We start from the raw sequence: 72,089 nt of genomic DNA on the forward strand, positions 1-72,089 counted from the left end.
ATTCACCCTTGAGAGCCTCGTCTAGCCCAAAATTTCCCAAATGAGCGATCATTTTTTCTCTCCACAAGTTGAAGTCATTTCTGCCATCAAATTTTTCTACCTCATATCTTGATGTCGACATATTGAAGATTGTCTCTAGCCAGTAGACTTTCTTCAACGAATCAACGCAAGAATTCTCACAGGCAAAATAACAAACACCTTCTGAACAAAGAATCCAGATTCACCAACACTGTAAGAACATGGCTCTGATACCAGTTTGTTAAGAAATCTTCAGAATAGAGAACAAGAAAGCAGAGATACCAAGAAATCGAGAACAAGAACACACGCAAATTACTTGGTTCGGATTTGAATAATCCTACATCCAAGGTTCGGGGTTACAACCTCAATTGAATCCACTATCAACGTTGAGTTTACAGCATTCAGAATCTCACAGAAAGAGTACAAAATCCCTCAATTTTACAGCAGGATTTTGGGATGAAAATACGCAAGCTTAAATCTCTCAGAAGAAGAGCAAAGAAAACCACTCGTAATAACAGAGAGATAAAACTTCTATCTATATTGATTCTTCTTAAGTCTTCTGTACGTATAACAGCCAGCTCATCCCCTCTCAATTAAATGTGGGCCCAAGAGATTAATACACAATAACCATTAAATATTCCACTAGTGTACTGCTACAATCCTAGCCATCCATTTAAGCATATAGAGGCAGGATTACTCTTCACAAATACAGCTCAGACACAAGTCCATCTTCGACATTGCAATAATACATACATATTTGCTTCAAGTTTGTAAGTCAAAATAGGCAAACAGAGATGGTGAAAGAGAATATGTTATTATGCCACTTAACTCTTAACCTCGAATACATAAAAGCATCAACTTGCATTTTTTACTAGGATTTGCGTCTTGCCACAACTTTTCTTTTGGTTTAGTTTGAAACATGCTAACTTAGTGCACGCATAATTCAACATGAAAAATGCGTCTAAGCTAAATCAAGATTCATTGTAATAAAAATTCAAACCAATTTCCTCAAACTATCAACTTAATTTCAACTAACTTGTCAAGAATCTTCAAAAACAATTCCCTCTTAACACTCATTCCCCATAGTACTACTCCTTCCAACCATTAAAAAAAAAAAACTTGCAACCTTGCAATTTTTTAGAAACTAGAGGCAATTCAACAAGAACTAATATAATTTTGGTTTTTAATATAAAACTTCGGTTAACCTGAACAAATCGAACTTTTATTAAAAAATAATATTATTATTATTTTTAATAAAATTTATAAAGATTACAAATTTTTAATAAAATTTTGCTGGACAATAGAACAAGACTTAAAAAGATATACTTTTTAATAAATAAAATTTAAATTTATTTAATTCAATTTTTATATTTTTTCAATTAAAATTAGATTTTTTTAAAAAAAAATTCTAAAAAAATAAAAGATTTTTTTTTTAAGTTTGATTTGTATATTAAAGTTCGGTTTGTCGAAAAAAATTCGGTCAATTCGAGTTTAGAAAGTTCGATTTGACTGTAACCGAATGTTCACTCATATTATTGTCTAATCAAGACGAAGTCAGTCCAAATACTTTTAAATCTTGGCTTCCACCTCCGCTTGATTGTCTTGTTACACAATTCAGTATGTGAACAAGTATTTTCTCCATGTGTGGAAGAAATTTCAGAGAAAGTAAAATTTATCTTGACCAAAGTGTAGTCGGACCAGCAAGAAATATATAGATTAAAGACAAAAACTTGTGTGAGACAGTCTCACGGGTCTTATTTGTGAGACGGATCTCTTATTTGGATCATCTATTAAAAAGTATTACTTTTTATGTGAATATGGGTAAGGTTGACCTGTCTCACGGATCCTAATCCGTGATACGGTCTCACATGAGACTCACTCTAGATTAAATCGGTATAGTATTAGGATCCAGAAATGGACACTTACCAGTAATTACTGGTTTTATCGGCCATAAGTTTTCATCACATGGGAATGCTTAGTGGGAGATCAAGAATTTTATATTGAAGATTAATTTGCATTGAATTTTTTCCTCATTCTCCCTAAGAGGAAAATATAGGATCTGGCAATGGGAAAGTCGGGTTCTTAGAGTAACTCGACCTCACGGGACGATGGAGTCGAAGATTTGTCTCTTTCTCTATATGTATTCGATACTCATTTTCTTATAAAAATTATAAATGTTTTAAAGGAACACTGAAGCTGTTCGAAAGTTTATAAATTGTATAAAAAAATATTTGTTGAATACAAAATATGAAACTTGACAGGTGATGACCAAAATACATTTTAGTATATATCTTAAAATGCTAAAATATCCCAACATTTAGCTAAATGAAAAATAAAATCTCCAACAATCCAATGAGACAAAAATCTTCTCTTACAAAATGTCAACTGCACAAGTACACAGACGATCGCGAATGGAGAGAAATATAGAGATATATATATATTAATTCATTGAATTTTGAATGCAAAATAAATTTTGGTTCATTTAGTGGGATGACCTTTGGCTCTCCATGTGATTGAGCTAATTGCTAGTAATTACTATTACAAAACCTTTGAAAGCAACTTTTGGAGCCTATAATATGAGTCTCAATACCGCATTTCAATATGTGAAAAACATGCAATCAAACACAACACAACATAAAGATCTTTGAAGTGCATTTTGGTGAATTTGTCTCATTTGGTGAGTTCCAAAAAATCCAAAACTTTGTTGTTTTTCGTGATTTGGAGTGCTATTATGACAAGAAAGAGAATGTCGTATTTTGTGAGACAATTTATATATACCATCATCATCGTGTGTCCATGCAAATTCGTCTTAAAGACATAAAGTTTCACTTTAGTCTCGATTTTAACTGAAATTGTCTATTTCAGATTTCATTCCAAATTGTATTACAATATGAGTTGAGACGAAGTTCTATCCGACAGAGATATCACAATGATACTACCTAACAATTTGAAGATGAAAATTTATCCATTCATTCTGAATGACCTCATCATCAACTGCACATGTTTTGGTTGCAATTCCGACGATCCATGGTTAAAAACCAGAGAAATTTATGTGTGTTGATTTCAAAAGATGGTAACAAATTTTTTTTCTACCTGACTAAACTGAGCCTTGCAAGGCTTTTGCGTGAGGATCCTCTCAAAATTGCAGAAAATGAATCTGAAAATGATAATATTGTGACATATGATGCTTGGGAACATGATGACTTCTTGTGCCATAACTATGTCCTTAATGGCTTGGACAAAAAGTTGTATAACATATAGTCCTATAAAAAGAGCAAAGCAATTATGGGAATCCTTGAGAAAAATACAAAACAAGAATGTCAGTTTGGAGAAATTTATAGTCGACAAATTCCTAGACTTTAAGATGGTAGATACCAAAAAGTGGTAAACCCAGTCCAAGATTTGAAACTCATATTGCATGAGATATGAAAATGAACAAATCTTTCTAAGTGGCTACAATATTTGATAAACTACCTCCTTTATGGAAGAATTTCAAAATTTATTTGAAGCACGAACGTAAGAGACGATACTTGAATACTTAATTGTGAATTTGCGAAGATAATCGCAAAACTGAGAAGAAAATGTTAAATATTATATAGAGGTAAGGACCAATTTGGTCGAATCAAACATGATTGTTAAAAGAAATAACCCTAAAAATAGATCGAACCAAGTCAATGTCATGAGGTATAAAATGGTGTGTTATAATTGTGGAAATCCAAACCACAAGTCCAAGGACTGCCGACGTCCAAAGAAAGGAACATAAGACCAATTACACATGTCTATTACACATTTTTGATCGATTCTTGCTTGCTGAATATTTTACAAAATGTTCACCCTCTTACTCTCCTCAGCAGAAAAAAATTAAAATGAGTTAAATGACAAATAACAAAACATATTCTGGGTTAGTGATGAAGATAAATTCAAGTTTATGTTTTATGCTAAGTTTTATGTTATTCCACTTTTGTATTCTCTTTCATATTTCGAATTTGCTTTTGTTTAATTGTAAAGACAATGCTTATTTATGAGAAAGAATGATTTGATTGTATACGATACTACAAGACTTGTTGTTTAAAAATTTTATTTGTTAAACAACACTGACTGTCGTATGCTCTGGTCTCGAGACAATAGTATTTATATCGGTTTTTGGTGCACAAACATGAGATTCCTGACATTCATGAATGGACTACAATTGGGTTAAGGAATGTTTTTTTTGGATGTTTTTCCTGAAAAAGAAAGGAAATATGTAGGAGTGTCATAATCAGGCACGACCCATCAACCCGACATGATTCAACCCGAAAAAATCAAGTTTGGGTTTGTAGTTTTTTGGTTCGGGTCAGATCGGGTTGGCCCCGATAGCTGACCCGAAAGAGGTCTGGGCGAAATTTTTAATTTTTCTAAAAAATATATAATTATTAAATATTATCTACATTTTTATTTATTGTATGTTTGAAAAAATATTTATTTTATATTTATATCTATTTTCATAATTTAATATTTATTTTGAACATTTTTTTTATTTTTTACACAATTATTTATTTGATTTAGTAAATATATTTTATTTTCTACAATTAGACTTTCAAACTTAATTCATATATATGAAGGAGATTTTATAATTATGTGTTTAAATTAAAATATTAATTTTTTTTTATTTTTGAATTTTATTTAATTTTCTTTAAAAAAATTTTAAAAAAATGAAAATCGGGTTGATCGGGTTCGGGTTGAGAATTTTCGGGTTGGCTCAGGTTTGGGTTGAGCAATTTTTGAATAGTACTATTGCTCAACCCGACCCAATCCACCCAACCCACCCAAATTGATACCCTTAGAAAGATGAAATTCATTACAATGAAATAAGCAACGAAATATGTTGCGACAAAAGATGCAACGAAACTACAAATGAGGTAAATCACGAAAGTGATGAAGGACCTAGATGCGGCAAGAGGGCTAGAAAGGAAAAACTATTTGGTCCTTAATTTCTGACTTATATGTTATAAAACAAATCAATATAAATGAAGCCTTGAGTTGTCCCGAGGCTCCGTTTTGGAAATAATCCATCAATAATGAGATAGATTGTTATTCAAAATGTATGGAATAAACAGAAAGGTATACTAAAACCAACGAACTAGTAGTATGAACAAAACAGTAGCACAATGCTTAAAATAAAGCAAACCGAGGCCTGTATGAAAATACAGTGTCCTTAAAACAGATTCGTCCCCTCCGGGATGTGCTTCGAGGATGAACTTGGACGTCTGTTTCCCAGGATACAACGGAACAACCAGCAGTGACTTAGCACGAGACACTACTACGACGAACTGAAAGCGTACCTTTACTTTATCACCGAGATTTAACGGAGGCCAAAAGAAAAGCTAACAATATGAAATGCAAGAGAATACTTGAAAGAGAAAAGATTTTCATGCACTTTGAAATGGGGAAAATGAGCACACTATTTATAAGCCCCCAAAAAGCATACCAAGAGTCATGCAAGATTAATTAACTCAATTAATCTTCCCATTAACTCAAGAATATGAAGAGCCACAAGTTTTCAAGTAACTCAAGAATGTGGAAAGTCAAAAGACACTCCACAATAATGAGCCACAACCAACTCAAGAATGTGGAGAACCAAAAGGACACTCCCACATTCAAGACATGTAATTTTTATTCAAATTTTCAACATAGATTTCATTATACGAAACCATACTTTGGAATTAGTGGATATTCCACCTTGGTCCAAGATTTTAGGATGTAAGTGAATTCTAAAGAAAAAGGACGATGGATCTTTCTTTTTCTTTTTCTTTTTTGATTCGAAAGAGCGGGGTCTTACGCTCATCCAGGTTATAGAAAACGTTCTTCTGTGCCCTTTGCACTGTCTTTGATCTATTGACAAGTACAAGACGCATTTGGTGGCTAAAGGGTTCAAACAAAAAGGTCTTGATTTCTTTGATATCTATTCACTAGTAACAAGGATAACTTTCATTCGAGTACTCATTTTTATTGCAATATTGGATAACTTTGAGATACATCGAATGGTTGTGAAAACTGCATTATCCAATTGTGAAGAAATATATATGGAGAAACCTCAAGGTTTTAAACTCCCAAACAAAAGGAAAATGTGTGCAAACTCGTAAAATGGAATTAAGATTAACGAGTGTGAAATATGCTTGTTTATCAAGAGCACGCCTAATTATTTTGTTATCTTTTGCTCATATGTAGATGACAGGCTCATTATGATAATTGATCATGACATGATGATGAACACTAAGGGGTTGTTGACTATAATTAAACTTTGATATGAAAAAAATAAGTCTTGTATATGTGATATTGAGGATCAAGATAGTTAAGAAATCCGAAGAAATCATCCTCACACAATCTCAATACATTGAGATGGTGCTAAGAAAGTTCAATGCTTGTAAAATATCCCTTGTGAAAACATCAATTGACCTAGCCAGCATCTGGCTAAGAATAATAATGAACTCATATCACAATTGGAATGTTCAAGGATATTGTCAGTTTGATGCATATCACTGCCTGCACTTATCCTTATATTGTATGTGCAGTCAACAAATTGAGAAAATTTAAAAGTAATCCAAATGATGCCCATTTAAAAGCATTAATAAGGCTATTGTGATGCTAATTTGATATCCTACACAAAAAGAAAACTTGTATAGGCCGGTCAACTATGGAATCTGAGTTTATAACTTTATATAAAGTTGTAGAAGAAACATAATTGTTTTAAATTTCTTGGATGATATCTCGTGTTGGAATAAGCATATGCTGCTATGATGCATTGAGATAATCAATTGGAAGAGCACAAAGTAGCATTTATAATGGTAATTCTTGACATATACATCGTAGATATAATACCATTCGGCATTTGATCTCTAAGGAGTTATCATTATTGATTATGTCAAATCAAAAAATAATTTAGCAGATCTGCTTAAGAAAGGTTTAAGTAGATGTCAAATAAACTGAGCATCAAGAGGAATGAGATTAAAAATCTACAAATAATAACAATCATAGTTGTAACTCAATTTATGAAGATCGCAAGATCTTGGTTCAACTAGACAATATAATTATAAAAGTTCGTGCGAGCACTTAGAACTAGTTTCCATTCTCATTCCTAGTTAACCTACTATGTGTAGTGATGTTAAGTTCTAAACTTTTAATGATTCTTATACTTGAAAAAGTAGAGTATGATAGGATACACTTGATAGGATGTTACTTATATAAGTGTGAAGACGAGCCACTTTAACGAAAGACTTATGAATCCAATATGGTTACAATGGCCAAAACAAACATAACCGAGAGAACTAAAATGGTGTGAGAAGGGTTATTGTGTGGGTGTCATTGTCTTAATTTACACAAACAACAGATTAATACATGACATCATGTTCAATAAGCACCCTAGTAAATATGATGATATACTACTACGAAGGTTCAAATCACTACTTACCTGTTCTGATCCAATAACATTTCAATGAAACTCTCTAAGCGTCTGCATTTCATATAAGAACTGATATTCATTCATGGGAGGATTGTTGGAATATATATTAATTTATTGAATTTTGAATGAAAAAATTATGGCTCATTTAGTGGGATGATCTTTGGCTCTCCATATGTAGTAGCCCGAATTCCAAATTGGGTAATTAACGGATTAATGGTGATTAAGAAGGTTTAATGTGTAATTTTGACCGAGTCATGATCGGACGGACCGAAGATGGTTCGGAAGCACCGAAGAGTTCGGAAGGTCCGAAGTGGGTTCGGTGGATCCGATCATGAGGTGTCAAGAGCAGCTGGACACGTGCATGTTCGGACGGTCCGAAGTGTATGATCGGAGGATCCGATCATGAACTGTCAAGAGCCAATGGACACGTAGCGTTCGGACGTTCCGAAGTGTTGTTCGGAGGATCCGAACATGGCCTATAAATAGTGCTCGGATTTCTCATTTTTGACTTGCCAATTTCTTGAGTTTTCTCTCATTTTGGAGAGTTTGGAAGGTTTCTAGGGTTAGTTGTTGGTCGAGCGATAGTCAAGAGCTGCCAGGAGTAGTAGCGTAGCGGCGCCTGAGTTACGAGGCAATCGACATCAAAGGGCTGTCGACGGACGAAGGCTTGTGCTAGACCTGATTAGCGGTGTTGCGTAAGGCTAGGCTTGCTGTGATAGAGGTACGAAAGTACTATCCGAGATATCCTGGTTGAGTATACATTCTTATATGTGTTGCATGATTATGTGGTGCATTGATATATGTCATATGATGCATGCTATTATGTCACGTTTATTACTGCACGTTGCATTTCATGTTGAGCCGTATCTTCTTCGAGATAGCCTTTACTGTTGAGCTGTATCTCTTTCGAGATAAGCTATATCTTGGGGCCGCTCAGCCCTGTCTTGTGGACGCATGGACACCGAGAGTACACAGTGGCCGACGGGTCGGGAGAGCTTCGGTGGTCCGAGACATTTTAGGTCCACGTCTGTCTTGTAGTGGATGCAGTGACCCAGAGGTGTACCGCGCGGCACTATCCACTTGGCGCCTCTAGACTGAGCATTGTTGAGATCCATTTTGTGACTCCTGTTTCTTGACTACCCCGGTATCATGATCATAGCATGTGCATTTCATATAGGTCTGTATACTCATACTTTTGTACTGGGCGTTCTTATCGCTCACGTCCTCGGTTTTGTTTATTCTTGGACACCCCATTCCCACGGGGCAGGCCTCAGGTTGGACAGCTCAGGAGGAGCAGGAGGAGGACGTTGAGTAGCTGGTTGGTTTAGTTTATCGGTATTGTTTTGATTCGATATGGTTGTATTGGATATTTTATTTTGAGTTATTCTAGACTTCGATTGGGTTGTATAACCATTATTTTGTTGACTATTTCCGCTGTTATCTCTGATTATTGTTAATTAGGTTAATTGCATGCTTAGTTCTTGCCTAGTAGGTGATTCTGGAACGGGTCACTACATTTATGGTATCAGAGCATGCATACGATTTTGGGATATAGATTTCTGTTTTGGGATTTCCGTTGACCAATTTACTAGTTTCCCCATTCTATGTTGTAGCGATGGCTGACCACTTTGGTGACGGGAGTAGTCAGGGGAGTGTAGGTCGATGGGGTGATCAGAACGATAGTAGGCGTCATCGTGACCGTGAACATCGTCATCGTCGGGATGGTACTAGGCGTTTCGATATGCATCGTTTCATGCAGATGGGGCCTAAGCCTTTAGTTGGCGGTGAGACTCCCGATGATGCGGAGGATTGGTTAGAGCGCATGGAGAGTTGTTTCCGCGCATTCCAGTGCACCGATGAGCAGAAGATGGAGACCCTTAGTTTTCTTCTCGAGGGCCGTGCTCGCAGGTGGTGGCGATCGACTTCTGCGCCGATAGTTCAGTCGCAGGGTAGAGCGACTTGGGCCGATTTCCGTGCAGCGTTCATGCAGCTGTACTTTCCTCCAGCCCTTCGCCAGGCCAAGACGATTGAGCTCCTGAACCTTAAGCAGGGGAGTATGTCTGTTGATGAGTATCAGCAGAAATTCTTCGAGTTGTTACCCTTTGCGCCTCATATCAGTGGCAGTTCTGAAGCCAAGTACGATCATTTCCTTCAGGGCCTTAATCAGGAGATCTTTGATCGAGTCACTGTCTGTGATAATCCTACTTCGTACGATGGGTTGGTGAACCGGTGTCGTCAAGCAGAGATCAGTCTCCAGCGTGGTAGGGCTATTCTTTCTTCTAGACCTCCGAGTGTTTTGAGCCCTCGACCTCAGTCTTTCAAGAATCTGGTTCTTCTTCTTCTGGATCTGGATCAAGGTCTAGCGGTGTTGTTCGCTTTGGTGAGAAGAAGGATTCTTGTGCGCATTGTGGGAAGAACCATCCATCGGAGCAATGCCGATTAGCAGCAGGAGCTTGTTTTCAGTGCGGAGAGATGGGTCATCTCAAGAAGAATTGTCCTCAGCTGCGAGGTGGAGTAGGATCTGGTTCTGGATCCCAGACGACTGTTCAGCAGAGGAGACAGGGTCAGGCAGTGGGTAGTTCGAATCTTCGACCTCGTGCCCAAGGTCAGGTTTTTGCGCTAAACCAGGATCAGCCTGGGATGTAATTGTTATACAGTTGTAATGAAGAATATTTGCAGTGTATTATAATGGTGTTTTATTCTCTTGCCTAGATTTCGAGGACGAAATCTTTTTAAGGGGGGGAGAATGTAGTAGCCCGAATTCCAAATTGGGTAATTAACGGATTAATGGTGATTAAGAAGGTTTAATGTGTAATTTTGACCGAGTCATGATCGGACGGACCGAAGATGGTTCGGAAGCACCGAAGAGTTCGGAAGGTCCGAAGTGGGTTCGGTGGATCCGATCATGAGGTGTCAAGAGCAGCTGGACACGTGCATGTTCGGACGGTCCGAAGTGTATGATCGGAGGATCCGATCATGAACTGTCAAGAGCCAATGGACACGTAGCGTTCGGACGTTCCGAAGTGTTGTTCGGAGGATCCGAACATGGCCTATAAATAGTGCTCGGATTTCTCATTTTTGACTTGCCAATTTCTTGAGTTTTCTCTCATTTTGGAGAGTTTGGAAGGTTTCTAGGGTTAGTTGTTGGTCGAGCGATAGTCAAGAGCTGCCAGGAGTAGTAGCGTAGCGGCGCCTGAGTTACGAGGCAATCGACATCAAAGGGCTGTCGACGGACGAAGGCTTGTGCTAGACCTGATTAGCGGTGTTGCGTAAGGCTAGGCTTGCTGTGATAGAGGTACGAAAGTACTATCCGAGATATCCTGGTTGAGTATACATTCTTATATGTGTTGCATGATTATGTGGTGCATTGATATATGTCATATGATGCATGCTATTATGTCACGTTTATTACTGCACGTTGCATTTCATGTTGAGCCGTATCTTCTTCGAGATAGCCTTTACTGTTGAGCTGTATCTCTTTCGAGATAAGCTATATCTTGGGGCCGCTCAGCCCTGTCTTGTGGACGCATGGACACCGAGAGTACACAGTGGCCGACGGGTCGGGAGGGCTTCGGTGGTCCGGGACATTTTAGGTCCACGTCTGTCTTGTAGTGGATGCAGTGACCCAGAGGTGTACCGCGCGGCACTATCCACTTGGCGCCTCTAGACTGAGCATTGTTAGATCCATTTTGTGACTCCTGTTTCTTGACTACCCCGGTATCATGATCATAGCATGTGCATTTCATATAGGTCTGTATACTCATACTTTTGTACTGGGCGTTCTTATCGCTCACGTCCTCGGTTTTGTTTATTCTTGGACACCCCATTCCCACGGGGCAGGCCTCAGGTTGGACAGCTCAGGAGGAGCAGGAGGAGGACGTTGAGTAGCTGGTTGGTTTAGTTTATCGGTATTGTTTTGATTCGATATGGTTGTATTGGATATTTTATTTTGAGTTATTCTAGACTCCGATTGGGTTGTATAACCATTATTTTGTTGACTATTTCCGCTGTTATCTCTGATTATTGTTAATTAGGTTAATTGCATGCTTAGTTCTTGCCTAGTAGGTGATTCTGGAACGGGTCACTACACCATACGAGGTGATCTTTGGCTTTCCATGTACTTGATTTAATTGTTAGCAGTTAAATTTGCATGATCTTTGGCTTTCCATGTACTTGATTTAATTATTAGCAATTAAATTTGCAAGACCTTTGGTGGGTACTTTTAGAGTCCATAAATAGAAGCATCATTTCCATAATCCAATATATGAAAAACATGCAATAAAACGCAACACAACACAACACAAAGATTTTGGAAGTGCATATTGGTGCATTTGTCCAGATTTTGTTCTCATTTATAAGAGAGTTCCAAAAGTATCCTAACGTGCGTTATTTCTATGATTTGAAGTATTAATTATCACAAGAAAGCAATCGTTGTATCTTGAGAAATGATTGTCAGATACCATCAGCATCGTGTGTGACGAAAAATTCATCTTAAAGACAGTTTCACTCTAGCCTCGATTTCAACTGACGTTCTAGATTGTTTTGAAATAGGAGTTTGAGACGAAGTTCTCTAAATAATTCTTTATTTAATAAATTCTAATTACTCAAAAAATATCCACTATTGTATTAAACCTCTTTTAGGGATGACTACAATAATATTTATGATTGACAATGTTATTTTAAAAGCAGTGTAGTTAGGGATATAAACGAATCAAATCGTTTGTGAGCTATTCGAAGCTCGATTCGATAAAAGATCGTTTGAGCTCGTTTAATGAGGCTCGTTAAGATAAACAAACCAAACTCAAGCTTTACAGTATTCGGCTCGTTAGCTCGTGAACATGTTCGTTGAGTAATCTTTTAGATAAAAAATAATAGTTTTGATATTTGATTTCTTGGTTTATGAAATATATAGAAAAATCTATTAAATTTATTTATTATAATATATTTACAAATTTTAATAAGAATAATATATTTTTCTTTAAATATATAATTTAATTTTTAATTAATTTAATAAAAATTTAAATGTATAATTCATATTTATTAAATTTGTTTAGGCTCGATAAAAGTTTGAATAAGCTCGTGAGCCATACATATATTAGTTAAATAAAGCTCGAGCTCGGCTCGATTATAAATGAACCAAGCTCAAACATTCAATAGTTTGGCTCGGCTCGATTCGATTACATCCCTAAGTGTAGTACCATATTTTTTTTTGTGTAGTACCGTATTCTTTTTAATCAATGATATTATCATTTATCGATCTCTTTCAGTTCCTTTATTTGAGTTTCTAAATGAATATATTAACTGGTTAAACAAAATACGAAAATATATACGTTATAAAATATACATGACAAAATACGAAAATATATACGTTATAAAATATACATGAAAAATAAGGAAATAAGTTCAATTCCGCATCCTTTATTCTAAAAGTTTCTACGTGTCTCAATATTATGGTATAGTTCGTATTCCTTGTCGAAGCAGAAAAAATTGCAATGCAAATAAATGAGTCTTTCATCCAAATTCAAATAAAATAAAGAACAAGTATCTTATAAGATAGTCTCACGAATTTTTATCTATGAGACGGGTCAACATTATAAATATTCACAATAAAAAATAATATTTTTAGCATAAAAATTAATATTTTTTCATAAATGATCCAAATAAAAAATTCATCTCACAAAATATGACATATCTACAAAATCGTCTTTAACAAATTTTTGCTTAAAATAATTCTCGTACGTTCTGTTTTCTTTCTTTTATATATTATAATATAATATTAATATTAAATTAATTAAATATAAAACCCACCCGTATCTAATGCGTGTATCGAATAAAATATCGTAAAATAATTACTTGCCGTGTACTTTCTTGCTTCCTTAATTTTAATATATCTCTGTTCTCATCCAGCGGCAAGTTGCGTGTCCATTTAAGTTCAGACATGCTAAATGCGTCAGATGTCTCTATTATATTTTAATAAACATTTATTGTTAATTAACTTTATTTTTTATTATATTTTTTCCACGTTTTTTTAATAGAAATCTGATATCGTGCAAGTTTTTCGCAAAAGAATCTTGTATATTTATATATATGAGATGGTTGTTGACTTGATCTATATTTACAAAAAATATATATTTGACATAAAAATAATATTTTTTATAAATTGAATCTGATTATATATATATATCTAACAAAATTAATTCGTCACATGATATGTATGTCTTCAACTTACTCAATGATAGTAATAGATTTTTCAAAATCCCACCTTTTTATTACTTTTATTGTTTTAGTTAAACAATTGCTTTTGACAATATTGATTCCAAAAAATGCTGTTTTGAGAAGAGAATTTAATAAATGTTAGGTAGAAAATAAATATGTTGCGGAAAGAAACAATTTAAGGTATGATTATTAAATTATGAGTAAGTTTTGTGTGAGACGGTCTTACGAATTTTTATATGTGAGACGGGTCAACCCTACCGATATTCACAATAAAAAGTAATACTATTATCATAAAAAGTAATATTTTTTCCTGGATGACCCAAATAAAAAATTCGTCTCACAAAATACGACTCCTGAGACCGTCTCACACAAGTTTTTGTCTTAAATTATTTCAACAATAAAATAATCGAGATATAAAATTAATTCTGATTAACTATTTTATTTAAAAAGTTTATTTTAAATATAAGTATTTAAGAATGCTTCTTAAATTAAATATTGAAGGAACAATTCCCACTAATTAAAAAAAAGGAGAGAATTTGTCAAAAAATCCATATTCTCATTCTCAACCTTTTTTTTACTCCCTACCTCATTAAAACTTTGTTTCCCCATATCTTTAAAATTTCCAAATTTATCCTTATATTTTTATTTTAAATAATTGATTTTTTCATTTGTAAATAATGACCCATGATGCTTCCGTAAAATAAATTAAATATTTTACCTCTTTGACCGGAATAACATCGGGTTATATCCATCGTATTTTACAGACTGCTCCTCACAGCCCAACCACGCGAAAGCAACCGATGATTACCGACGTAGATTCCTTCAGAATTACTTGTCACAACCCTAATTCGTTTCCTACCTTAGGGTGTACAATACAAGATAAAATTTTGAAAATAATATATGAGAGGGACAAAAAGCAAAGATCTCTTTATTCAGACAAACATTTATTTATTACATAGTAACCTCCTGTAGATGAGGAGAAACTTGTTTAGCTACTAACAGTAGTTGAACTCACTACACACATAAACTTGAAATGAAAATATTACAAATGATTTTGAAGAAAAACGAAGAAGTTGAGTGATGTCTTCATCTTCCTTCTGCTTCTTTATTTATAAAAGGCTCCTTCGGATTTGAAACTCGGATTTCAAATCTTCAACAGCCTTTACAGCTTGCCTTGGGACCTTGTAGTGGTTGAGTGGTCCCTTCTTGAACTGTTTTTCTATATTATTAATCTAGAAATTAACTTCTCATCTTCTTTTATCTCTCTGAGATACCAGCAACGATGAGTACATAAGAGATCTGCGGTAATCTCATCTTTTTTTTCCTGGAAATGTTGGACTAGTCATTTAAGTGCATCCGTCTCTTTTCTCTTATACTTGATTCTTATTTTTAAAACCTTCAAATATGTGGAATACATTTCTTTAAGTTTCTTTCTGGTGTGTGTAACTGGTTCCATTTACCCTTATTTATAGTGTAAAGTTTGGGTCATGTTTTCTTGTTTACTATATTGGATTCTTTTTTCAAATAGAGTATCCAATGTCCTTTCGTCTTTTACCACTCATTATTAGTGGTCTTTGTGTCATTTACCACCCATTATTGGTGGTCCTTGTTATTCCATTCACATGAATTTTCACATGGTGGTCCTTCTTTTCTTAGTGGAATGATCACCTGTCTCTTTTAGCTTTGTCGAGGAATCTTTGGCTTTTTGTATCCTCGAGGAAAATGTGATTTGGTCCTTCTCCACTTGTCCTTGTTTCGGTAAAATGTTTCCGATCAGATATAGGTTTGAAACCTTTACCGAATTCTGGTTCTTTCTGATTCTGGCATTCAGAACAGATGTTTTCTGACCATCTTCCTACATGTGCTATATTGCAGAACTTTCGGCGAGTCTCTTTACTTGCCGTTAGCTTACTGTTCCACAGAAGATTTCTTTTCTTCTCGAATATTTCTTCTGCAAAACTTGTTGTTTTTCCTGTCATGGTGTTTAACAAGAAGGATCCATTTAAAGAATTTTGATAAAAATTAAATAGAAACTTGACTTTGTCCATCTCAATGAGACAGACCCATAAACCCCATGCTCTTCTGATTGAAATATCATCTTCAATTATTGAAGCAACCATGGGTGTTTTTTCTGTCAGATGGTCCTTGATAAATTGCTGGATATTTGTATCTGGCCTCCTTAGCTTGGTGAAATGAAAGGCTTCGTATGAGCCTTACACTGCTAGTTCTGGGGCTGCACTGAAAAAGTATAGCTCCAAAACATCTCTTCTGGACAAATAATCATTATTCGTCCAAGTTTCATGAACAACTTCCTGAATCCATTTTTGTAGATTTGAAATTTCTGGAAAGCTGGGTGATGTAGTATAAACTAAAGCAAGAGCCCCGAATTCATACCAAGCTTTGACCTCCTTGGGATATGAATTAGGTTTCATCCATACCCGAGTATATTTTCCTGAAACATCAACCCTGTTGGTAGCTGGGTTAATGCCAATTCTTGTTTTTAATTTCTCCCAGTTCTGTTGATAAACCTGAAATGGAGAAATTACAACTTCGTTAGTACCAACCTTAGATTTGTCTTTGTCAGTACGAGGCCCAAGGTTGATCTCTCCCTCTTCAATTCCCGAGGTGAAGGGTTGACTTGAGGACTCAAGATAAGGATCAGGAGTCTCAATTTTTGTTTCAGCCGACTCATCTGAAAATGATCCCGACTTAACACTTGTGCTAGGGGTATTTGAATCCCCTGCTCCAGGTATAGAGTCATGTACTCGAAAACTCTCCATTTGGGAAACCAGTGGTTTCTCAATGCCTTGGAGGATAGGCCTTTGTGTTCCAGACCATAACTGAGTTATGCATGTAAACATCATGTAATTCGATCAGAGACAACTCTCTTATCGGCTTGTTGTAGTCTTCTCGCAACTTCTGCGTTTAAGACTAACTTGTTAAATTCGTTTTGAAGCATTTCAAGGTGTTCCCTCAAATGCCTCTGCATCTTGATGATGGCATCGATATCACCGCTGTCCATCTCTTGTTAAAAAATCTGCACGAATATTTTCATGAGATTTTATGATCACAATATCAAAAATATAATTCTGACATAGAGCTTGACATCTTAATAATTTAGCCTTCTCAGGTTTAGATTCAATTCTATTCCTTAAGAAAGCTTTTGCCTGTGTATTATCCAGTTTCAAAGTAAATTTCTTTGCAAGTAAAAATCATGGTCATTTTTCAAAATCCCTTTTTACTGCATAAAATTCGTTCTCGTTGATATGCCATCTTATGGCTTCTGCATCGGAGAATAAACCACTACAATATCTGCATGGTTGCTCTCCATCTGATGTGAGCTTTGTTAATACTGCAACCTACCAATGATCACTGACATCGGTATATAATACCAGATCATCTTCATCTTGAGGAATAGCCATTTTTGGAAGATTCTTACAAATCTCCTTCAAAAAGACAAGTCCTTCTGTGTGTTCTTTTGTCCATATAAATCTTGCATCTTTTTTCAACAATGGACTAAACACTTTCCTATATTTTGCTAGGTTTTTAATAAACATCCCAGCAAAATTAACAACTCCCAGAAAACTTTGAAGTTGTTTCTTTTCTTTTAACTCGTTTGGAAAATTTTGCACCTTCTCTACTATATGATCTTGCAAAATTATTCCAGACTCATCGACTTCTATTCCTAGAAATTATATCTTTTTGTAGCAATGACTGCTTTCTTTTCAGATAAAACCAGTACTTCTTGTTTGCAAACATTAGAGAAATTTTCTAAATGCTTGACATGTTCTTCCATATTTTTGGATTCTATTAAAACATCATCAATATAGACAAACATAAATTTAAAATAATCTTAAAAAAGATTATTCATCTTTATTTGAAATATCTGAGGTGAATTAGCCAATCACATTGGTAATACCTCCCAAATATAATGTCCTTGTGGTGTGGAGAAATCTGTGAATTTCTTGCTTTCTTCATGCATCCGCATTTGATAAAATCCGGACTTACAGTCAAATTTAGAGAATATCTTGGCATTGCGAATGCAACTGATCAAGTGTTTTCTACTGGGTATAAAATACCCATCAAACTCCAGAATCTTATTAATTTCTTGATAATTAATAACTAATCTGGGGTTTCCTCGTTTTATTTCACCATTATTTGTTACCAGAAAACCTGGACTACTATATGGTGACATTCCTGCTTTGATTAAACCAATGTCCAAATGTTCCTTAATTATAATCTGCATATCTCTTTGATCAATGATATTCATTGGGATATGTTTACAACGGACAAATTCATACTCTTTGCCTTCCTTAATCTTAAGGCAAGCTTTGAGTTGATTTCTGTCCCACCATGCCAAGGGATCTTCATTGTAATTTTCTTTGATCATCATCTTGACATCTTCTAATGATATCTTAGATTCAGACTCTACTTCATTTTTATGTAGAGTTATCTTAAGGCATTCTAGATCTTCTGGTTGGAGTTTTTTATCTGCTCTTAACTGGAGCATTGTTTCTCCAAACCGTCTTGAATCTTTCATTTTTGGGTTCAGAAGTTTTCCTGAATCACCATGCTTGCTACGAAACTGGATTGGCAATTTTCTATAAAATGCCTCTCTTAGTCTTTGAACTATGATTTTGTGGTCACAAGGGTATTGTGAACACTAATCTTCTTGTCTCATTTTCTTGAGTATAGGACTTGAATATTTATAGAAAATTATTTCCTAAAAATATGTCATCTCCTGTATCATGAAAATAAATTGGTGGTGTATGTACCTTGTACCAAGATGTTTTCCCAGCACCGCCAATCATAATTTCCGTCATCTTAATTCCTTCACATAAGATCAAGATTATTCTGGAAAAATCTCTTCCAGCAATCTTGGGTAATTCTTCTTCCAAATTATTTGGAAAAACTTATCTTTTTGCTGTACAGATTTCAGCACCTGAATCAATATAAGCAGTAAAATATTCTGACTTATATTGTTCATATAACACTCCTACTGGAATGTATATTGCGATTGGACTTGTTGTCATTGGATTTTCCACACTTATCCTCTGCCATAAACTCCATTCCATACTCTAGACGTTTCCAAGGTTTGTGTTCCTCGAGAAACTCTAGTCCAAGAATCAGTCGATCTGATTCTTTCCCTGAAATTCCTTGGATATGGACTTCCAATTCTCCGATATTAATCAGTCCTTGGTAAGTTCCTATCGTAGGTTGTTCCAAATAGTATGGTATTACAAGGAAATTGATTCTTTTGTTTCGGGATATCAAATACTATTTCTACTTCCTTCCACCCTTCTGGGCATCTAACTTTTCCTATTGTAGAAAATTTTTTTAGCTCCTGTTGGGTTTCTATGACAGGCTTTTTATCACATCTATAACTTGTAATTCTATCTCCTTGAAAAGCTAGTCTCCTTAATTCCAGTCTAAGACTTTGATTCTTCTGTAGAATCGGTTTGTCTTGTATTTGGATATCTGTTTCCTGTATCAAAGGAAACTCAACTCTTTCTGGATAAATTGTCTGAGCAACTTTTCCGAATATCTCTGGTATTTCAATAAACTCGTTTCTAATAAATAATTCCGAATGATGTGTAATAGATAGAGCATATGAAATCTGATATGTAATGCCCAGAAATTATAAGAAATGATAAGACAAGATTATAAGGTGTTGTAAGAATCGAAAATTAGAATTTTGAAGATTGGCAAGACCGCACCCGCGCCCAGAACAGGAGTGCACCCGCGGTCATTAAAAATGGAATTTTGAAAGGTGAAGCCGAAGCATCACCGCAACCGCGGTGCTAGCCAGAGCGCACCCGCGGTGCTGACACCGCACCTGCGGTCTAGAACCAAGCGCACCCGCGGTCATGCTTCGGGAAATTTTGGATGAGGATCAGTAGGCATAGCGCACCCGCGGTCATGTAATGAGCGCACCCGCGGTGCAACGTGCAGAACAAAGAATTGACCACTTGTTTGACATGCAATTGATATATATATATATAGGGGTGATTCTTCACGATTTCATCAGATGAAATCGTGAAGTTCCTCTTCCCTTTTCTTTAAAAGGTTTCCATTTCAAAAACTTGCGATTGTGAGAAATTCGTCTATCAGAATTCAAATCCGACTTCAGTTTTGAGTTCCTCTCGACACGAGCTACACAAGGACGTAAGTTTTGTTACGTTTTGAGATGTTTTGAAAATATGATGTTGCCAGAATTGCATGTGATTCAGATATGGCATTTCCGCTACCGTAGATATTGTAGAATTGAAGATAGATTAAAGAATAGACTGGTTCTGTAATTGTTATGATTTTTGAAAGATATTGACTGAGATTCTATATCAGAATTGTGTTAGTATTCAGATTATGAATTGTATTGACACAGATTATGGGTTCTGGAATTATGTATGTGATGTTCAGATTGACGGGGTTATTCAGATTGTATTGTTATGCCGTCGAAACATCAGTAGATTGATATTGATCAGATTCAGTACTGATTGAGATTGATCAGACTCCGTAATTATTCAGATTGTATTGTAATGTCGATGACATGAATTAGATTGTATCTTGTTCAGATATTGATCAGATTGTATACCGATTTGAGTATTGATCAGAACAGATTGTGTATTGAGTTATTCACTGATACAGTGTATTTGATATTGTCATTTCAGATTTGATATGGACAGATTTGAATACAGGTCATCTTCTTCCTCAGATCCGGGACGACAAATGTATAATTCATGTGATATCTGGGAAGATACAACTCAAATCAGATCTCATTTGAGTTTCCCAATAAAATCACATACTTGATTATTGTTTGTCTTCTGATATGATTATGATTTGTTTATAGACTTTATATTCAAATCTTTTGGAAATGAGCATGCTTTGTTTACAGATTGTTATACATTGCATTTGAGATAAGAGAGTCGTTGACAGCCATTGTCACATATCTAGATGTTCGGTGTATCTCAGCTTAGGAGCAGCCCTGACTCCTATTGCAGTCGTTGATACAGCTCAGACCAAAGTCTAGGAATAAGACGTACAGTCACCCCGAGTGGGAGGGTATGTGACAGCCATTGACGTCTTATTCACACCGGGATCCCTAGAGTTATAGTTAACATGATTTGACTAGAACTGCATGTGTTTAGAGATGTGGTTTCATAGAATATGAAACCCATATTTATTGCTTTCAGTATGATAGTATGTTTATATGATTTGATTTAAATTGCATGTCTATCTGAAAGGAGTTGCATGCTTATTGTGATTTGATTTCATAGATTATGAAATCTATTACTTTGAATCTGTTCATGATAGCATGTTTTATGATTTAGATTGTTTATATACATGCTTACCATGTTTTATACTGAGATTTATTCTCACCGGAGTTATCCGGCTGTTGTCTTGTTTTGTATGTGTGCATGACAACAGGTGGGACTGGATCGGGGTCAAGAGGATGAAGAGAGAAGAAGAATTAGCGTGGTGATTCCGGACTTACTGTAGATTTGGTTTATTACTTGAACTTAGTAACTGAACCTTAGACTTAGATTGTACAGTATTGTACTTTTATACTGAAATGTAGTTTCATACAGATATGTATATTATTTAGATTCCATTACCTTCCGCATTTATAGTTTAAAAAGAAAAATTTTTAGACCCTGTTTATCAGAACTGATAATTAAATCCCAAAGATGATTAAGAAGATGATTAGCGTCCGGGTCCCCACATGATAGGTAATAGAATATGTCCTATTACCTTCTTTCATCAGCCTTTTTCCTTAAAATTCTGATGTAATGTCAAGGCTCGGCTGAAATATCGATCTGCTAGGTTGTAGGCTATCCTTGGATAGATCACTTCTACAATCTTTCCTGCACAGATATTTCCTGAGATTGTTCCCATTACTGAATCTTGTAGATTCCTCATTCTTTAATCGCATATAGCAAATCTATCCCTTTTTTGAAAGTAACTTTTATCATAATCTGGATTGCTCCGATATGAATCCAGAACCTTGTCCTTGCTACTTCTGTCTTGAGTTTTTGTAATTCCTCCTTAATTTCTTCGGAAGGAATTAACTGCATCTCCATTCTATTTCCTGTAAGTTCCATTGGGATTGCCATTTCCCTTCTAGAAACTTTATAGATTAGATGATGCTTTCTGTTTCTTAGGCCAAGATTTCCTAAGAATTTTTCTACTTGTCCTGCAGAGAATCCTTGATACTTCTGTAGACTAGGATTTCTTCTCATAATTCTTTGGACCATATTATGAGAGATTGTTGTCTGGCTAAAAAACCCAGACAAATCTTCATGTGTTTCATGTCGAAACACCTCGTCTTCAATCAGATTCTGATTCTGTTCCATCAAATTCTTCCTGACTTAATATTCTTCTTTTTCATATATACTTTCATCTGAGGCAATGTCCTCAAATCGGTATACTGAATAAGATCTTGGTAGTAGACTGCTTCTTCAATATCCGGGGTAGGATCGCAACGTTTAATACCTCTTTTCTCATTTTCCGGACAGTTGGTTGAGATATGACCTCTTGCTCTACATGTCCAGCAATTACAATCCTTGAAACTTTCATTAGCTCGAGTATGAGCTCTTCTGACTGTGCTTCGAGATGTACTCGATGCTTGGGATGATATTCTACTCCTTGATGGTCCACTTCTTTATCCAGATTTGTAAGATCTGGCTTTCTGTCTAGACCATATTGTTCTTGGTTTCCAAGAACTTCTTCCACTTCGAGTATAAGGATTAGTTCTAAAACTTTTCTTCTTATACTTCGGTGGTTTACTTCCAATAATTGTTGGAAGATCATTTTCCTTACAATACAAAGGAGTTCTTTTGTTGATACCCCTTAAGCGTTTGTAATTCTTTTGTAATGCTGCCATGTGACACCATTCTGCCAACTTTCCTTTGAGAAAAGAGGCTCTTCGTGCCAGCGTATTTGGATTTCCAGGTACGTATTTCCTTATGAGCATTTCTCTCCAAGGGCTTGGCATTTTTGCGAAAAAAAGCTGCATAGCTATATCTTTTTCGACTCCTGAATTCCATCTATATTTAGTGAATAACATAATGTATTCGTCCAATAAACATATATCGTGTAATTCAAGACTATACAGAGCCTAAGTATATTTCTTTCTCTTCTCTGTATCTTGACTGTTAAAATAGTCTACCCCTATAAATTGTGCTTTAAATAGGGTAGCTATTTTTCCGACGATCTCACTAAGAGATTCACCAGCTAAGACTGACTCCTTCATGTCTAATGAAGTCATGTCCCAAGCAATTTTCACTGATCCTATAAGACTCATTTCTAAAAGTTTAATGAATCCTTCTTTGTTGAGATCGAGTGTTCCTGCTGCGATTCTCATAGCAGATGTCCAGTTATCTATGAGATCTTATCTGTTTTTAAAATATAATACATCAAGGTTAAGCATAACCCCGTAAGGATGTATATGATCTAAAACAATTTTCCTATGAATGTCAATGGGACGGGTATGGGGCGGGTATGGCTAAACCCAAGACCCGCCTCATGAAGAAAATTTCGACCCATTACCCACCTCACCCCGATTAAATATTCTTTGGACCCGTCCCACCCCGAATACGAAACGGGGCGAGTTAAACCCATGAGACCCGAATTTTTTTAAAATGAAAACATTAATCTTCTTTGAGAGATACCTTGAGGCTTGAACCACAAGCATTAACGTATATTTATGTGGTGCAGGGACATTATGACTTTATTTATAATTGGTCTACCTATTTGGATAATAAACTAAAGCCCAACCCAAAACAGAATCAGATATGTCTATGGTTGACCTTGAGGTGGGATATTTTAAAAATAAAAATTAATAAAACTAAATCTTAGAATATTTATATCCACATATATGGGGCGGGTATGTGGCAGGTATTATAGGACTCATGACCCGCCCCATACCCATACGGGTCTAAAAAACTGGACCCGAGACCCACCCCATGACCCATTTAGTATGCCCAAAGCCGTCCAGATGGGACGGGTCCATTGCGGGTCTGAGTAAAACCCAGACCCATTGACATCCACTGTTTTCCCATAGGGGGTTTGGTGCAAGGGAATTTGATTTCTCCTTGTTCCCGTTGGGTGTGATCCTCCACCAGTATGGAAATCAGATTGAGATTATCTCATGTTTACATTATGAGATCCCACACTTTCCCTTGGTGGTTCCTAAGAAGATGACCAAGTCATAGCAGGTATTTCGCCTCCTGCTGTGTTCATCTTTAAATCTACAACTTTGAGATTTGCGAAGGATTCCGCAAGCTCTTGTAGATCCTACAGAATAATCCTTTCTAAAGTTGTCATCAGATTAATTTATTTTCTGAGACAGACTTTATTAGATTGATCATCTTTTCTTCTTCAGTTAAATTTTTGACACCACTCTGGCCTTACCTTATTGATGTAAAAAAAGTTTAGTACCAAATGATGTTGGTAACCAAAATGTTTGAATATCCTTTAATATTCCAAGAATTTCTTCTTTTTTTCAAGGATTTTATCAACTCATTGAGGTACAAAATGTAGCATATTACCATAATTTTGTACTGTTTTCTGAATTTCCCTAAAATCTGAGGAGAGCTTAGAGGAATCTGGAACTATCTCCAGAAACTTATTTATTTGAATTATAAGTTTACCTGAGGGTACTGTAGCTTCTCTTTCTGCTTCTGATATCTAACAATAATTAGATGCACTTTGTTGGGTGCAATAATTGTCCTTGCTTGGTAGAGCGATCGAACCATGGTGCTTGTGTTGCTGTGCGGTTTAAAAGATTTGAGTTGCACCATTACTATTAGCTATAGCTTTTGGTAAAGCGGTAAGCACTCGGTCCTACAATTGGTATCAGAGCCAAGGTCATGGGTTCGATTCCCATTGATTGCAAGGAGTGCAATTATTAGGAGGGGGATTGTTGGGTGCAATAATTGTCCTTGCTTGGTAGAGCGATCAAACCATGGTGCTTATGTTGATGTGCGGTTTAAAAGATTTGAGTTGCACCATTACTACTATCTATAGCTTTTGGTAAAGCGGTAAGCACTCGGTCCTACACACTTGTTTATTTTCCAAAATATTGAAATATTCCTTGTAAATTATTTTTCTCAAACCAAAGTTCGGATTCATAATTTTTTCGAAATTCTCCTCCTCAAACATTTAGTTACTTTATAATAATGAATCTTATGTTTTGAAATAAATTAACCTTGTTCTGATACTATTTTCGGGAGCGCGAAGATCAATTAAACTTAAAATAGGAATAAGGGTAATTTTGTTCATTTTAGAGTATTAAAGAGTTTAAAGAAACTTTTTGATGTATAGAGAATTTGGGTAAAATTGAGTTTGAGTTTAGAGAGTTACCAACAATTTTCCTTTTAAAAACAAATTAGGTATATAATATATTATATTATTTGCAAAATGTGACAATGAACGTCAACACGTGGAAATAAGAACCGACACACGTCAATTGAAACAAACGGCGACGTTTCAGAGATCCCAACAGTATATAGGAATTCAACGGACGGCAGATTTCGTCGGTATAAACTGAACCAAATTTCAACGCATCGTCTCTCTCCGTCGAAGATCTCGGCTTTCACTGTATATATCTACCCACTGTTTCATTTGAAAACCCTAATCCCCAAATTTTGCTGTCAAATCATCTGAACCCGCAATTGGATTGGAATTGCCTATTTTGTTTCATTTTTCTTCTGGTCAGCAGCTTGGGTTTTTCTCGGAGTAGTGATGGTTGAGATTTGTAATGGAGGGCAGTAAAGTGGTTATCGACAATGTCAGTGGTAGTAGAGAGAATGGCGGCTCCGCCTGTGGACGGCCGCCGATGCCCAACACCTTTGGGTCGGGTTCGCCGTACCGACGCTGTTTGAGCTCTGTTGGATCGCCGTCTTCGTGTGCAACGTCTCTGGTTCGGCACCCCTCTTTGGTAAGTTCATCCCTGGTGTTTTGTGCATCAAGTTTCAGCGTTTGGTTGTATGTTATTCATGCCCCAGATTACTCTTTTTGTTGTTGTTCGTAACGGTTAGATTGAGATACTTCATCTGAATTGAAGAAATGGATGATTGTTTAGGATGGTTGGTTGGTAGTTGTGCTTATTTGAAAAGTTTGCTGTGATATTGATAAAAGGAAATTCCTAAAATTTGAATTGCTCTTTGTTCCCTGATTATTATAGTGAGCCTTTCTGGAGTAGAGGAAGAGTGTAGATAATCGTAATATTTTGTTATTTATACATTGGGAATGAGAAATGGATGGGATATAAAATGGCATATCTTAGAGCTGAATGATATGTTTGAGGCAAGAAGAAATAACAGAACAGCAAAAAGGGGGTTGTAAAGACAAATTATTAGAGGGCTTAAATGTGTCCCATGATGTCGGTTGCAGAACGTAGGGTATAGAAACATTGTTATTATTTATGATTATACAGAAAAAGGCAAATATGGCCTCAAATCTGTCTGTTGCCCGTAGATATTCACTTGTTGGTGTTCTTATGTATGCAGCTTGTTTAAATATCAATGTGTTCCCTGCCAATCTTATATTGGAGGAGGTTGTGGAAGGGATTCTTTCTGCTTATGGAAGTGGCAAAGAATCTATGAATTCATGTTAAATTAATTACGCAATGATTACTGTTGACAATAGATGTGACTGCTTGGCTATTTGAACTGATCACATCCACTAGCAGCAGTATCGTGCTTTATAGACTATGATGTAACCTCTGTATCTCTCTTTTTGGTATACAATTATTTAATATTTGGCACCTCTGAAAATATCAGTTCGTTTATTATCTTGTGTTAAATATACGTTTCCACGAATTTGGTTTCAACTTATGCGTTATCCATCTCTTCCACTTCATCTGATGTTGAAATTTCTTTATTTTAACTTGCATGGAGGATAGTTCTTTACTTGAGCTTTGGCAGGTTAAGACCAGATCCTCAGATATTGCAATTGAACAGACGTTGAATGTAGAAGAGGCTGAAATTGAATTTATTCCCCTACTTCGCTCAGGTGCGTGGACTGACATTGGTTCTCGCTCAAGCATGGAGGATGTGTATATCTGTGCTGACAATATGATGAATGATTTTGGGAAAAATGATGGCGATGAAAGGCCCGGGGCATTTTACGGGGTAATTATTCTCTTCTAACAGCTAATATTCTCCGCATTTTATTACCCTTTCCAATGATTCACATATTTTAGTGAGCAGTTGATCGTAATTGTGAATTCAAGTGTTATTGATCTTTTTGGCTTTTGTCGGTTATGCACGGGTAATTACATGGTTTTGCATACTATATAGGTTACCAGTGTGACACATGGTATGTGATCTGGATATTGATAGTTGTAGAACCAAAAATTTGTCTTTGTTCTTTAATATTAAAAGCTCGCTACTCATAATTTAGTTCATTGCTCGTTGGATCAGGTTTTTGATGGGCATGGAGGAAAGCATGCTGCTGACTTTGCTTGCTACCATTTGCCAAGATTCATTGCTGAGGACGAAGACTTTCCTATGGAGATTGAGCGTGTCATTGCATCAGCTTTTCTGCAGACTGATACTGCTTTTGCTGAAGCATGCGCATTAGATGCTGATCTTGCTTCTGGCACCACTGCTTTGGCAGCTCTTGTCATTGGAAGGTTAGACTTCTCGCAATTCATTAACAACTTTATGGACTGGTTTTAATTTAAAAATTCAAACATGCTATAATATATCGTAAGTTGAGTATTTAAGGGACCATTGAATGAACTAGATGTAAGGTGTGGCAGCTTTGGTAACTCTTCAGCCTTGAGAAAAGTTAGTGGTGTTTTTATTACTAGATTTGCCCATTATAATGTTCCGAAGTAGATTATCACACTTAAGTGCTTAGGTATGTGATTTTGGCTCTGTAAAGCAGGGTTTTGATGAGCTTGAACTTACACTGTTTTGGAAATTAGTTTCTTTTGCCCCAATCTCAATCCTCACACCTATATAACTCATATCCAGCTCACAAATTATTCAGGTTTCGTGCTGAGTGCTGACCTCACTAATACAAGGACTTATCAAATATCAATAAATTAAAAAAATCAATCAATAAGAAAGTTATAAATCCATATCTGTACTGTAGGTTTCAAAACTTCTAAAAAAAATGAAATTGAAAATAAAATTTAAAATCCATGACAAGTTGACAAATAATAATCGAATTTATCATTTACCAGTCTCAAAAAGTAATCAGTGAACAGCTGAACAAGTTTCAATTTATTGGGCTCCCAATAAGCAAGTCATCAGGTTGGGCTTTAAATGAGGGCTGAGACTCTCGAAGCCTAATGTCAACTTCAGAATCTGATCAGGCTAAACCCATGCATATATTCAGCCTGGCCACCAATTATACCGTACTCTTAACTTTTGTCAGGTCGGGTGTGCAGAAATTAAAACAGGTCCAATTGACAGTCCTAACTCCTATGTATGGTTCCGATTTTGTTTCTGATTACTTTCTGAATAAATTTGTAAATTTTATTTCTAGGGTCCATCATTTTCAGTTAAGTGGAAGTGGTCCCAACTTAAAGAATGCTTGTCTTTTATAAGCTATGAAACTGAGTCTGAAATTATTCATGTTATGTAGTGTTTGAGTTCACCGTTTATCTCGAATTTTCGAAATTTTTTACTTCACGTTAATAACTTTATGTTGAAGGAACTTGACATACTTCTGCTATTTGTGAATTTTATACTCTCATTCTACCATCAGGCTGCAGCCTTGTATCGATAATGTGTCTTTCTTGAAAATTCTGTTGAAAGTTGTATTGATAACTTGATCTTGACTTGATCCACTCTTGTAAATCATAATTGTGTTGGGGCGTAGGCAATGTGAGGATGTAATGTAGTGAGATTTGTTACTTCACATCCAAGAACCTTTTGCTCATCAAACTATATTTTAGTGCAGTTGCAATTAATTTTGTTAACAAAAATCCTTACGCCTGCATTAAATTATGAACACAGTAGATAATTCTTACTTTGTTAATTAAATGGAGGCAGCTCTCTAGTTGTGGCAAATGCTGGAGATTGCCGGGCAGTACTTTGTCGTAGGGGTAAGGCAATTGAGATGTCAAGAGATCATAAACCTGCTACCTTCAACGAAAGAATGCGGGTAGAAGCTTCTGGAGGCTACGTCTATGATGGGTATCTCAATGGACAATTAAACGTCTCTCGTGCTTTAGGAGATTGGCATATGGAAGGATTAAAACGTCAAGATGGTGGGCCCCTTAGTGCAGAACCTGAATTTATGAGCACAAGGCTAACAGAAGAAGATGAGTTCCTCATCATAGGCTGTGACGGCCTGTGGGACGTGTTTAGGAGCCAAAACGCGGTGGATTTTGCTCGAAAGAGACTACAAGAACACAATGATCCAATGATGTGTGGCAAAGATCTGGTGGAAGAGGCCTTGAAGAGAAGGAGCGGAGACAATTTGGCAGTGGTTGTAGTTTGTTTCCAGCTACACCCGCCCCCAAACTTGGTTGTTCCGCGTGGAAGAGTTCACCGGAGTGTTTCTGCAGAAGGGTTGAAGGAGCTGCAAAGCTTCTTGGATGGCTTAGAATCTTGAGATGATGATGAAGAAAACTTGTTTCTTTTATCCTTATTTATTTCCTAATTTTCTCATAATTTTTGTTTTTCAATTTACTCCTTAATTGATTTGTGGGAGAGAATGTAATTTAAAACTGTAACATATGCGGCGTCGAGACATCCTTTTGTAGTTTTCTACTTTTGCATGTCAATTTTCCTGTTTCATTTGTCCTTGACATCTGAGATTATATGTTTCCATTTATTCATGAAGATTATTGCCCCACTTAGAGCACAGTTTTATGATATATGCGACGTCTCGGGCTTCTGTGAAAGTGAGTTTGTGTCTGGTGTGGCCTACAGAAAAATGTCCCCTTGTATATTTCAAGGAGGGTCCATTTATCATTATTTAGGGGGGAAAGTAAATAGGACTAACGTGTATTTTTGTTGACTTTAAAACCTCTTGTAAATAAATAGGACTGATTATTCGACATGGGAGGGGAGAATCAATCTATTTTATTTACAGTTAGCAAATGGGGAGCATGACCCACATACTATTTATCGTTTCAAAAAAAACAAACAACTTTATGAGACGGTTTTACGTTTCGTATTTTGTGAGATTGATTTCTTATTTGGATTATCCATGAAAAATATTATTTTTTATGTTAAGAATTATTTTTTATCGTGAATATCGGTAAGATTGGCCCGTTTCACAGATAAAAATTCGTGAGATCGTCTCACAAGAGACCTACGCTTTAAAAAAAAAAATTTAAAATTACGTCGTTTTAGAAATATGAATTGTCTTCTAAAAAAGCAAACCCATTCTCTATGCAACTTAAATATATATATGCATAAATAAACGATGATTAAAATTTGAATGATGAAAAGAAACTTTATGTAACCAAATGTCAGGCTTTCCTGTATTCTTCAAAAATCATGTGGAATTGTATCCTTTAAATTGTAGTTAAAAATATTTTATTTAAAGAAAGCACGCACAGCATATAGCGTTTGTAGGTCCAACGGTTAGGATAATTGCCTTCCAAGCAATAGACCCGGGTTCGACTCCCGGCAAACGCAATTTTATTTTTGTTAAGCAAATATGTAAAATAAAGTATTTAACAAGATAGCAATTTGATCATTTCTTGCAGTTTTCAGAGTTTTTATGACGTTGGACATTGAGAAGATGTAACATGGACTTACATTAATCTAAGCCAAAGCTTGTTCAACCCCATCAATAGGGTTGGCTAAACTGTTGGATTAATGCATCATTAAGAACATTCTCAGTTTCATCTTCAAGAGTGATCATAACTACTCTGCCAAAATTGGCATCGCTTCCTGGAGACGGAAGGATCAGAACTTTCCCTGGTCCAACAGCTGGCTCAAGGTAGCATGAAACACGAACAGGGCTTGAATTACCTTCAAAAACGGCATTCTCAAAATTTGCACAAATTAGATGATGGCCTGTCATCCATGGAGGATTTTGAATGTTTTCTTGCTCCAAGAATTCAATCAAATCCAAAACTCTATCCTTATCCATTTGTGAGACCACTTCCTTTATAGCAGCAGCGGCTTTAGACACTTCATTTTCGTTCAATCCGTCTCCTTTCACCATATATATTATACACAGTGCAATTTCCGAAGAACCCTTCATCCAATCGAAGCTTTTGTCGTGTATCCAAGATTATGCTCAAGTCAATCAAAGAACCCTTAATTCCCTTTGCCTTGCTGATACTTGTCCAAATCAACGCACTCAAGGCCTCAAAGGGAGTTAGTTTGAACTCTTGTTCATGTCCATCACGTGCTGTTTCAGCCATCTCAATAAATCTTTTTACCATTTCGTGTTTGAATTCTAAGAGTAAAGGTACTTTTTTTACATCAGATACTGCAGATGGTTTTCCCAATACTGATTTGTAGCAGTTGATCAATTGAAAATAAGGCTGGTGATTGGTGGTGTTGCCTTCTTGTTTTCGTGGTGGCAAGAGGTGGAACTAGGGTGGAGATATGATCTTTCCTCCCAATGTTGCGTCAGCCCAAGTCTTTATCACATGGTAGCACATTTGGGATCAGAAAGAAGGTGCGTACAGCTCAAATCTATTGCTAGTCCTCCAGTTCCAAATTCAGTTATCTGAGGCATCTCCAAAAAACTCAGACGTTAGAAATCTAATTTACAATCTCAAAATCAAGAATTTCGAGTAGATCTTTTTGTAAACAGTTTCTGAGGGTTAGGCCTCTAAAAAAGTAATTGGGGAGCAAATATTCCTTTACCTGAACATAAAATGTAGACCAAAAGTAGGGTTTGTGGAACATTTCCTCCCAATGAACAAGCTTCAGCTCCTTCTCCCTATCCACATTCCTCAGCCACTCATTCAGTGTCATTCTCGCCCTTGCTTCCAACATTCTCAGCCCTGCATCATTGCATTTAACCATCCAGAGCCCTTCAGGGGACTTTAAAAGTCTCCCCACGACCACAGGAAATGAAGTCAACATCTCAGATATCAATTCTCTAAGCATCATGGTCCGTACTCCGACTTTTCTTACCACTGGAAGCTAGTAATAGAGCACAATTCGAAGATTGTTATGTTCCATTGTACGGTCCAAAACCGATAAGAGGGATGAACTTGCTTGGTTGCACTGGCTTAGTACTAATCACGGTTCGTTTACAGATAAACAACACTTCAGCCATTAAGTTAGTAGTTTGTAAGATGTTTCAGCTATAGCGGTGTGATGGTTTCAAGCTTGTAGAGGTGCTTGTTTTTCAGAGTTTTATTCATGGGATTAAGCAAAATGCTCCGTTTTTTTTCTGGGCAAAATGACTTTTCCATGACTTGTGCACGGTTAAGTAGTTAACTGGAAAAATGTAGCTGATGCAAACCAGAAAGAAAGAAGAAGCACACTCGTTTAGTTTCAACATCTAAATTACGTGATTGTTTTCAGACTCAAACAAAATAAACTGCAAATGGCTTCGATGTATCTAGTTTAAATATGAAATCTTCTTTACTTTCCTTGTATTGGCACACTTGCTAAAATGGTTTTTGAAAAATAAAGGACCCCTCCGTGTACGCAATCACCCAAATGTCTCTCACTACACAAGTTACGTTGCTTTAATTCTAACATGATTCACCACAGGGGTTTCTCACTGCACAACAATACAGTTGCTGTTCAAAAGAAGATACTATATTTATATTAATCCTCGTGTACGCAGTATTGTGTGCACACTTTTGAGCATGCCTGTGACCACAACGTTCAAGATAAAGTATTTCCGAACATGGACCCTCGTTCACGTAAAAGATGTAAATTATAAAATATGGTAATACATCATATTCCTGTACAAATAAAAACAGTATCTGTTTTAAGAGCAATAAGGGGTATATTTAGTCATCTGTATCTTTACAAACAGATCAACTCTGTAGACCTAATCACAAATGGTTTCAGTAAGCCACCCCACCGGAAAAACTATCTCCATCATGAAGGACAGATTCGGTCAGCCAATAACCATCCCAAGAACCACCAACCCTCTATAAACGAAATATGATCCATTAGTTGAAGTATTAAAATCTGTATCCCAACTCATTTATCAACTTACAAACCAAAAAACTCCATGTTCCTAGCTTAGAAGAGAGATCTGAAGAAGCAATGTAGTCAGTGAAAATAATCGTACCTGAACCATGGTAAATTGAAACACCTCTTCTTCCTCAGGCCGAGGTCCTCGTATCCACACTCGCTGCTTATGGGTATTCTGTATAGCATATGCTGATTGTTTAAAGAAAAAAGAAAACTAATGTGCACAGTAGCTATGATCAGCGCAGACATAACCTCATTGACGTTTAAACTGCTCAAGATCTTTCTTTCCCGGTGACCAAGTAAAACTCTGTAGCTCGAGTGATGAAAGATTCGCCTAAATCTTTCAAACTGCACACATAATCAGTTTTCAATTTTTTTACGGAAGATATAATCAACGTAACACAGATATACTATTAGTTTTCTCAAGTACCATTCATTACCGGCTTTAGCACTCAGTAAGTAAAAATATGAGATGAAAATTGCCAAATCCTAAACATAAACTGACCTGGCCTAAATCAAAGAAGGGGCCGAAATATGTTGATCTTTCAAATGGATCAAAACCTGCAAACTGTCCGTGTATAGCATCACAGTAACGATGAAAACAATTACTTGAGAGTGCCAGCCAAATGCAACTTAACAAAAATAAACAACCGATCATAGTTCGCAAATTACCCTATACATTACTTCAATGCCATAATCTGGCCGAGGCTGGTCATTGAACATCAAAGCATCAAGCTGGTATGTGACAGCTTCTTCGGCACTAAACTATAACACGGAAAAGGAAACACAATGAGCTTCCTACAATACAAAGGATGGTAATATATCTTGTCCAAGATTTCAGCTGAAATGTTACACTCAATCTTGGCCCCAATGGCCTTTTCCTACGAGACTCAAGCCTGCAAATGAACATGGAAATTACTCTTAGTAATTGTAGGCCAGAAAGAAGCAAGGAGCAGATGAGCTGGAGTAACTAGAAGATTGACTTCCACCAAATGAAAAATTATCCTAAAAATATAAACTTTGTCCGTAGAGATTGTTCTACCTATAAAACACCGCAAATCACCATCTAATGGGAAATTGTAAATTTCAAAATTATTCCGGTTAACACGCAAACACAAAATACAAGCATGCACAACAGGAAAATCTCTAAATTTCACATTCAGATCAAGATTTCCTCGCCTATTATACCGCAAACGAAGAAAGAGAGAGAACAATACCAGTCGGCGGAGAGAAAGTCAGGGACATCGGCGGCACACGCTCGAAAGCGGAGGCTCAAAGGTTTGGAAGAGTGTGAGGCTGCGTAGACCAGAGATGAACCGAACAACACCGTTTCCATCGTCATGTACTTCAATTTTAGAATTTTCGGTCCTCGGCTGTTATGAAATCCTCGGATGAGACGAAAGGTGGGGACTAGAAAACTAGTGGCCGTTTTTAAATTTGCAACTACTCCTATAGTCGCATGTTTAAGCAGCGATTTATCGATGGGAAAAAAAAAATCAGCACCTTCTGGATTCCCTGGGCACCTTAATTTGAGCCAGAGATGTCTTGGTAAACAGGTCGTTTGAAATTATTCGTTAAACTCATCGAGTCGAGCTCGACAATTTTATCGAGCCAAACTTAAACTTATTAATGATATACGGTTGCAAGTTCGCGAGCTTGTTTGCGGGCTCGAGCTCGGTTAGTTTGATGGACTAGTTTATTGGACCTTAAATGTAGAATTAGAAGACGCCATGCATTTATTTATTTGTTTTGTCTCACGTTGAAATGGTAATGAAAGAGAACACATGAAAATGTTATTAAACGAGGAGCCTAATCTTTAAATTTTTATATGTTAGTTAGCTTTTCGCTAAAAATGTTCAAAATAAGTTTGTTTAACGAGCTCGAAAAAGCTCAAGCCAAACTCGTTATATATGATAAACGAGCTATTAAAGAACCGAGATCGAGCTATTCACGAACTTAGTGATTTTCAAACGAGCCGAGCTCGAGTGTGATATTGTTCGACTCAACTAGTTTACATGCCTAATTTGTACTGCATTCTGAAATTGATTGATGGTGTATGCCTAAAACTAACATTCATCTTTTTCCTTGTCTAAAAAGGTGTAACAGTTTCACAAAAAAAAGGTAAAATCTGATAAAAATTTCATATAACAGGGATAATCGTTCTCCGTTGGTTTCAAACTAATATTCTCGGAGTGGGATTTGTATGTTTTCATCTCAGATTGGCTGAAGATAGGTTGTGGAAAAAATGAGTGACCTGAATACAAGAACACCCTCTATTCCACCTTTTTCTCTTCAAGAAAGCTCCCGGATTTCAAACAATCAGTAAAAGGCTTGGTTACAACTTACGATTACTTCGTAACCCGTGTAATGATCCTGTTTTGTTGCCTTTGGTGGTTTTATTGTCTTTGGACATTTTCATTCCACAACATGTATGTTACCATCTCAGATACAATCTCATATCCGTGATCATGTGCTCGACTCTAGTGGTCTTTCTATTCATGTGTAACACGTGAAACATCGTGAACTGCTTTAGCCATATTTTCATGAAGAGGTCAACCTTGCCATTGATCTTGAAACGTCGTAATCGTTTTAAAAATGCGAATTTTTTTTTAAAAAAATCTCACATTTTAGAAATAACATTTAAACGTTTCACATGCATGCGTTGTACAGAAAATATAACATTTAAAAATGATATTAAATATTTGACAGTAAAAATAGTGCACTTTAAAATAACCAAACTCATCCCAAAATCATACGTAAACATGACCCAGTCAAAATCTTAAAAATCATGAACGTAGGAAAATGTTCATCTCCACTCAATCTCATAAATTATAATGCGGAAAATATGTGTTCCTCGGGTCGTGTCACCGTACGAGGTCTGCCTACTCAGAGTTCGGCACCTCCGGTCCCCTCATCATTAAACTGACTTGCATCACACATGCCTAATGAGTATAAAGACTCAACACACCTGCACCGTTAATAGCAAATACATATACATAGCATACATCAGTGAAAAATATCATACTCAACATACCTTTCATGAACTTTAAAAACATAACATAAATGCATCGTGTAAAATCTTGACGTGTCAAAACAGCTCATCGTTAATCATCATTCATCATTCATCGTTTATCATTTATCATCCATCATTAATAAATTCAGTTAATTAGAGGTGACTATCGTACATCATCATTTACGATGGATCCATCATACATAGAACTGTGGTATTCGGCGGCTGTCGGACATTAGTGACAGGATCACCCATCCATTGTACCTAGGCCTCATCATCAGCATTTACATATACGTCTTAAACATTTACATATACTTCGATAGCCACAACTAATTCACATCATTCAAAATATCATCATTTTCATCACTTATAAAAATCATTCACCAATGCAATTTTTCTTAAATCCAAGCATGCGATGTATATCTTCATAAAATCTTAAAATCATGATCATGATGCATAAACATTTAAAATATCATAAATTTGTTCTCAGGGCATTGCCAGAACCAAAACCTCACATCGGGTGCAAGATGACCATTTTGCCCCTAAAACCCAAAAATTATTGTTTCACCCCTCGACCTCTAAAATTGACCCGAAGCTTGCCAAACTCCTTAAAATGTCCCAAAATTTTTTAAAAGCATTCCTAGATATCAACTCGAGCCCATTTCATAACTTAACCAAATTGTTTTAAAACTTGAACCACAATCCTCGTTTTAATCCGAACTTAACCAAAATTCTCCCAACTTTTTACCACACCCTGGTAACATCTAAAAGGTCATAAAAACCTCAAAATCAGACCCTTAGACATTTTAATCCTAGACCAGAAAGTTGCTGGAATTTCCAGCACCTAAATTTGAAAAAAAAAAACAAAAACAAAAGAACTACTCCCCCAATCTCGGCCCTAGCTTGCTAAACCCCCAACTAGCCTCGAACCAAACCATTAGGGACCAAGACCAGACCCTACTGATCCCAAATAAGACTTGCAGCACCTCACACGCCCAAACCTTTGAACAACCGAAGAACACGCAAAAGACCTAGCTACGTCTGAACTTGCTCCTCGAATCACTTGGCTTCAAGACCAGCTCCAGTTGTGTCCAGCCATCTAGAACCATAACTTCGACCCACCAGGGTCTTTTTCATGGCCAGGGATGGCTCGTACATAATCGGATCGGTCCCTCCCCCAAGCCCTATCACCAAAAACGAACCCTTAGACACATCCTCTCTTCTCGGCCCTTCAACCTACAGCAAACAACAACAACTCTAACCCACAAAACACCATCTTATCATCATGCTCAGCCTCTTAACACCCAAACCGCAGCCCCTTGCACGACAATACACAAAAACGTGAGTAATGTACAATACCATGCAAGATTTTTGTTAAGTTTAAAGCAAGAACATCACTACAAGAAAGATCTGTAATTTTCGATGCACACACAAAATTTTAAGTATAATATGACGTGTATGAGAGAAAATGGGAGATACGAGCATGCCTTGATGTTATAGACGCGAGGAGATCGAAGAACGAGTGCCGGGTGAATTTTTTTTGCAAGAAAAAAAAGTGGCCGAGACCTTGCTAGGTTATGGCTGCTGAAACGAGAGGGAATAATGGGGGAAATTTAGGGAAAAGAGAGTCTACAGTGACTTATTTAAAAAAAAATTCATACCTCAATTTACATAAATGTCCTTCTGTTTAAAAAAATATATCATTAAATTTGATTTAGAAACCCTTAACACTGTATTCATTCTCATTTCAGTTGACTCTAAATCTCTTTTCCATCGACTCGTCCTCAAAACAAATTGTCTATCACGTTTATTTCGATTTATTGAAATTAATCAATTCACTTGGCAAAAAAAAAATAGGTCGACCAAAATTTTGGTCCACCCAGACTAAGATCACTAGTCTTAGTCGACCGACCAAGTGGTCGAGCCACCAAGCAATTGCTTGGGTCGACCAAGACCAAAATTGCTTGGGATGGGTGGGTCGACCAAGACCAAAATGGGTCTTGGTCGATCCACTTGGGTCTTGGGTCGACCCAGTGATTACTTAATTTTGGTCTTGGTCGACCCAATGGGTCAATCCTCATTTGGTCGGTGATTTGTAGGTCGATCTATGTTAATATTTAAGTACCATTATCAGATTTTGGTTAGTCATTTTTTCTATTGAGCTTGCGTCGATATCTGGGTCGAACCATGTTGATTTTGGGTCGATCATTTTTCTAACACGTGAATTGACAGATAATTACACATTTTTGACCAATGTTTCTTGACAATAGTAAATGTTGACTCCATTAATTGATTAACATATGAATCACATAATTTCACACGTATATTTTATAATGTTACATGTTTTAACACACCATGTTACATGTTTTGACATATGAATCACAATTTCACAAGTATGTTACATGTTTTAACATTTGAAACACAATTTCACAATTATGTTACATGTTTGAATATATAAATCACAATTACATAATCACAAGTATGTTCTATAATGTTATATGTTTTAACTTATTATGTTACATGTTTTGACATATAAATCACAATTTCACAACTATGTTGCATGTTTTAACATGAAAATCACAATTACATGTTTTAACATATGGATCATAATTTCACAACTATATTGCATGTTTTAACATATGAATCACAATTTCATTACATAATATTACATGATTTAACATATGAAACACATATTTAACTTGGGTCGACGAAGTAGCATTTATGTACCAACCTGGGTCGACCCAAAGTTCCAGCCTTTTGAGCGTACACATGTTGATTTAGGGTCGAGCTTTTTTCTAACACATACAGATAATTACATATTTTTTTACCTCAATGAATCGAAATAAACATGAACATTACCATATTTTGGTTAGCCATTTATTCGATTAAGTTTGCTTCGATCTCTGGGTGGACCCATGTTGATTTTGGGTCGATCAAGGTTGCTTTTGGGTCGAACTTTTTTCTAACACATGAATTGACGGATAATTAATTATACAATTTTGACCAATGCTGCTCGACAATCGTAGATGTTTAATCCATTAATTGATTAACATATGAATCACATAATTTCACATGTATGTTTTATAATGTTACATGTTTTAACATACCATGTTACATGTTTTGATATATTAATCACAATTTCACAAGTATGTTACATGTTTTAACATATGAATTATAATTTCACAATTATGTTACATGTTTGAATATATAAATCACAATTACATAATCACAAGTATGTTATATAATGTTATATGTTTTAACTTATTATGTTACATGTTTTGACATATAAATCACAAGTTCACAACTATGTTACATGTTTTAACATATGAATCACAATTTCAATTGAATGATATGTTTTAACATAAAAATCACAATTACATGTTTTAATATATGGATCATAATTTCACAACTGTATTGTATGTTTTAACATATGAACCACAATTTCATTACATAATATTACATGATTTAACATATAAAACACATATTTCACTTGGGTCGACCCAAAGTTCCAGCCTTTTGAGTAGACCCAAAATAACAGTCTTTTGGGTCGACCCAAAATTTTGTTGGTCGACCAAGAAGAAATTTCTTGGTGGACCAACACCAAGATGAAATTTCTTCTTGGTCGACCAAGAAAACCAACTTAATTTTGATCGATCAATTTTTCTTGGTGAAAGGATAGATGGCTCGTAAATTTTAATTGGGGAATATGTGTGTCGACCGAGAAAAAAAAGAAGAGGACAATTAATTAATTAATTTAAAAGTTTAATTACGGTTAATATAATAATCAAGAGTCAACTCCTTGTTTCTTAAAAAAAAAAGTCAAAGTCCTTGTTTTTTAAATACTTTCTGTCTCAGTCCTATTTTTAAATTGGCCCGGAATAATGGTGAATGGAGAGGGTGTCGACTGAGGAAGAATAAATGGGTGTAGGGTAGCCAAGTACAATACTTAATTAATGATTAATCAATGGGGCCTAAATGGTTTAATTAAAAGTTTAACAGAGTTTTAAGCCCAATAAGCTCAAAATTAGGCCCATTAAATCCAGACACACTCCCGAAAAATATTTCGTGTTAGAAAGTTTTTGAAAATATTAGTCGAACCCTCAAAAAGCTTCCCGATTCGATAAAATTTGCGTACCGGATAAAATAAAATCATACAGGTAAAAATACCCAATAAAACCCATTTTTTAAAAACACACTTTAAAAACCTTAAATTAATAAATAAAAATTAATCATGTAATAAAATAATTGTTTTCCTGAAAATTCAACGGTCTTCGTTCTTCGTTCGAGCGCCAAATGCAACCTAAAAATCTTAATGCATGAACTTTTAAAAATATCATAAAATAAATGATATCATGCAATAATGATGCATAAAATGCATAAAAATAATTAAACACAATTTAAAGAAATAAACATGTATTTAATACTTTAAAACAATTAAATAAAACATCAAAGAAATGTGATAACTTGCATGCATGTCACATTGACCTTCAAATTTTCGGAAAGGATCTTCAAGTCCATCCACACTGGTGTCGAACGGATTGTTTCATATGGGGATTGTTGGGATTCTGCTGGCAATTAAAAAAAGTCTAATGGAGATCCAGGTATTCGGACAATAAGTTTTTCTCCTGTGTAGCACAATGGAGGAGGATCCCAACGGGAAAGATGGAGTTGTACAGTCCAAAAATTTGATGGCAGTGGTTGGTGAAGCCTCGGAATAAAAAACATAATGACTCTAGGTCCTCTTGTACTCCCCATCTCGGAACAGTTGCTTTTCTTTGCAAACTTGGTGAGGAAAATTGCGTTGAAGGTGAAGACAAAGCTGAAGCCATATATCCCAGACTTTTGAACTGGAGAAGAGTCTTCAGTTGTTGGAGCGCCACATGGAGCCGTCAAAGATGGCTCTGTACCGTTTTGGTAATATCTCTAGGAGCTCTATGTGGTAAGAATCAGCTTATGCAGAAGTCCATGGAAAGATTAAGAGGGAGGACAGGCTTGTCTGATGGCCTTTTGACCGGGCTTCCAAGGTGACAGGGCAGTCTGGGAAGCTCCGAGGACTTTAAATCCAGAAATGGAGAAGAACCCATGGATCGATGAGATCCACCAGTTTCCTGTGGAGGTTCATGATATCCCATATTTTACCTTTTTTTTTTCAATTGTTTTTTCTCTTTGTTTGTGCTTGGACTGTCGATGCACTTTGGTGGTACTGATTGAGTTTAAAGATTTTGGGAACTAGATTAAATTATTCCATATTCATCTTCCTCTGTTTCTTAGATATTAAGTGTTGTATGTATTTCTTGGATTGATGTACAAGGATGAATCAAACGGTGCCACTTTTTCTTAAATGTTCGAACACACAATACGAGTATACACCATGTTACATAATGCTCATCCTCCAATCCCACAAACACATGAAATAGATATTGGCAATAAAGCCATAAACACCGGACAACACATTAGACATGATATGATCCATGTTGCATGAGTGTGTTTCCTTGAAGCTCTAAGACAGAAACAAATCGATGAATCCCAGTTCAACAACATGCCACAAATTAAACAGATGTGTAGGCATCCTAAGCCGAGTCCTCAAATCCACAGCATTTGTTAGCCACTCTCACTTACTCAAGAACAAGAAAACAATAGAATCCTACTCCTTGGAGGATTTGTTGATGAGTGACTTGTGTATATGTAGGATCACACCACCACCAGCTATTGTTCCTTTGATAAGAGTATCAAGTTCCTCATCACCACGTATAGGCAGCCGCAAATGCCTCGGCGTGATACGCTTCACTTGCAAGTCCTTGCTCGCATTGCCAGCTAACTCCAACACCTCAGCAGTTAGGTACTCTAAAATTGACGTGGAATACACAGCTGCCGTAGCACCCACATGTCCATGAGCAGTAGCTCGCTCCTTCAGGAGTCGGTGAATGCGTCCAACAGGGAACAGCAAGATTTGAAATGGAGCAAAAGGGAATCTACTAAATTTACATCACGATCCATAAAAAGAAAGTATATTTTCGATTCTTCAACAAATGTAACTGACAAATTACAGATACTGGGGCAATCAATGAAGTTTAGTCTTATCACCAAGGTTTTCTCACCAAAGCATCGAGCACATATTGTTCAACTGAAAAACAAAATCTTGTTATTTTAGCCTCTTTACAACTAAAATGCAGTAATCATCTAATCATATGGCTCTCATAGGACAACCAAACATTCTCAAGCAGTTGATAAAATTTCTAAAGAAAAAATTTATCAACGATCCCGCATCTCCCTTTAAAGAAAAAGACAGTAGCATTCTCTGATTGTCTACAGTCTTTTAGAACATATACTTTTATGCTCTAGAATACATATGCAACCTCAAAACACACCGCATTCAGGGAAATATTTCAATACAACATTTGGATTACATGGATTATAGTACCAACTCTCATAACCAAACCACACGCTCTAGCAAAATCATTTTAGAAACCAACTATCCATTCACTAAACCCAACAAAAAACCTGAATAACTTAAAAAGAGTCGAGAAAATTTAGTAACGAAAAATTACATTTTTATATTACACTAAGGTACGACTAATTCACATTTTCACTTCACTTCTGATTTCTACTAAATATACAAACTACAATATGCGTAGAGATTCCTCTATACAGGAACATCAACAACCAAAAAAAATTAGTCAAACAGATTATACCGACAAGAAACTACAAAGTACAAAAAAGCCTCTAGAAAGAAAAATGCATAAAATCAAAAACCCTAACAAAAAAACAGCAAAAAGAATTCAATACTCAAAGCAAGAGGTAAGATAGGAAATCATTCCTGCTATAAAAAAAACCCCAGAAAGATACGAAATAAACTTGAAGTCCAGAGCGAGAAGAGCGAGAAATTGGCCTCTTTTTGTCCTTGTCCTTGGAAGCTGAGGTCTTCCCCATTAACAATCCTTTGCCCATTTGCCTGACATTCTTCTGATCTACAAGTTTCAATACCCAGCAAACAAAATCGAATTCCAGTGAAGAAGAAGAAGAAGATGAGAAGAGAATCGAGTGCTACTTACTCTATTGTATAATTATCTGATTTGAGGAAATCTGATTTATGGGAACATTAATATAGTTCTTCATGTCTGAGTGTATTGAAATGGTAAGGGTTCAAACTGAAGATGATACACATTCGACATGTGACACCCAACTCGAAGTTTGTAATATGAATTCTATTGATTCGTGGTGTTAACGCATACCCTGTGAAGAAAAAATATTTAAAGATGCCAATAATTTTCGGAATTAACTTAAAAACTATGTTGTTAGATATTATTGATAATGAATTCTCTGAATATTTTAATAGTAGTTTAGATAATGATTCTGAAATATCAGAGATACTTGTCTCATAAATTTTATGGGTTTAGAAATAAATATTATATCAAATGAAGAAACTTTTATTTTAGATCTCATAGATTAAATAAAAGACCCTATAGAAAAAAGAAAAGCTACAGAACATTATTTAAATATGGCAAATCACAAGCCTACTAAACTTGTACAAAATACTGTACAAGAACATGAATTATATTCTTATAATAAAATATTAGAAAATGCAAAACAAAAAGAAAAAGAACCAACTATCTCTGAATTAAAAGGAGAAATAGATCAGATAAAATCTGAAATAAAATATTTAAAAGAAAGAGTAAATACTCTTAGTATTAATAATGATCATATTTGGGAAAATGATTCTACTTCTGATGAAGAAGAAGAAGAAGAAAATATTTTACTCAAAGATGATAATGAAATAAATCAAATGGTATGGGTTAATAAATTTGATCAAATCATTTCTCAAAAATGGTACTCAAAAGTAACATTAATTATTAATAAAAAATTTAAAATTACTATTGAAGCACTTCTGGATACAGGAGCAGATGTAAATTGTATCAGTGAAGGAATTGTTCCTTCTAAATATTATAAAAAGACTACTCAATTTATAACAGTTGCCAATAAACAACCTCTTATAGTCAATTACAAATTGTCTGATGTAGCAATATGTAATTCTGGAGTTTGTTTAAATACTACATTTATTCTTATTAAAAATATCTCTACTTCTGTGATTCTAGGAACCCCATTTTTCCAAATGTTGTTTCCTATTAATAAAATTAATGAAAAGGGTTTATATACCAATATTAAAGGAAATAATTTATTTTTCCTATTTACCACTATACATGTTTCAAAATCTATTAATATTTTACAAAAAATAGTAAATAATAAAGAAAATTTTGTTACTTCATTAAAAGATGAAATTCTTTTTAAAAATATCAAAGAAAAAATAAATTCTGAGAAAATTCAAGAAAAAATAAGAATTATTTCAGAAAATATATCTAAAGAAATTTGTGCTGATGTTCCTAATGCCTTTTGGAATAAGAAGAAACATCAAGTTAGTCTACCTTATACAGATGATTTTATTGAAGATAAAATTCCTACTAAAGCTAGGCCTATAGCTATGGGACCTAGACTTTTAAATTATTGCAAAGAAGAAATTGATAGTCTTTTTAAAAAAGAATTGATAAGACCAAGTAATAGTCCTTGGAGTTGTCCAGCATTTTATGTAGAAAATGCAGCAGAAATTGAGAGAGGAGCTCCAAGACTTGTTATTAATTATAAACCGCTTAATAAAACATTAAAATGGATAAAACATCCATTACCAAATAAAAGAGATTTATTAAATACAGGATTCTACCAGATTCTTCTAAAAGAGGAAGATAAATATAAAACAGCTTTTACTGTACCATTTGGCCATTACGAATGGAATGTAATGCCATTTGGATTAAAAAATGCTTCAATGGAATTCCAAAATATAATGAATGAAATTTATAATTCATATATAGATTATATTATCGTTTATATAGATGATGTTCTTATATATTCCGATAATATTGATCAGCATTTTAAACATCTGAATATATTTATTCAGGTTACTAAAAATGCTGGATTGGCAGTAAATCAGAAAAAAAGTAAAATTTTTTCAAACTAAGATAAAATTCTTAGGACATTATATTGAAAATGGAATAATAATTCCTATTGAAAGAGCAATTGTTTTTGCTGATAAATTTCCAGATAAAATCACTGATGTAAATCAATTGCAAAGATTTCTTGGAAGTCTTAATTATATAGGAGATTTTTATAAAGATCTCGCTCAAGATTGTAAATTATTATTTCAAAGGTTAAAGAAAAATCCTCAACCATGGATTGATAGTCATACTTTAGCAATACAGAAAATAAAAGAAAGAGTTAAAGAACTCCCTTGTTTATCTATTGCTAATCCTGAAGCATTCAAAATAGTTGAAACAGACGTCTCTGATATCGGATATGGAGGAATACTTAAACAAAAATTAGATAATACATCTAAAGAAATTCTTGTGAGATATACTTCTGGAACTTGGAATAATACTCAAAAGAATTATTCTACAATAAAGAAAGAAATTCTTTCAATTGTTAAATGTATTACAAAATTTGAAAGTGATCTTTTAAATAAGAAATTTTTATTAAGGGTTGATTGCAAATCTGCTAAAGATATTCTTTAAAAGATGTTAAAGTAATAGCATCTAAACAAATATTTGCTAGATGGCAAGCTATATTAGCATGTTTTGATTTTGATATTGAACATATCTCTGAAAAATCTAATTCTTTACCAGATTTTCTAACCAGAGAATTTTTGCAGGAAGCAACCTTGGAAGACGGTTCTAAAGAGACCAGCAACCGGAAAAAAAGCCGATGAATAAACCACCCTTTAAAAGAGGGGCCAATGTTCCTCAGCCTAATATGGCTTCTACAGAAGAAGAAAAATTTGATCCAATTAAAGAATTCGCAGATGATGATACTGCTTATGAAATTCATTACTATCATAATGCAATATTTTCATTAAAAGGTTCGAAAGAAGATTTAAAATATCCCTATTTAATATCAGGATGTCTTCATTGCTGTCCTGCTGATAAAGACCTTAAGGTCTATCACCTATTCATATAGCTCAAAGCTATTTGATTAAAGATTTACAACCCATATTGGGTAGATAAACCAGAGACTATTTTGAAACAATTTTAGTAGAAACTGGATCAGTTGAAATTCAACATATGGATCGCAACCGCGATTATGCATTTTCTAAAATGATAATAAAAAAGATTATCCCAGCTGCTAATTGGGGTTTACCTATTAGCCAAGCCAGACAATTAAATACTTTTCAGGCAATGCATAATATGTTTAATTATCATGATTATATCATGGCTTGGGATACCATTGTATTATATGAGAATTCTTACAGAAAACACTCTTGGTGGATAAAATTCCAATTAGATGATATTCATCAATTCATACCCACATGGTTTAAAACTTTTTTCTTTTCATGGGGGGTAATGCCCTCAATCCTTCCCAGAAATGTTAAGAACATATTGGTCAAATTCCAAAATGCCAATATCCAGTTTGATGGTTTAACAGCCATGATTCAATTTGCCATTAATTATAATGTTCCTTGGATTATTCGATGGGAATATGGACTGCAAGACCTGGCTAAAGAAAAGTTTGAAATTAAGTTTGCCCTTACTATATTAATTAGGAAAATTCTTATAAAATGGTGGGGAAAAGAAGACTTCTTTGCAGAAGGAAAAGTTATGATCGACAGAGAATAATAGCTCTGGGAGTTGCCAGAGAAACTATGAAGAATTTGAATCATGACACTCCAACACAAACCACATTGTTAAAAGAACTTTTTCAACATTTGGACAAAGATACCATTACTTCTATGTTTACAGAAGTTTTTGGTGAAAAATCAAATTTATCTACTCAAAAATCAACCTCCTCAAAAGGAAAGGAAAAAATGAAAGACGACACACAGATGACCGATCAAGACGATCTACAAGATGCTCAGGACCCATATGAGGGTGACGACATATTCGCATTATTGAATGCATGAGACATTGGATGTGTGAGCTGGAAGTCACAAGCTTTGTCTCGACTAAAAGTCATGCGTTATTGTTGTAAATTATTAAAGTGTGTAATCTTATCTTGTGTACTCGTCCTTATTGTATTGGTTTAAGTGGATGAATTGTTTTCTTTTTAGATCTATAAGAGGAGTGGTTACCCTATGTGAACCATACACCAAAATTCTCTACTACTTTCTCAGAATAAGAGTTTCAAAGTTTTCTCCAGTTCTTCAATTTCGAGTTTCGAGTTTCAACAAAATTTATGTAAGTTTATGTCATACGATTATATTTATGATCCTCCATTTGATTATATTATGCCATCTGCAAATTATTTGAAAATCTTAAAAAAGAAAAATAAATGAATCAAAAATCAAATTGAAGATCTTGAAAATCGTTTAAAAGATCCAGAGATAAATCCTGTTTATAAACAGTGGTTTGTTTATCCACATTTGGAGAGATCCAAGATTACCTTAAAGGCATTTGAGAAGCAGAGCTCACAGCTTGCTGCTTAAAGCTGAAGATTTGAAGATTAAAGATTTAATCTTTACTTGTGGTTTATTTGAGCTTAAATCTCGTGTAAGTTTTAACCCATACTTGTGATGACAAAAATTTACATACTAGAAGACATCCTAAAACCGATTCATCTTGGATATTTATTTTGGTTAATGATAAGTTGAGTGGAGAGCTATCGTATCATCCAATTAGAACGATTAAAAATATATAGACAAATTATGGAGTAAAGCTTAAATATCACAAAATTTGGATGGGCAAATAAATGACAATGATATTCATTTGACTAAGAAGGGGTCATATGATAAGTTATAATGATATTGTCACGTCGTTAAAGAAACTAATCATGTAAGCTATACTGAATGTGAGATCGATCATAGGACAAATAGATTTAAATGACTTTTCATATGTTTTCACGTGTATCTTGTTGGGTTTTTGTTTGTGTGGTTGTTGACCATTAATATTTTTGGATGGGACTCACAACAAGAATAAGTACAAAACGAATCTTCTAGTTGTTGTTGCGAATGATGTTAATGATGATATTTTCACATTGACATATGCATTCGTGGATGCATTTAATGATTGTAGTTGGGAGTGGTTTTGTTATAAATTAAAAGATGTTTTAGCTTACAAAAACTTCATGTTCTTCCATAGATATACTTTTTTATCCTACATTCATCTTGTTTGATAAAGGTTATTCAATATGTGTTCCCTAGTGGTCACCATGTTTATACCCGAAGATATCTAATAGATGATTTTATGAAACATGTTAGTTCGTCATGATGATATATATTTGTGAACCTTTATATTACACTTATTGATTAGTTGTGATTTTTGATATTTTGCATTTTTCTTGTAGGTATTGTGTAGGTACTCACTTTATAATAAGAAGCATTAGTCGTATGTTTTGAAAAAACCATACGTGCTTCATCAAATTATGAGTTTTCTGAACATATAAAATGTATAACTGAGTCAATGCCAATGACACATAAGTCTCTGGTGAATTATTCGTTAAAGAATTGGGAAAATGCTTTGTTTGCTCGCAACCGATAGAGTGTAACTTACAATAATATTGCAGAAAGTTAGAATATTTGGGTGAAACTTGCTCGTTAACTACCTATCACGTCTATGGTAGACAACATAACGAGAAACATCATTGGCGATGGATCAAGAATTAACCCCTAGAAAAGATAAAGATGTTTCACTTGCTTGTTCTCAATACTCAAATTGAAGGTTCATAGGTCATGTGGATCAATGTTTGAGATGATAGATGAGGATAAAACTTTTGCAATTGATACGTGAAAGGAATATTTTATTCCTAATTAATCTTTGACCTTTATTTAAATTGAAACATACAAGTTTTACATGTCTTGTGAGGCCCGAGGCTAAAGAAGACGGGGGGTGATCGTCGGTGCCATAAGGTCGCACGGACAATGAGCGGTTCCTAGCAGGCTTCTAGGCAGAGAGAACATGGATGAACCGATTTTACACCAGAAGGAAAGAGATTCCAAAACTGTTCAGGTATGAGATTATGCAGTTGAAGAGGGCTTACAAGATTTGATATGTACTACTCATATAAAGAAAGTACATCTTCTTTTTGGTAGCTCATCACATAAGAACTTCAATGTGAAGCGTGCTTGACTTGGAGAAATTTTGAAATGGGTGAACCCCTGGGAAGTTTTCCAGGGTGCGTGTGAGTGAGAACATAAGCACGCTGGAAAGATTCGTCTTGATACAGTGAAGACAGTCGTCGAATCTGGGACGTTACAGTACCTTTGTACAAAGTGGTTTATTCTCGTTGTGATGATATAGCCGGTTCAATCCCGAGTAATGTTATTTCTTCTTTTCAGGATTTTGGAGTTGTTGTAACAAGGAAACAAACGAGTCTTGTTGAAGGGAGAACCCCATGGTTTGAGCCGGAAGAATTCAAGTGAAATCGTAATGATGTAAGGTTAGTTGTCAACGCAACAACCGAGAGGTATGATTTGCTTCTTTACCTTAATTCGTTGTTTTTTTCTTTCAAAGAATTTGGAGAGAGTGTTGAAAATGTAATGTCGAAAGGGTCTAACTGTTAGTCAAGAAGGTGAGAGTGGTGAGACATTGAATGAGTTAAGCTCTAATGTTATTTGATTTTTGTTTCTCAAAAGCTTTCAAATTGATAAAACTTAGTCATAGCCCGAATTAATTCAAAACTTAATATTTTCTTCCAAAATTTAAAACATAGTGTTATTCGACCCTTTCTTACCTGTGTGAGCCATGAACCAAACCACATAGACCCATGGTTCGAACCCTTTCCTTTCCTAAGTCATGATTGAGCCCCCATATCCATCGCACCTCACCTTGCACCGAGCCATCTACGGACCCGACCACATGCACGGCACACCAGACCAGACTACTCCTAGGACCAGCCTAGTCGTATACCGCATCCAATCATGCACTCCTTCCCATTCTTCCCCATCCGCGGTTTCCTTTCCTTGAACCACCAGTGCCTAGCCATCCTTGAGGCAATCCTCTAGCCCCTGCCTAGGACCCTACCGAGCCCCTGGTTCAAGCTTACGGTCTGTGCACTCCTTCTGGATCATAGCCGAGCCTCGACCATAACAATGGCTGATCGCGGCTGCTTCCCCTCCATCCATCACCGAGCCCAGCATTCCTTGGACTCTTTCTAACGTTGAGTCGCAGCTAACACATGGCCCTGACCAAGCGGTGCAGCTGACCCTTAACTGAGCCCTTAAATCCAAACAAAAACCCTTAAAACCCTAGAAATTAGCCCTTCATCCATGCGTTCTTTATGCCAACGTCCAAACATTGTTCTCTACTGAAACATATCTTTTCTTGTCCCTTAAATGTCTCCATATGGCAACAATCCCCTTAGAATTCATAACACGTTTCATATATACATAGAATCGTCAAAACTTTGAAAATAAACCTTTAAAAATTAAATAATTAGATCTAAACATTTTTCATGCTTAAAAACGTAAATCATGCATAATATGATTTGAATGGTGCAAAAAGAAATATTTGACACGTTCATTTGCATTTAGAATGCTCGAAATTCAATTCTTGAGTTAGTTGTGGCTCAGATTGTAGAAATATCTTTTGACTTTCCGCATTCTTGATTAAATTGAAAACTTTTTGTTTCTTCATATTCTTGAGTTAAAGGGAAGATTAATTGGGAAGATTAATCTTGCATGACTTTTGGTTTGCATTTTAGGGTTTAAAAATAGTGTGTTCATTTTCTCATTTCATAAAAATAAAAATGATTTTTACAAACATTCAAGATCTCTCTCAAGCACTCTCTTGTATTTCATATTGTTAGCTTTTCATTTGGAGATAAATTTCAGTGATAAAGTGAATGTACGTTTTCAGTTCGTCATTGTAGTTATTTCGTGCTAACTTGTTCATTTTCTCATTTCATAAAAATAAAAATGATTTTTACTAACATTCAAGATATCTCTCAAGCACTCTCTTGTATTTCATATTGTTAGCTTTTCATTTGGAGATAAATTTCAGTGATAAAGTGAATGTACGTTTTCAGTTCGTTATTGTAGTTATTTCGTGCTAACTTGCTACAAAGTTTTGTTGTTGTATCCCGTGAAACAGTTGTCCATCCAGATCCTCGAAGCACTGTCGGAGGGAACAAATCTAGTTTAAGAAAACTGTATTTCGTATATGCCTTGGTTTAGGTTATTGTTTTTTTTGTTGTTATTTTATACACAATATTCATACTTTCAATAATATAATCATATTTGTTTAGTACATTGTCTTTACAAGATTGCATTTGTTCCCTGTTTTTATATTTTTTGCTTCTATATTTTTATTATTAGCAATTTGACTAACAAAAACAAAGGTAATAATTAAACATTCCTTAAAAATAATATAATTTATCTTTGTTTTCAAGAATAGGTTTTTTGCGAGATCGTGATACTGTCTCACAAGAGTTTTTGTGTATTTGCAAAAACAAAGCACTATCGTCAGTAATTTCAAGAGTCACATCAATCCCCACCACCGACAATAGAGCTCTATTATCAGTAATTAAAGAGTCATGTCAATCTCGCCACAGACACAATATATGTTTCGATTTTCTCTATCTTCCAATAAACCATATTTTTATTTCTTTTCCAGTAAACCATCTCTATTTGGTTTTAAAGATTGAATTTGAATTCATATATAATTAGATATTGCACTTTTATGTATAATAAAATAATAATAATTGTGGAAACAATTTGGGCTCCAGACATGGATGTTGACTTGATAGTTTTATATTTGAAACTGTAAAATATTTGGACAAGCTTGTCCCTAGGCCCATAAACTTGTTTATGTAATTGGGCTTTTTGGCCCAAGTATTAAGCCCGATACAAAACATTTCTAAAAAGGCGTGTCACCCAACCGAGGTGTACCCCTAACACGCGACAAGCATGTGACACCGCGACAACATTTGATCCAACGGTTCAGATCATCGCGTCGGCTTAAAGCTACTCGGTTTAGCACAAATTCAAGACTCTACTCCGCATTAGGGCTTCCGAATCCATATATATATGCCACGCATATAAACGCACCACCATTCGCAGATCATACGCATTCTTCCTCTCTCGAGCATCGTCTTTTTTACTTTCAACCGCAGAAATTACGCATGGTATATGTTTATACGTAGATTTGTGTAGCAGAATTATATTTTTGTTGATGTGATTTTTCTTATTTTTTTTCCTTTTTGTGATGTTCAGGCTTTGCCGAACCAACAAACCGTTGATTACCCGAGCTTCAAACTCGTAATTGTCGGCGATGGTGGCACTGGTAATTTTTTAGATTTATTCAAATATCGATTCTTGTTTTTGAGTGTTTGTTTAGCCGACTATGTGATTATAGGCAACTTATGTTATATGTTCGAAGGCGTATCAGTAGTTAGTTCGGATCTGGATTTAGTTTTTTTCCAGTTTTACTAATTGATTAGGATTTTAGACTGCTTCAAAGCCTTCAACATGTACGTTGATTTGATAATTAGGGTGGTATGGTTTGCGACGACGATTGTATTTTGCTTTTTGTTAATTTCTTATTCAATTGATTATCTGTTCTGTTTATGAAGCATTTTTATACGCTTTGGTTCAGTAATTACGATTACGGTATCTTTGTTATAAATTATTGTAATGTCTTGTCTAACATCTATCTTAGAACCTTGAATATAGTGTTTTTTATGACAAGGTGTTTCTGAGCAGAGTAAAGTAAATTGCATTCGCAAGAGCACATGATTGAGGATTCTTTTCTACAACTTGGTCGTCGTGGTTTTATAGATTTCTTTTACTGTTGTAGGGAAAACCACTTTCGTGAAGAGGCATTTGACTGGAGAATTTGAGAAGAAATATGAGCGTAAGTTCCTGTGGAATATGTTCTCTTTGTACTTATTCCAGAATATTCTTTTTCTGTGTGATTTTTATTTCTGAAGAGCCTCTTTTTTTTTTTTTTTGTACAGCTACCATTGGCGTGGAAGTTCATCCACTAGATTTCCATACTAACTGCGGGAAAATCAGATTTTACTGCTGGGACACGGCCGGACAAGAGAAATTTGGTGGCCTTAGGGATGGATACTAGTGAGTGAATTTTTTTTATCTCATGAAGTCATAGTTATTTATAGGAGGCAAGTCGCGTTAAAGTGCCAGGGTACCCTGGAGGCGCAAAGCTTAGCACACATTTTCTTGAAGGAAAGTGTGTTTGATATAAATTTTAAAATTCAATAAAATACATTAAAACAAACTGCATTTTGGAATTTTGGATAAAAAGAAGCATGATAAATGTGCAAGGAGTAGTGGAGTACCTTACTGCGTGATTCAACAATGCAAACGAGATATGGGTCTGCCTGAGTAACAACCCTAAGCACAATGTCGCCTCGGCGCACTCTTTTAACAACTATGCATGAACTGTTACTTTGCTTCTTGATGATGCTTTTGTTTGTTCACAATTGGAGACGTTTTGGGAAGAAAGGATAGCGTTTGAAATATTTAATCAGCGATTCTGTGGATGAGTTTGAATAGTAAGTGAAATTAGTGTCTAGCACGTATGGTTGGTATCTTTTTGAGCTGTGTGCTTCAAATTGTAGTAGGTTTGAGACATTTTTCTTATATATTCTTCCCATATTTGTAGAAGATTATGATTTTATAAGTGAATCTGTATCTTGTATCAATGGAGGGTGTAGTGAGTAAATTTGGTCTATGAGAAAAACCAAGGTCCGTTTCGTCACCTAAACTCAGTTGGATGTGGATATACTCTAGACTTCCTTGAGTATGCTATCGCTGTTTGTCTTGTTTTGGCCCACTGTTTTAATGTCTAAGAATGATTCTTATATTGTGTTGTTGGACTGTTGCAGCATACATGGACAGTGTGCCATCATTATGTTTGATGTAACAGCTCGACTTACATACAAAAATGTCCCTACATGGCACCGTGATCTTTGTCGGTATGTTTTATTCTCAACTTAAATTGTGTGAGGTTTGGATTTAAAAATGGTGATGGCAAAATAACATATATAACATTTTCTACTGCCTAAAATCAAATTCAGGGTTTGTGAGAATATTCCAATAGTGCTTTGCGGAAACAAGGTTGATGTTAAGAACAGGCAGGTCAAGGCAAAGCAGGTCACCTTCCACAGGAAAAAGAATCTGCAGTATTACGAAATATCAGCGAAGAGTAATTATAATTTTGAGAAGCCCTTCTTGTATCTCGCCAGAAAACTTGCAGGGTGCGTAGCGTACACGGTTGATTACATTTTGAGAAACTACGTGTCGTAGTGTTTTTTCAAAGAATTGGATTGTTTACTATGTTTCTGTTTGCAGCGATGTTGCTTTGCATTTTGTTGAGTCGCCTGCTCTTGCTCCGCCAGAAGTGATCATTGATATGGCTGTACAGCAACTGTAAGTATCTCTCTCTCTCTCTCATCCAGCTATTTCTTGGCTAAAGTTCACATATCAACGCATAAACCTAGCCCAGTTGCATGACTAATTGTGAATTTAAACTCAATTTAAATAAGATGTATGTATTTAATTTTTTGTAGACATGAAGCTGAGCTTGCTCAAGCTGCCAGTCAGCCGTTACCAGATGATGATGATGAGTCATTTGACTAGAGGGAAGTTATGGAAAGAAACTGGAGTTGAGATGTTGCAATGTTCGTGGATTTAAGACTTGGTTTTGGAATATATGTAGGTTGACTACCAACTGTGTTGTGATTTAATATTTGGTTTAAGAGAAGTTTTTACTCTTCGGAATGTTCAAGTTGTCGCTTTAGCCACTCGAGGATGTGAATGAATTGTGTCCATCATGTATTCTGCGCACCGGACAAAATAGTCGTATCGGGCCACTCACTCTGTCCACTTTCTTCAGCTATTGACAATGTTATTTTGATTTTTACAACTGAAAATTCGATTGATTTTGCAACCAAATTGAAATGTTTTGTTGACCAGCTTTATATCAATATATTATTTGACAAATGTTAAGTTATATTTATAAAAATCGACAGATTTCAATTAGTAAATTTTAGAATTTATGTTGATATTTTAATTAATTTCTGCTTTCCTATTAACGTGGGAGGGGCAAATTATACATTAGCGTACGGGATGTTAATATATTGCTGTTCCCAACACTATCTTGGTTGAATTATGTAAACTAACATTATTGAGATGTTATGACTCTTGAATCCAAATTTCTGTTCATAATATTTTTACTAAAAAATATAAATAATAGACATAATAAAGCTAATTTGAAATTAACCAATAATATATTACTTGACAACATAAATGTTTCAATGTCATTTAAGACAAAACTAATAATTGATATTTAATATAGCATCATTTAAATACATTAACTAAGATATCTTTTTTCTATTCTAATTATCAATGTATAATTCTACATTGGAATTTTTTGGTATAGAGTTAAGTGTTAACCTATATACAATAAAGCAAAAATTTGTGTGAGACGGTCTCACAAGTCGCATTTGTGAGACGGATCTCTTATTTGGGTCATCAATGAAAAAAATCTTACTTTTTATACTAAGAGTATTACTTTTTATTGTGAATATGAGTAGGATTGACCCGTCAAACAAATTAAGATCCGTGAAATGGTATCACATGAGACCTACTCTACTTTTTATGCTAAGAGTGTTACTTTTTATTGTGAATATGAGTAAGGTTGATCTGTCTCACAGATTAAGATCCGTGAGACTGTCTCACATGAGACCCACTCATATACTAATATACACAATGATGTACATATATATCCTTAATTAGTTGTGTAATCCGAGAAGTATATTTGAACATTAATTAGAAAAGACTATCAATTTTCCTATTGTTCTAAATCAGAAAGTAGAACATAATTAAATATAACATTAATCCCTATTTATTTTATTTTTTTAGCTTAAAGTTTTTTTACGAAAACTTACTATACATACAACTCTTGCTTTATATATATATATATATATATATATATATATATATATATATATATATATATATATATATATATATATATATAGTATTTTTTTCGAAAATAAATTATATTCATTATAATTATTTTAGGACCACATCTTGATGGTAAGTTGCTTTCACCCATGGATACAGGTGAAGCAAGTGAAAAAACATAATGTCTCAGGTCCAAGGTTCTCTGCTGCTTTTATTGAAAGGAAGGAATCAGATAATACTAAACCACAGCGAGCTGCATGTCAGATATAGGCCTTCGAATATTCATAGCACAAGCGGATGTTGTTACCGGCATAGTTCTTTCCAAATAGCCCAAGCATATGTTGCAAACATTTCTATCTCTGTTTTCGACCTCAAATTCGCCACCTGTAGACCACACTCTATAAAGGAAGACTCGTGACCTTTCTTCAAAGTCGGTCAGATCCCCGTGTATTACTTTCTCCACATGTGTTATTCTCTCGAGCAAAAGATTAGGCAGTGGCTGGTAGAAGCAAACGGCAAGCCACATTGTGTACAAATGCCTCGGCAAGAACATGGTCAGTGGTGACATAGTAAATGTAGGGATAAATCCTTGGTAGCTCCCCTAAAAAATATTCGAATATTCTGGACATGGAGGTTCCAAATCAATTTCCACCTCCAATATCTAGAGTCCTCCAAACTTACGCCTCATTCCAGCATCACGTCGGTGTGATCAAGTCTTTCACAAAGATATTATTGAAATTCAAATACTTGGCTGTGCTCCTTCCTGACGCCAACCCCTGAATCCAGCTATCCGTGAAAGTTAATTTTATTTCCATTGCTCACTCTCCATATTAATCTTTTTTGTATTACCTCCCTGGACATAAGTGCTGATATATCAGGGATTAGAGCCCAGAATCACCTCCATTATGTCAACATGCCGGAAGTATATCGCTTTAAGAACTCTTCCCAATAGAGGCATCGGATCATGGATGATCCTTCGAAATTGTTTGGCGAGGAGGGCTCGATTAAAAACATCACGGCCCCATACCCCCATATTGTTTTGGTTAACATAGCTCCTGCCATGAAGGCCAATACATTCCTTTCTGTAGAACGGGTTTCTCAATAGTTTGGGCTGGAAAGTACTGGGCCACACAAAGGTGAAGTCCAATAAGCATGAGGAAGAAGCTGGGCCAATTAATATTGGTGAGGAAAAAAAGGCCCATAACCGGAAGAAAAAGGTATGGCGGTTAAGGGGTGACTGTTGGAGAAAAAAACGATTAACGGATACTGCAACGAATTCTTCATCTCCAAAAACAAGCTTCCAAACAAAAAAAAAAAACACAAGAGAGAAATCTGGTTAAACAATTAAAATCAGAAGATAACGAGATACACCTAGGTGATCAAGAGTGCAAGGAGCACAAGGAGATTCAAGGGAATAAAGCTTGATTGATTCTTGTAATATTTTATTTTGCTGAATTGTAGACTCAATGTATTGCAAACTCTTCTGGAAATCAATAAAGGTTAATGGTGCTTCTCTGTGGATGTAGGTCTCTAAAGGGCCGAACCACATAATCGCTTTGTGTTTATATATTAGTGTGAGTTTGTGTGTTCTAGTATGCGTACAAACAAGAGTGAATTCCCGTTGATAATAGATTCGCTTATCGTGTATGTGATTTGCTCATCTTGGTCACTACTTGTCCAAGATCACTGAGTTGATAAGTGCAGCACAATTACACGCGAAGAAGACTAAAAAGTGGCGCCGTCTGTGGGAAGAACAAGAACAATGGGAACGATGAAGTGTGACATTGAAAAGTTTATGGGCAAGAATGATTTCTCACTATGGAGAATAAAGATGAGGGCTATACTTATTCAACAGGGTCAAGCGCTAAAAAAATGAGGATATGTCCAGTTCAATCAAAGACAAAGAAGAAGTCATGGAGAAGTCATACAGTGCTATCATTATATGCCTTGGTGATAAACCCTTGTGGGAAGTAGCAAGGGAAATGAATGCAACTGCTGTGTGGAGTAAACTGGAATAACTATATATGACCAAGTCATTAGCAAATAGATTGTATCTGAAACAGAGACTGTACCTCCTTCAAGATCAAGGAAGAACAGAGCCTTGAGGACCAAATTGAAGAGTTCATCAAGATTCTGGATGATTTAGAAAATATTGAAATCAAATTGGAAGATGAGGATAAGGCTCTCATACTCCTAAATGGACTACCAAGAACAATGGACATTTGAAGGATGCGATCTTATATGACAGACAACAAACAAATACCCTTGAAGAAGTCATGTCAGCTAGCCGTGGGTTCACAACTCTTTGTGATTCAGGACAATTTCTTTTATTCGGACTTACCCTAATTTGACTCATTCCATGCACCAACATTTGATCATGAGAATGTCAGAAATTATTTTCTGATTAAACTCATCGAATTATGGTAATAACGTCTAGTAGCATCGCCCCATGACTCCCTAGGTATCACTGATAGTTTCTGCAAGAACCAATCGATTATGATTAATGTGCAGTACGGTCTCTTCATTTCATATATCCCGATCGAATCTGCAACCATTCGTTCATCGAGGGTTGCATAATAATTCGATAACTATGTGACACATCTCTGAGAATAAATTGTGGCATCGCATGTACGATTAGCGATCTCTTTATCTAACGTACATCTCATACTCTGGCCAGAGATTTCATGCACTATTATTTCATCAGATCACATAAGATATCCACAACCGTAGGTGAGCTGTGAATTCCCGACTACAATGCAGTGGCTCCCACATGTGTCACAACTCTACCCAATCTCGCCACCTGATAACCCTCCTGGAGTCGGTAAATGAGTCAAAGCACAGCCCAAGAATATAGAGCCTCAGTGTTATCTCGGGTCGTAAGGACTAATGATGTACAATCATAACCACAGACGTACCTTCTCGATAAATGATAACCACTTGGAAAGTCCGAGGGATGGTAGTTTGGTATAACATCATATGACTACCCATATGCATGTTTAGATATCTCTATGTCCTTACTAAGAAACTGATACACAATATCACATATGCTAGTCTCGAGCTCAAGCGACTTTTATCCATATTTTAGATGGCTGAATCGATTGTAAACAAATTTAGATCATACAATGTTTACAAATGAGTTTTAATATTGAATTATGATTCATTTGTATTAAAGTATAATCAAGGGCTTTATCTATGCTGATTGCATGAGTATACAAATAAAGTAAAACAAAACCATAAAGAGTTAAATTATATTAAAATAAAGATTGTTTATTATAATTGAGTCAATAAATTCCATTGTCAACCGTTGGCTTGCAGGACATCTACTCTAACACTAATAACACCATATTAGTCACAACCCAAAGTCCAAGGCCAACCATTCTTTGGGTCTCGATTCATTTCCTCTTAATCAAAAGACTAGAGGAAAGTTCATCTGATTAAAGATAGTATTTCAGACATAACAACAACTATGTGAAAATGATGTTATAAATACTATGTCTATCTTTACATATATTTAATGTAAGTCATATCAATAAGATCGAACATTTGCTGTTTTATTTAAATAATTGTATTTCTTGTGATTTATGATAATCAAATAAGTCTGATAACAATTGTACGACCAAGTATTTGACATTTTACTAAATTCACGTCTTGTACCAACCTTTGATTGTTCTCCCGACATGAACTAATAGTTTAAATTATGACAATACTGATTTTAATTATAATTTTAAAAAGTCTTCATAATAACATATCAAAACATTTTATTATGCAAAGGGAATACATATATTGAAAACATTAAAATATTTAAATATAAAAAGCATGCGTATAATTCATCCATTTTTTACTTCACTGATGTTGTTTTTAGATTTTCATTGTTACTCATTTTCCAATTCCACGTGATGAAAATATTTATTTCTTTAATAATTATAGTAAACTTACCGTTTTTATGATTGTAAATAAAAATTACACGTGATACAAAAAATAAATTAAGAGAGAAAATGGATATTTTAGGATTTTTAAATTATGTAAGATTATATTATAAAATTTTATATAATAAGACAATATTTAAAAATAGAGGTCTTAGATGAGTTAGTAGAATTAAATTCCCATTTTTTTCGAAAATTAGAATGTGGAGTAGAAAAGTACATAATATTGAAAGAGTATGTCTCTTGTGAGACAGTTTCACGGATCTTTATTCGTGAGATGAATCAACTATGGTAAAAAATTAATGTTTTTAACATAAAAAGTAATATTTTTATGAGTGATCCAAATAAAGTATTTATCTTATAAAATTGACTCGTAAAAACGTCTCATAAGAGTTTTTTAACTCGCTAATCACCACTGTATCCCAAGAGTTTTTATGATAATGGATTTGTCTCTTAATTGAGTGGATTTTTCTAGTGTGTGATGTGAAATATGTCACGCTCCAAAATCGAGACGCTTCATCGACGTTTTTTAACAATTTAAAATCACGAAACAACAAGTCACGTAGTGCATAAAATAGCCCAAAGCAAGTCTATTACATAAATAATAATTGTTTTTACAATGCTCAACATAAATACTGAAGCGATTACACAATCTTTCAATTGATATTCGCCCTTATCTGAGGAGGGAAGTAAAATGTGAGTGTTTGGAGAAACACTCAGTATGTGAGAACCAACAGTATACAAAAAAATCAAAATATACACATAATATGAGTTCAAATGTGAAATGTCGTAGAACATATCACACATGAATCAAAACATGAGACAGAATTCGAAACAAGACATCAAAACAAAGCATTGTTATTCATCTCTTTATTCATGATACACTGATCAATACCTAATTGTTACTATCCTAATGTGACGAGACCATATATCAGTTATTATAAAACATCCATCAGGGCCTTATCTTATCATGTTCCGTAAATTTCCTCATCAATATTAATTCGAATTATAACAATGCATTTTCAAGACTTCATAGCATAATAGATGAAGCATGCGGAATGAGACATATACGAATCAAATGACGTAAAACGAGTAGTGTACGGTTGAGTTTTCAGAAACAAGAACATTATTATTTTAAAACACATATATTTAAGCCCACTTACATGATCTTACGTTGCATGAACAAAGTTGTTACAAAAATCGCTAAAGTTGACACGATTCTTGGACAACAACTCTTCTTTGAGAACTCAAAAGCGGTTGTCTTTCCTTGCTTGAAGTGAACAGAACTTTGCTTGCAAATGGTTGCTTGAAGATGGGCAAAAATCAACTTTAGGGAATGTACAACACCTTGCTACTCGAGTTTGGACAGATTTTTAGCTCGGAATTGGTAGCACTCTTGCTCAAAATATGTTATAGGGAAACTCGAAAATAAGGAGAGAAATCATTTGTGTTGGGTATGATTTCCTTCAGTTTTGAGGTGGTACTCATAAGATATAATGGAGAGAGATCCTGAAGAGTTTTCAGCCTACAATAATCACCATCTTAATGGCATTAAACACCTATTATTTGATTATTACATGCTAACCAAGGGGTTGTTCAAAATTCAAATTTTAAGGGTCATTAATGGTTGTTAATGATGGTCAAATTATGCTTCAAATTTAGAAATGAAGCTTGATGAGCTAGCTGTAAGTTTGTTTGTTGTGTTTGTGCTGTCAATGTAAGTAATTATTGGGCTGAAAATGTGAGGTATTTTTTGGTTTAAAAGTTGTAGATTTCTTAAGCTATAAGTTGGTCCACTCTTGGGTTGTCACAAAATAGGTGTAGAAATTTTAACTCAAATTTATTTTAATGATATGAAGAATAATATACACTATGTTGGGATACGAAAATGCTAACAATCTTGATTTTTATAATAACAAACTTAATATCATGTTTATAACATTTTTAATCAAAGATGTAGTTGGTAGATAATAATTTGGAAGTGATAAGTTGCAGAAATATAATTTCAGAACAACTTAGTTTATGGCGAGCTGAAATATTTCAATGAAATCTCGTAGCTCGATAAAAAAAAAAACCCAGCAACCAAAGCAGCTGAATAGACATGGAAGTTTCTAAAAATCATATTTCTGATCAGCTCTGCTAATTTAGATGTTATAAAGGCAAAATAATTATTGCAGAATTGAGCTGAATGAAGCGGAGACAACTGAAGGTAGCAGTTCTAGTATTCTTGTCATATATCTCAGCTCAATAATCTAAATGGAATGATTCAGTATGCATTACTAAGGTAAAACAATTATCTTCAAATCATCTTCACAAGTCAAAGCCTAACTCGAAGCTTAATTAGGAGAACAATTGCGATAAAATTGCTAGTTCTGCACTAAATGAAGAACAAGTTACAACTCATATATAGTTTGATATTTCTAGCATATCTCTCTCGTATAAACTCCAAATTGAGTGATTCATATTTATATGGAAAACTAAAATAAAGGAATATAACTTTAATGTTCATCACTTTAGCCATAAATTAAAGCAGCGAATCAAAAGTTATAGTCAAAAGAACATCTCAGCTTGACTTGGACCAACTCAACTCAGACCCAGCTGATCAACCAGCTCGATCTGGATCAACCAGCAAACCCGGCTGATCAACTAGCTTGATATGGAATAGCCCGATCAACAATAAAATTAGATCGATCTTAGAAAATGGTCAGCAACTCAAATATGTATTGTTTCAATGTCAGAAACCATACAAAACATTTCCAAACAGTCATATTCTTGAATCCAATATCCATATCATTATTTAAAGTCATAAATACATCACTTTGAAGATCAAACATAAGCTTTTGATGGGAATTAAAAGCATGAACATATCATTCAAGAAAAAAGCTAGAATGAGAGCAAACACAAAAAGAGAGTGTGTTGATATATTTGAGAAACATAGATTGTAATATATTAAATCATCACGCACAATCACTTATACACATATATGAAAGTTGAGCTTTAAAGAATATTTGAGTGATAGTCTTTACCTAAAGACGTCAAACATCGTGCTTGTAATCTTGGCATGAGAGACGTAAATATTGTGCGGATTACGAGGTTGCGGCCTACAATTGTGAGTGTTCTAGGAGTTTTCGATTAGCTAAGTTTTAAGTAGAAGTGAGTTTGTATAAGAAATTGTATTAATTAAAGTCTTCTATTGGATACCTTCCTAAGTGGAAGAAGCGGTGGCGTATGAGTTTTTAATATCCGAATATCCATAAACAAATTTATGCATATTTATTCATTGCATATAATTATTGTTGTTGTTTTGCTTGGAATTGTTTAAGCATTTTATATGTTCTTTCAAATACCAATATATCGTATAAAAAGTGTTTGATAAAATATTTAAACCGAAGCAATTTTATATATTCAACTTACATTCTTATCAAATGTCCTACAATATATTTAATCGTTTTTTAGAGGATTATATTGAGTTTTCTCCGCTCGGTTTACAATCGAACTCAATATAATTTCTCGATACTCCGTTCATTTTTAAATATTTCAATAACGAGCTATTGTAGCTCAAGTTTTGCAAGATGCTAAAATAGTTTCACCATTATCTAAACTATTTTTCCGATCCCAACACACTCGTTGCTCGATAAATCAAAATTAAATTCCATGATAAGTTGTGTGAAAAAATATTGCTATTTTTACACATACTAGCGGATTGTAGTATACCTAATGCATGTTTTCCTTAGAAATACTAAAGAACGAAGTAGTTTTTTAAATTTTAAAATGAAGGATATTAATTTATAAAATTACAATAGTATGACAAAAAATAAAGAGTGACTCTCATGTGAGACCGTCTCACGGATCATAATCTGTGAGACGGGTCAACCCTACCCATATTCATAATAAAAGTAATACTCTTAGCATAAAAAGTGATACTTTTGTATGGGTGACCCAAAATAAGAGATCCGTCTCACAAATAAGATCCGTGAGACCGTCTCACACAAGTTTTTACCAAAAATAAAACGCAAAAAAAAAAGTGATATATAAGTTGGATTGTTAGACGATGTTTTAAAAATGATTCAAAAAATTCAGCCCAAGTTAATTGGTAATAAATCTATTATCAATCTCAACATATATCTAACAGTTGTTTACAATCTTTTTGATAATGACGATATTAAATATAAACTTAATATTAGATTAGGTCTCTTGTGAGACGATCTCACTAATCTTTATCTGTGAGACGAGTCAATCCTACCGATATTCACGGTAAAAAGTAATACTTTTGGCATAAAAGTAATATTTTTTCATGTATGATCTAAATAAGAGATTTGTCTCACAAAATATGACTCATGAGACCGTCTCACATAAATTTTTACCTTTAATATTATTCTTCTATTTTCTATCTTATTATTTTATCAATTTAATATTTTTACAAATTAAATAATGTATAATCCCAAAAAAAAAAAAAAATAACTACCAAAACGTTAATGTAATCACAAACCTGGCGGTGAACAAGTGTATTTAAGTTTTCATGACTGTAATTCAACTTTAAGATCAACAACTAATTGATTACATATTTCAAATCACCACTGAAAACATAGTCATTATATAATTATTATATCTTTTCTCTACTTTTTTTCACATCAATCATTATATTATATATATATATATATATATATATATTTTATTTTCATACTGTTGTTAAACTATGTTTCTTTTTAAATATCACACAACCTTCAATTGTATCCAAACATCATTTAAAAAAAAAAAAATCTCCCCAAAATATTTTTAAAAATATGATTTTTTGCAACAATTTATAATTATTTATATCTATGCTTTTTATTTGATCAGGGTAATAAATTTAGAAAAGGTTTTCGGACCTAAAATTTGATTTTGGAGTCTAGATTTCGGAATTGGTCATGCTCCCTTAGACTATTTATGTTTTTTTACTATAAAAAAATATTTATTTTATTTGAATATATATTTACTATTATCATTAAGAATCTCTATAATAAAAACAAAAATGGTGTCCTGGTCTATTTTTGCTCTTCCAATTTTACACTTATGTTTTATTAATATTACATTTTTTTAATTTCAACAAACACTTTTGTTTTTTTCAATTATAACAATTCAAGAAACACTTTAGTCTTTCGATAATTTGTCAAATTTCACTTTAATCTTTTGATAATTATAAAAAAACTGTACACACATGGTGTGTGTGGAAAGTAGTTAGTATATATAAAGGTGTGACATATCATGGTCCATTAGACTATTTATGTTATTTTTAATTTAAAAAAATATTTATTTTATTTGATATATATATATATATATATATATATATATATATATATATATATATATATATATATATATATTTGTGTGTGTGGTAACCATCATAAATGTGGAACCCCATTAGCCCCTATCATCATTTGTATATGATAGTTATTCACCACGCTTAAGTTCTTACAATCATTGCTTCCTCAAGCCATGTGCTTCTTCATAATTTTTCACATTTTCGGGGGAAGAATTATATAGACCATTAATATCGATACCGATTTGGTGTGTATCCAAAGATTTTACGTATAAATTAGACAAAAAATAAATTCGGAGTTGAACAATTTTCGTGTGACAAAAAATATGCATATGCTTGGTTTTTGGGAATTTTTTTTAATTTTTTTAGCTAGATAGATTTGTTAGTCACTGATTATGATTATAACGCAATTTTCGGCCTATTTGCATCAATTTACACACACACACACACACACACACACACACACATATATATATATATATATATATATATATATTTGTTTTGATATCCTGCACACCTATCCTGCATACCTATGTGAGCACTGATGGGAGTCATTCACCTATTGGATGTAATGAAATATAGAAAAATTGCTCATCCAATGAGTGATTGATACCTCATCGATGCTCACATAGGTGTGCAGCATATCAAAACTAACATCCAATGGATGAATGACACCTCACCGATGATCACATAGATATGCACACTAGGTGTGCAGCATATTCATTTTGTTAAAAAATCAAGCATATTTAACCCTCGAGTTTAAAAAAACTCAGCACATTTATTGCATTTATAAGAAGTTTTATGTCTCATTTTTAAAAATATAGAGTTTTAAATATAACTAATTTTACACAGAGTGTTTTTTTTTCTTTTTTTTTTTAATTATTATGAGAAATGCTGATTTAATTTGCTGATTTAATTTTCTTTCCCCCCCCCCCCCCCCTTCAAAAGTCATGAATTGGAATGTGCACCCTATGATCTTAGATTAAGTTAGGCCCCCTCCAACTTAATTTTAGGACCACTCAGAAATAAATGTAATTGCAACTCGCCTCGCGCAATTAATCTCCATTTCTCTTACTTTAAACAATTTTTTTTCCTCAAGAAAACACGACAATCTGAACTTTTATGAATAATGCTAAATGTACCACGAATATATCAATATTTATAACAATTATATTATGATATTTTTCTATTATTTTATGAGATTTTTATTGAATTTATCTTGAAATTTTGATAAACTAAATTTTATATTATAAAAATTATTGTACAAATCTCGTTGTACATACCACGTAACTCGACATGTATATAACACGATTACTAACGAGTCTCTTATTCAATTGCTTGAAATAATTATTTATTTACTGGAAAAAATGAATGAATTCCAAACACGTGGACCACAATTGAAATTTAATTCATTTCAGGTAATAATATCGACGACGGGGACCATTATTTGAGGCTAATTTGGAAACTATTATTATAATTAGCACTCGAGATCTTTTATGTAGTTGCTTTTTTTAATTATTAATATTCTAAAAAAAAATCAATTTGACTTAAATTTTAAAATTTTATTAGTAAAAAATTAAGTAATTCATGTGTAATTTAAATAATATATACTTTAATTATTTCCCCAGACTTCGTCGCCCTTCTTAAAAATACAATTGAAACCCATTTTGCAGTTCAAAATTTAAAATTCATATTCAATTTTTTTTTCCTAAAAAATTGTATCTCTTTTTTGGGTTTGAAATGAAAATTCTATCTCTTTCCCCCTTCCTATAGAGTAAAAATCCAAATGAAAACTTCCCCATTAAACTATTTCATTGATTTTAGAAAGACATAAAAAGTTTGCGAGGAATGGAGATACCTAATTTTTTGATAAAAAATATTAATTTTCAGCTTTTGATTATTTCAAAATTTAAATAGATTATGAGACTGGGTTTGTAACCCAGTGGTCTCACCTCCTGCGAGATTAGTTGGCTGATCGAGTTCGAATCCTTCCGCCGCGTGTGTTGTATAAAAAAAAAATTTAATAGATTATTATAAAATACATTTTCTCAAATTAATTTAATTCGGACACATTGGGTGGGTTACCATTTGTTGCTAAAAGCCGAAAAACTTGGCTATTCTCTCACACACATGCTACCTACATTATTCTCACAATATATATATATATTATCTCTTTATACATACAAAGGTCTCACTCCAATTTTTTTATACACACTAGTGTTCTGACATATAATGGGTGTCATATTAATTCTTTTTATTTGATAATTTTTGTTTAAAAAATATATATTATTTTATTATGATATAATTCTTATAGATTATTAAGTAGATAAGATTTATCGAAATAATTTAAACTTTTAGATAAGTTGAAGATAAAATCGGAAAAAAGATAAAGTTATGTATACAAATTATTAACAAACTCACGCCAACAAAATTAGCTGAAGGGTAAATTTGTAAAGAAACTTTGGTAGACAAAAACTTGTGTGAGACGGTCTCACCGGTTTTATTTGTGAGACGGATATCTTATTTGGGTCACCCATTAAAAGTATTACTTTATAAGCTAAGAGTATTATTTTTTATTGTGAATATGAATAGGGTTGACCCGTCTCACATATAATGATCCGTGAGACGGTCTCACATGAGACTCACTTACTTGGTATATTAAACTTTAATATTTCATATTAATTAACTTCGATATGTGATTGTGACATCAAAAAAATTATATATATTATAATATATTTTTATATTAATTTGTAAAGAAACTTTGGTAATAGTAAACTTTAATATTTCATATTAATTAACTTCGATATGTGATTGTGACATCAAAAAAATTATATATATTATAAATATTAATTTTATATATTTGATTTTTTTGAATTTTAATTCCACATGTTTCCCAAAAATAACGTGGGTGGGGGTGGAGCAAAAATGGCCTTAAAAGATTAGGATTTAGGCGTGCGTCGAGGCCTAGAAGCTTTTACAAAAGAGGTCCCAATTCTCTGTGGACACCGCTAAGTCTCAGTCCAAAGGAGGGAGGGAGGGAGGAGGTCCCCCTGGCCCCTGCCCTGCGTACCACTACTCCATACACGCACACAAATAAATACACACATCGTAGGTGGCCTCTCTCTTCTGCAAAATTTCAGAATAAAGCTGAGCTATGACCATTCACAAACATGGGATACTCTCGAGATTCGCAATTTAAAGAAGAAATCTTGGAAAATCAGGAGGAGTTATAACAAAGACGGCTGGAATTTAAGGACCCGTCTTTAATTATATGAGGTTGGTGTGAAATAATCTGTCAATAGTAACGGCGTCATATTATACATGTCATCGCAGTGATATAATGCAATGAGGTGTATGCATGTTTGATAAACTAAGACAAGATAAGAAGAAGAAGAGGAGAGTCGAAACTATTTTCTGCTGTTTAGCACGGGGGACAAGACATTATCTTAAAGTGGTGTGGGCAAGAGAAAAAGTGAAGACATTTCTGATCCTGCTCTCTCTGGGATTTTGTTTTATTTTTAAGTTATTTTGTTTTTTTCTTGTTGTGGGGTTTGTTTTGTTGTGTTTCTAGTGGTGGGTTTATTCTTGTTTTCTGGCATGGGAGAAGTGGGAGAGGTCATGGGGCTGAAGTAAAGTTTGAAGCTTTGGTCCTTTTCATGCAGGGAACAAGTTCCAGTTTTTCTGTGAATTTTAGTTCGTTTCTTCACTAGCTTTTATTTGTTTCCTCGGGGCCTCGTTTCTTCTCAAGTACTGTTTGCAGAGTGGGAGGTTGGTGAAATAGAAGTTAACTTTTTCTGGGGGCTGTAAATTCTTGAAATCGAAGACAGCATTTTCTTGAAGGGTGAAATGAAGTATATGAAGTTGGGATCAAAGCCTGATGCTTTCCAAGCCGTAGGGAACTGTGTAAGGTGCGTTATATTCGCTCCTCGACGTATTCTGTATTTATGAATTTTTTTGTACTTGTTTTTATTTTGATTCTTTATTAGTTCACGATCTGTTATGTACCTATATATACATGAACTAATTTTGACAGCTCAAAGTTCAACGTTTAAATTACTCAAAATCTCCGTTGAATTTAATAGTTAAATAGAAGCCTGTTGAAACTGTGAATGTGTTTCATTCCGATTGGAGCTCAGAGGTTTGTAAATAATTTTTGTATCATAAAAGAATTCAACTGTTCTTAGTTTTTTCTTTAATTCTTTTGTCCTTTTTGGTGGTCCCTTTCTGGGGTAATTTATTTCATGTAGATAAAAGAAGTATAACCATTGCCCCCTCACCGCTAATGTTTTTATCCTAAGAAAATAACAATCTTGGGAGATTGTTGCAAAGGACTGCGAGTCAACTATTTGAAAGGTCGTGGATGAAATCTTATAGCACAGAATGTTATCGAAAAAGTTACTAAATCTTGAACCTTTATCACAGTTTTGGGAAACTACTGCCATTTGATGAATCGAGTTAGTGATCCCATCACCATTTTGATTGGGAAGGTCCAAGAAATTTGATTGCGGGTTATAAGCTTTTTTTAGAGAAATAACCTGAAGTCTGAAGTTTTTTTTAGATCACGTGGTCCAGTGATTTGTGGTGCTGGCATTCGGATTATCGTCCATGGAACATATATGATCCAGTACTGTTTACTGTTGGTTACATATAAGTTATCGATGAAACTTATAGAATGCATTGAATTCTGCAGGTTTGTGTCATCTGAACTGGAAACTGATGTTGTTATTAATGTTGGGGAACTGAAGTTCCATCTCCACAAGGTGACTTCTTTTGAGGCAATTCATCGTCGTCTTGAACAAGTTTGCTTTATAAATATCCCAGAATGTTACCTCGAGTGCCATGTTTTGAGTAGCTGATACCCTGTCAAAATCGATGATTTTCTGTTTCTGAAATGTTGCAGTTTCCTCTCCTGTCCAAGAGCAATAAAATACAAAAACTGGTATCAAAATCCAGCGAGGAGGGGCTTGACGAAATTGAGTTGGTTGATTTTCCTGGTGGATCAAAGGAATTTGAAATATGTGCAAAATTCTGTTATGGAATGGTGGTGACTCTCAATGCCTACAATGTCGTGGCAGCACGATGTGCAGCGGAGTATCTTGAGATGACTGAGGATGTTGATAGAGGAAACCTTATTTTCAAGATCGATGTATTTCTCAATTCCAGCATTTTTCGCAGCTGGAAAGATTCTATTATCGTTTTGCAGAGCACGGATTCTCTCCTCCCATGGTCTGAGAATCAAAAGGTGATTGGAAGGAGCATAGATTCAATTGCATCTAAAACTTCAGTTGATCCCTCGTTAATTTCTTGGTCGTATACTCATAACCAGAACACGTCGTCACTGGACAAGATAACTCAGAGTGAAATAAAGTTCCCGGATAAAACAGAGTACGCTCCTAAAGATTGGTGGGTTGAAGATGTATGCGAGTTGAACATCAATCTTTTCAAGCGAGTTATGATTGCCATAAAATTGAAAGGCAGAACGGACGGTGGCGTGATTTGTGAGGCATTGAAGACTTATGCAGCCAAATGGCTGCCAGATTCTGCCGATGCATTGGTCTCTTCTGTTAATAGGCTCAAGAACAAATCTTTAGCCGAAACAATAATTTGCTTGTTGCCTTCGGACAAGGATGTCAGCTGTTCTTGTAATTTCTTACTTAGATTACTTAAATTTGCCATCCTGTTAAATGCTGACGAGTCTTTAAAGGAAGAACTGATAAGAAGTGTGGGTTTAAAGTTGGACGAAGCTTGTGTAAGTGACCTGTTGATCCCATCAAAATCGCCTCAGACCACCATATACGATATCGAGCTTGTTCAGAAACTCGTAGATCAATTTGTGACCAAAGGAAGAAGCAACAGGAACTTGAAATTAACAGAAAAGAATGGTAGACATGAAGGCGACTTTGTTTTAGGACACGGGTCTTGGTTAAGAGTTGGGAAGATCATAGATAGTTATCTTGCAGAGGTTGCTCGTGATCCAAGTCTCTCGGTTGTCAGTTTCATCGAGTTATCACAGTCAATTCCCGAGTCAGCAAGGCCAATTCACGACAGATTATACTGTGCCATTGACATCTACTTGAAGGTATCCTAGTTTTACCATACTCATCCCATATATGTGTTCTGTGTACTATATATGATATATTTGATTTGAACTGCATAATAATGGACACACACCATGTTTAACAGGAGCACCCGTGTTTGACAAAAATCGAGAGAAAGAACTTGTGTGGGCTAATGGATGTCAAGAAATTGACAACAGATGCATCCATGCATGCAGCACAGAACGAGCAGCTACCACTTCGTGTGGTGGTTCAAGTGCTATTTTGTGAACAAACTAGAGCAGCTGCCAGTATTCACACCCCAAGAAATAACGAAGAAAAATGGACGAAAGCAACCCCAGAAAACCCCAAATCCCTTCGAAAGCAAATGGATGATTTGAAGGTGAAAGAAGAGACCGGAAAGTTAACAAAGAGAGGAAGCAAGAACGCAGGATCTGGAGTGATGTTGCTGCCGTCTCGCTCAAGAAGGATCTTTGATAAGCTGTGGATCATGGGTAAAGGGCTGGGAAATGGTGATAACAAGAGTTCAGAGACGTCTGCAAGTTCTCAGAGCCCCGTTTCTATGGCACAAGGGGAGATAAAGTCCTCTAGTTCGTCTTCAAGACGGAGGAGATATTCGATTTCTTAGAGCATCATCCTGAAGTTTGTATGAGCTTGTTAAGTGAGGGAAATCAATGTAAATGTAAAGTCGTAGGACCTGTGTTGCAGATGATTAAGGTTTGGTCAGATTTAGAGGCTTTCATTATCAGCAGGTTCTTGGATATTGTTGTTTTGTGTAACACTGCGTCAATTGTTGTGTATTTATTTTATCGTGATCTGTCTTTTTTTACTTGTGCAATTGTACTGAATCAAACATTACCCTTGTTCTCTGTCTTGTTTCAGCAATTCATGAATAAAATCTCAACAGCAGATCCGATTGAATAAAATCCTAAACAACAGATCCAAACTAAATCCAAATAAAATCCTTAAATATTCACATAAATTAACGAATATCTTGTAAATTTGACAAATTATGTAACGGTTCAGCCCACTTGTGATATTGTCCGCTTTGACCCAAACAACATATTTTTCATGCAAATTATGTGTTTGATGTATATTTGCATGAAAAATATGTTGTCTTGTTATTATTTTCGTAAAG

General features: G+C 34.8%; 4 protein-coding genes, 2 long non-coding RNA genes, 1 other non-coding gene and 1 pseudogene across 8 annotated transcripts; 4 read left to right on the forward strand and 4 right to left on the reverse strand.

The window, feature by feature from the left end:
- Positions 1-25,152: 25,152 nt before the first annotated feature.
- LOC140831080 (probable protein phosphatase 2C 22) lies at positions 25,153-29,399 on the forward strand. The gene is made up of 4 exons (XM_073194849.1): positions 25,153-25,610; positions 26,599-26,805; positions 27,097-27,308; positions 28,681-29,399. Exons 1-4 carry the CDS (start codon positions 25,431-25,433, stop codon positions 29,243-29,245), a joined length of 1,164 nt encoding a protein of 387 aa, XP_073050950.1. The 5' UTR covers positions 25,153-25,430; the 3' UTR covers positions 29,246-29,399.
- Positions 29,400-30,206: 807 nt separating this feature from the next.
- Positions 30,207-30,279, forward strand: TRNAG-UCC (transfer RNA glycine (anticodon UCC)). Its single transcript has one exon. It is a non-coding gene; the product is annotated as a tRNA-Gly (tRNA).
- A 104-nt stretch (positions 30,280-30,383) lies between these two features.
- Positions 30,384-31,038, reverse strand: LOC140831082 (rosmarinate synthase-like; annotated as a pseudogene).
- Positions 31,039-34,201, reverse strand: LOC140831081 (uncharacterized). Of its 2 annotated transcripts, XM_073194851.1 has the most exons (8): positions 33,981-34,201; positions 33,617-33,659; positions 33,436-33,528; positions 33,269-33,331; positions 33,016-33,111; positions 32,861-32,938; positions 31,468-31,749; positions 31,039-31,327 (listed from the first exon to the last, which is right to left on the reverse strand). In XM_073194851.1, exons 1-8 carry the CDS (start codon positions 34,103-34,105, stop codon positions 31,244-31,246), a joined length of 864 nt encoding a protein of 287 aa, XP_073050952.1. In that variant the 5' UTR covers positions 34,106-34,201; the 3' UTR covers positions 31,039-31,243. The 2 variants fall into 2 exon arrangements, with proteins under 2 accessions (XP_073050952.1, XP_073050953.1); XM_073194852.1 differs by lacking the exons at positions 31,039-31,327; positions 31,468-31,749 and adding an exon at positions 32,102-32,717 and having other exon boundaries at positions 33,981-34,189.
- Positions 34,202-38,185: 3,984 nt separating this feature from the next.
- LOC140829839 (uncharacterized) lies at positions 38,186-39,062 on the reverse strand. The gene is made up of 2 exons (XR_012117559.1): positions 38,846-39,062; positions 38,186-38,324 (listed from the first exon to the last, which is right to left on the reverse strand). It is a non-coding gene; the product is annotated as an uncharacterized lncRNA (long non-coding RNA).
- Positions 39,063-41,086: 2,024 nt separating this feature from the next.
- LOC140831083 (uncharacterized) lies at positions 41,087-42,953 on the reverse strand. The gene is made up of 2 exons (XR_012117780.1): positions 42,826-42,953; positions 41,087-42,741 (listed from the first exon to the last, which is right to left on the reverse strand). It is a non-coding gene; the product is annotated as an uncharacterized lncRNA (long non-coding RNA).
- An 8,703-nt stretch (positions 42,954-51,656) lies between these two features.
- On the forward strand, positions 51,657-54,659 carry LOC140831084 (GTP-binding nuclear protein Ran-3-like). The gene is made up of 8 exons (XM_073194853.1): positions 51,657-51,868; positions 51,957-52,026; positions 52,540-52,596; positions 52,700-52,817; positions 53,591-53,680; positions 53,783-53,962; positions 54,057-54,134; positions 54,275-54,659. Exons 1-8 carry the CDS (start codon positions 51,866-51,868, stop codon positions 54,342-54,344), a joined length of 666 nt encoding a protein of 221 aa, XP_073050954.1. The 5' UTR covers positions 51,657-51,865; the 3' UTR covers positions 54,345-54,659.
- Positions 54,660-67,872: 13,213 nt separating this feature from the next.
- On the forward strand, positions 67,873-71,789 carry LOC140831085 (phototropic-responsive NPH3 family protein NPY1). Its single transcript, XM_073194854.1, has 4 exons — positions 67,873-68,803; positions 69,586-69,655; positions 69,796-70,974; positions 71,079-71,789. The coding sequence occupies exons 1-4, from the start codon at positions 68,742-68,744 to the stop codon at positions 71,577-71,579; spliced, it is 1,812 nt and encodes a 603-aa protein (XP_073050955.1). The 5' UTR covers positions 67,873-68,741; the 3' UTR covers positions 71,580-71,789.
- The last annotated feature ends 300 nt before the right edge of the window (positions 71,790-72,089 follow it).

Source organism: Primulina eburnea, chromosome 4 (genome assembly GCF_022965805.1).
Source record: "Primulina eburnea isolate SZY01 chromosome 4, ASM2296580v1, whole genome shotgun sequence".
Taxonomy (NCBI): Eukaryota; Viridiplantae; Streptophyta; class Magnoliopsida; order Lamiales; family Gesneriaceae; genus Primulina; species Primulina eburnea.

Bases quoted from the DNA above. Each gene is read 5' to 3' on its own strand.
- LOC140831080 (XM_073194849.1), top strand. From the start codon at position 25,431: ATGGAGGGCAGTAAAGTGGTTATCGACAATGTCAGTGGTAGTAGAGAG. The intron at 26,806-27,096 runs GTAATTATTCTC...TCGTTGGATCAG, and splicing joins GGCCCGGGGCATTTTACGGG to GTTTTTGATGGGCATGGAGG. The intron at 27,309-28,680 runs GTTAGACTTCTC...AAATGGAGGCAG, and splicing joins GCAGCTCTTGTCATTGGAAG to CTCTCTAGTTGTGGCAAATG.
- LOC140831081 (XM_073194851.1), bottom strand. From the start codon at position 34,105: ATGACGATGGAAACGGTGTTGTTCGGTTCATCTCTGGTCTACGCAGCC. The intron at 33,529-33,616 runs GTAACATTTCAG...TCCGTGTTATAG, and splicing joins CATTGGGGCCAAGATTGAGT to TTTAGTGCCGAAGAAGCTGT. The intron at 31,750-32,860 runs GTACGATTATTT...CTCTATTACTAG, and splicing joins TTCAATTTACCATGGTTCAG to CTTCCAGTGGTAAGAAAAGT.
- LOC140831084 (XM_073194853.1), top strand. The intron at 52,818-53,590 runs GTGAGTGAATTT...GGACTGTTGCAG, and splicing joins GGCCTTAGGGATGGATACTA to CATACATGGACAGTGTGCCA. The intron at 53,681-53,782 runs GTATGTTTTATT...AATCAAATTCAG, and splicing joins TGGCACCGTGATCTTTGTCG to GGTTTGTGAGAATATTCCAA.
- LOC140831085 (XM_073194854.1), top strand. From the start codon at position 68,742: ATGAAGTATATGAAGTTGGGATCAAAGCCTGATGCTTTCCAAGCCGTA. The intron at 69,656-69,795 runs GTGACTTCTTTT...GAAATGTTGCAG, and splicing joins TGAAGTTCCATCTCCACAAG to TTTCCTCTCCTGTCCAAGAG. The intron at 70,975-71,078 runs GTATCCTAGTTT...CATGTTTAACAG, and splicing joins CCATTGACATCTACTTGAAG to GAGCACCCGTGTTTGACAAA.